Source organism: Podarcis tiliguerta (genome assembly GCF_965153285.1).
Source record: "Podarcis tiliguerta genome assembly, chromosome: 3".
Lineage (NCBI taxonomy): Eukaryota > Metazoa > Chordata > Lepidosauria > Squamata > Lacertidae > Podarcis > Podarcis tiliguerta.
The window spans coordinates 115,665,490-115,737,578 of NC_139536.1; the positions used below are offsets into that span (position 1 = coordinate 115,665,490).

General features: G+C 43.5%; 1 protein-coding gene across 6 annotated transcripts; it reads right to left on the reverse strand.

The window, feature by feature from the left end:
• Nucleotides 1–3,820: 3,820 nt before the first annotated feature.
• On the reverse strand, nt 3,821–47,593 carry TFAP2D (transcription factor AP-2 delta). Of its 6 annotated transcripts, none has more exons than XM_083435405.1 (8): nt 46,479–47,593; nt 42,182–42,679; nt 38,775–38,835; nt 22,166–22,331; nt 19,674–19,792; nt 14,255–14,396; nt 10,180–10,293; nt 3,821–5,319 (listed from the first exon to the last, which is right to left on the reverse strand). In XM_083435405.1, the coding sequence occupies exons 1-8, from the start codon at nt 46,482–46,484 to the stop codon at nt 5,100–5,102; spliced, it is 1,326 nt and encodes a 441-aa protein (XP_083291531.1). In that variant the 5' UTR covers nt 46,485–47,593; the 3' UTR covers nt 3,821–5,099. The 6 variants fall into 6 exon arrangements, with proteins under 6 accessions (XP_083291531.1, XP_083291530.1, XP_083291534.1 ...); XM_083435404.1 differs by lacking the exon at nt 46,479–47,593 and adding an exon at nt 43,597–43,880; XM_083435408.1 differs by lacking the exon at nt 46,479–47,593 and adding an exon at nt 43,282–43,576.
• Nucleotides 47,594–72,089: the final 24,496 nt, after the last annotated feature.

Consider the following 72,089-nt stretch of genomic DNA (forward strand, 5'->3'; position numbering starts at 1 on the left):
TCACTTTGAGGGAGACTATTTGCATGTTTGGTGGAGCTGCTTAACTGTAGCTATTGCAATATGTTGATGAATAAAGTGATGCTTGGAATGTTTGTGACTCATTCCCAGCCACCCTCATTAACTAATCACCCTGGATCACTCTGAGCAATGTGGCCTTGGGGATCAGCAGTGTAGCTGTGGTCAGGAAAGGCTGGTGAGATGATAAGCTGCTCTCTCTCTGCCTGTGGAGTGAATACTAAAGAGCTGAAAAGAAACTTGACAGTTGTGCTGAACAAGTTTGCTATGTTTTACAGCAGTGATCTTGTGAAAGACATTCTATTGGCTGGAACCACACGTGGGTTTGCCTTCCTTATGGTAAAGCTATAGAGACAAAAAAGGAACTGCGGAGCCTTTTTTGCTGCCACCTGTTGGCTGGAGTATTTCAATGCATTCCTTTTATTTATTTTTTGTATCTTGGCAGAGCAAGTGACATCAACTAAATATTTCATCCTGTCCTATCCCAGTCCTGGTGAATAACACTATGGCCACACCTGGGAGGGCAGCACAGTGACAGTGGCTGAGTGACGGAGACTGCTTGCTCATTCAACAGAGCAGCACCTTGGGCTTATGCCCCAGAGTCCTGTCCTGATGGTACCTACACAACTATGCACACATTGAACTAAATAGGACTTCCGAGCAGATATGCACAGAACCAGATTTTCCCACTGCTGCATGTGTTTCCAGTGTGTTTCCAAAGCTATGTGGCAGGCAGAAGTTCATTGTGGCACAGAGAGTCAGTAATGGGGGAAAGTTACACCTCCTGAATTTCTGGCTGTAGTTGGTGACATCAGATGATTAATAGGTGAGTGACCTGACCCACCTGTCAAAGTGGCCCACTCTGGTCTGCTGATGTGATCCTGTTCCCCACACCTGTGTTAAAGGCACAGAAGGCTAGAGGGAGGGACAGCATGTTACTTCTGCTTAGAAATCCCAAATACAAAAATTATTTCCAAGTGCATAAATCAACATAGATTTTATTGCCGTGAAATGTTCACTTAAATGTGGTCATCATCTTCAGAGACCCACGTCTCATGGACAAGTCATGTAAGGAACGGAAAGGCAAAAGAGAATGAGTTTAACCACCAAATTATAAATTGCTGTGGGGTGGAGCAGGGAAGAGGAAAGGAACAATAATCTTTGCCTTGCTTGTGACCAAGTGCTCACTCACATTTAAGTACAATCACAACAACTGCTGTACAGAACAGAACCCATCAGACAAAAGAAAAAAAAATAGCTTTTTAAAAATGATTCCCCATGAAAGAAACTGAAGTTTGGTCTTTTTCTGATGTTGGGCAAAATGACCTCATCTTCCCAACCCCTCAGTCAGCGCTTCTGCAAAGTCTGCAACACAGCCAGGAGGAAGAAGCCTTTGAGATTACACTTCCTGGATGCTGCTCGTGGGCCTTCATTTCTCTTACTATCAGCTCCTCTTGCCCTTTTAAAGCAAACTACTGGAACAGAAGAGTTATCTTTCCAAAGGCTAAGATAAATTCAAATTTATCTGGATTAATTAGCAGCCCTTTCAGATTTGTTAATTTCCAGAGCAAAACAAAACAAAACAAAACAATGTTCTGCAGTCTTTTCAAGGTTGGAGGGAACCACTACATGGGGTGGGGGCTCAAGGATGCATCTGAATAACAGGATGCCACCATGTGAGTGCTCCTATCAAGCGACCATGCCGGTGAGGAAATTTCAAAAGGAAGATATGAGCAGTGGGTGGTATTTACACAGAGGTCTGAGAGAGAGACTGTACACAGAATCAGGATTTTTTTGTTTTTTGTTTTTTTTGTATCTTACAGAACATCAAGCCTGACCTGCAAGAAGGTCATTTCACACATTACGCAGCAACAAAATAGTGGTTGGCCCCAAGTGTACACTCAAATGGCCCTCAAGCTACATCTAGGTTGCAGCTCACCCACCGTCTTCTAACAAGTGTACTTCGTCTGAAACACATATTTTCAAACAACTGTTTATCACATCCACACTATACATTTTTAGGCGTACACTTTTTTTTTTTAATTTAAAAAAACACCATAATACAGGAAGGAGGCCCTAAGTACGGGTGCCTGTCTGGTTGGATAAAAAAGATGACTGTATTTTGCTAATGAGCTTACTTATAGATAAACATTGGCAACCAAAGGATTATAAAAGACTGAACAGTTAAGATACTTTTGAATATGAACTGGGGTGGAGCTGTGAGTGGCAATAAAGGTTTTTGCCAGGATTTCAAAATGAAGAGGTCCTTAGCTTTTACCATCTGGAAATGCAGTGGTCCCATGAATACACAATTCCAAAAACCCATTCATCCCTCTCTTGATTGAATAAAAGTGTATTTCTAAATTACAGCCACCAAGGCTGTCCCTGGTCATTCATGCCTGTGGGTCACAGCCAGGGTGTTAGAAATGATGGCTACAGGGGACCCGATACCTGCTGCACAAAAACAATAATCACCACCATATTTAACAAAAATGGTGAATCCTTAGAAGGGAGGGTAAAATGTGATTAAGTTACACAAGAGGAGACCTCAGGCAAAACTTCTTGATACCAAGAGGTTTGTCAATTCTGTGTATGAGTGTGTGAGAGAGAGTAAGGGAGAGCGAGAGCGCAGCTGACTCTTGACACCTCACAAAACCCCACCATGCAGTCTATTTTGGTAAGCAGTATTATATCAGAGCCATGGACTCATATGAGATCAACTCTTCTCCATGTATTGAAAAATGGCTTGCATTTTCCAATGCACAGAAGAGGAGCCATGTTCTCATGTGAATCCAACTCTCTAGTGTTATACTGTTCAAACAAGCAGGCCCCTCACATGAATGTGTGTATGCAAATTGGGTGTGTGGAAGCAGGGGCATAGCCAAGGTTTTTGTTAGTGAGAAAGAACCGACATGGTCAGTTAGTTATGTATTTCTATTGTTTTACTTGATGGGGGGGGCAGCTGTCCCCCGCCCCCTCTTGGCTACGCCCATGTGTGGAAGTATAATCAGAACCAGCTCTGTGGGATTCCTCTATATTGGCAGGAATTAAGTGTGTGATGCACAACACGTCAGGGATTTATTTTATAAATCTAAACTTGTCAACATTTCAGCTGGGTTGGGCAACTGAGATTAGGGCAGATCTGCAGCTGTTAGCTAAAGTGTGACTTGCTAATTCCTGCATATCTAACCACTGTGTAAGGCATAGCTGGAAGGACTAGTTGCAAAGTTAGCAATCCTATTACATTTTGATCCTGGGCATATTTCATGATGCTTTAGTGGAAAGTTTATTTTACTCTAGATTTGGGTAAGTTTTGTGAGTATTTGGAATGTCAGAACATCATACTATTTTAAGAAGAGGAAGAAAGACAATTGAGAACAATAAGGTTGTGCTCTAGTCTCTGCAGTGAGCAAAGTGTGTGTGTGTGTCTCTCTGTGTGGCAGATTTGGTGTTCCAGGCCCAACATGCGCATATGTTAAGTGCAGGGTCTAGCTGAATGAACCTGAGCCCAGAATAGCAAACCAGACTTTCAGCAGATGTCTGGGAAAGGAAATTTTAAGTCCAACTTTATTATAAGCCACAGCTAGAAGGCTTTTCTCCCTCCTTTAATGAACCTAACAGAAACAGAATGAGCCTGGCAAAAGCTGAGGCATTAAGTGTCAGAATCATGAAACAGCTAGAAAATTATAACTCTCTGGCTGTCTTGGGCATGGCTGCTACAAATGGCTACTTCTAAATCAGATTATTGAATTGGATAATGTGCTGGTCAGTAACAAATCTTGAGTTTAGGAATGTGTGTTCTGGGGGGGGGGGGACGGACATTTGGCACTATTATGACATTTTCTGAATAAGCAGGGAAAGGGGGAACAGCATCTTCTGTGCTCATGCCTTCTGGCCCTCACTCCTTATGCACATTCAGCATGGTGTCTGTACAAATGATGCCCTACACATGTGCAAACTGTTGGCTCTCTCTGTGTGATCAGGGACCTTTCCTGATTGTGTAGTCAAAGCTTACACACAGGATCTTTAAGACATTGCATCAGAAGGACATTGGGGAAGAGCTGGCAGGAGCAATCCTACCCTGGCCCACCCCCTGCAAGAAGAGCTGAACAGTGTGGCTGAAGCATGAACATACAAGCCGTTGAAGGGGGAAAAGAGAAACATTGTGACATCACAGCAACACACTAGATCTCTCCAGTCCCATATTCTGATCCAGCAGAGCATACAGCTGTTTATGGTTTTTCTGCAGGCACAGAACTCAGCTGCTAAGATTAAGGGCAGGTGGGAAAGATGGTCAGAAACTCCAGTTCTTATTTGTTGAACTTCTCCTAGCTAGCGGTAAGAAGGCTATGGACTCAGTGGCCACACCCTCCCAAGAGAAGGCACCCAGGCTGGAATGACAAATCGTTGATGGGCTTTGACATCATTCTGGTGTGGATCTATCAGAAGCTCCCGGGCCTCAGTATTCAGTCCAAACAATGCAGGGCTTGTTATTTGAAATATCTTCAAGTTCTTCCACCTCCTATGCAAGACATGCTTCCATATTGTCTCTCGTGAGGGCAAGTGAAAAGAGGCACTCTTCTCTGTTTCATCCATTGAATGGGTGATGATGTGACGCAAATTCACCAGGATGCCATATTCTTTTAGTCTCCGACTAGGCTGTCCAATCAGAAAAGTGTTTCAGTGTTAGCCTGTGATAGGTTAGAATTGTGCTGCTTCTTCCTGGAAGTCTGGAAGTGCTAAGGGGGGGAAGTGTCAGTGTATCATTTGGAATGATCAAATGTACGTGTGTGCGTGCGGGCACACACAAAACATCATTGAGAGAGAGAGAGAGAGAGAGAGGCTTTTTAAAAAGTGACGGTTTCATCCCACTGTACATAGCTGTCCTTGGGGAGAGCAGGGGTGGCGGGTTTTAAAAAACCTCCCCCTCCCCAAATTCAGTTTGGTCCACTGGAGCCAAATCACTTTTGATGAGATATATAGATATAGATATATATGTAGATCTATATATATAGAGATAGATATATGTTTTAAAAAAAATATCAGCAGCAAGGTTCTCTGGAAATAGATTCTGTTTGATGTAGCTAGTCTGTCTTTTCTGTTTTGCCCTCTTTCACAGCAGCCTCTGAAGTTTTCCGCAGGGGGGCTTTCTCTGAGTTGGCGTGTCCTTGGCCGGATTCTGCTGCTCCGCCATTTTTGTGTGCCGTGTGTTTTTCCAAGTAGTTCAGCATTTCACTGAGAACAGTTTGGAAAGTGCTGAGGGCAGCACATATCGCAGGCGTCCCAAAGCCATGAGTGATCAAGCTGTAAAGGAAGGAGAAAGAGAGAGAGAGAAAAATATTGAAGAGTTTACTGCACACAGATTTTCATTTTGCTGAAATTGAAGACTTGCCCACTAAAATATTTATTACTTTTCGAGTGAGGAAGACACAAAAATAATCTATCTATCCAGGCCAGAAACATCTTCAAAGGTTGGTTTTCTTGACAGAAGCTTAGGTGTTAAGTGCAGCCCTTAGGGACCAGATTTCCAGTTGGTGTAAACCGGTGTTGCTTCATTTACTGTGGCCAAGATGCCCTGGAACTCCACAGGTGGGAGAGGATACCCTGAAGTCTCCCAAAGTAAGACAATGTGACACCCAACAAAACTGCCTGTTAGGATGATGAGGAATAAAGTCCTGCAAGAAAAAGCCTCAAAGATAGAAATATGTGTGGAAACACACATCTTGCACCCACTGGGAAACTCTGGCCCAATCAGGTGCACGGGTGTTTATACCGTATGTTTATGGGTAACATCCACCCTTGGCATGTTGTGGTGAGAGTCGCAACAACACTGATTCCTGCAGTAATAATATTTGGAGCTGGAACATATACAGTGGTACCTCGGGTTACATACGCTTCAGGTTACAGACTCTGGTAACCCAGAAATAGTGCTTCAGGTTAAGAACTTTGCTTCAGGATGAGAACAGAAATCGTGCTCCAGCAGCTCAGCAGCAGCAGGAGGCCCCATTAGCTAAAGTGGAGCTTCAGGTTTAGAACAGTTTCAGGTTAAGTACGGACCTCCGGAACAAATTAAGTACTTAACCCGAGGTACCACTGTACTGGGGTGGCAAAACAGGGAACAGGCAATCTTCATTCTGGGAATAGGTATGAAGGTGAAGGGTTAACCCCCCCCCCCTTCCCAAATACATGGCCCTGATCCAAATCATACTTGGGATACAGTCACATGTAGTTTGGTATTTCATTTGGATTAAAGTTCAGGTTTCCAGTCCCCCCCCCCCCCGGCATGTCCCCTATACCTTTAATGATTGCTTGGCTGGCAAAATCAGCACTGAAGTTTTTGCTGGCGTGGCTATTCAACAGTGGGCAAAGCTTAACATGCTGGTTTCTGACCGTTATATAGCTATGAAATGCTGGAAATATTTGGATACAGCTAAGCTTGCACTGGAGGCAGAGGTGTAGGAAGGGCAGGTGGTACGCGGTAAGGAACATTTCTTGTCACTCCCCCCCCCACACACATTGATTTTTTATTTTTTATTTGCCTGCAAAAATGGTTTTACATTATTTTGTATTTTCTTACAAAGGAATGTGGATTCTTAGCCCCTGATAACAAGCAGGCGACTGTGGACAGATACTTAAATCTACAGGGTGGATTGTGTTTTGGCTCCACTGAATTGAAATTTCAGCCTTCATGACATATGAAAACGGCCAAGTAAACAGTTATTTTCATGGAGGAGGGTCAAGATATTAACTCATATGCATGAACTTTCAGATATAGCTATATAATCCCTAGTGTAGTAAGATAAGACCTTTGGAGCAGGCATTTTTTTAAAAAAAGCTTTTTATGAACCGCCCTAGTAGGGCAGTAATTGTTCCTTGATAATTTGTCACCCCCCTCCATGATGGCACCTGGGGCAGACCACCACCCCTCCTACACCCCTGACTGGAGGCTAGAGAGAGGAACCTCCTAGCTTCCTAGACTGCCATTTATCCTGTGCTGACCTTCCTTCAGACTAGAATTTCTGACCTCATTTCCTACTTTCTTCTTTTCCATGCCACCTTGGCATCTGCTTTGAGTCTCTCTCCATTTGAGATGAAAGAGAAAGCAAGGCCCATTGCACCTCTTCTATGCTTACCATGATACAGTGCACTTTTGGGGGAACGGAAATGTATTTGTATTTGTAAAGAGTGTTCTGAGAACTTTGGCGGTAGTGGGATATTATGCCAATTTTCTCAAGTCATTATGCAGTTAAGCACATGCAGCCATGCCCAGAAGCTGGATGGGAAGGGCGTTTCCCCTTCATGTTTTAATGATATCCTTTCACTGAAGCAAAACCAGCCAAATAGGCCTCAAGACTTGGACTCTCCTTTGGCAGCAGCTACAAGGTGCCGCACACCCCACCCCACCTCTCCACCCCCAGGCTGACAGAGCTCAGTCTTATTGTGAAGGAAATAGCTTTACTCTCCATGGGAGGTGGAGGAGAAAAAGAGGAAGCCACCATCTGTCTTTCCCCATTTACAGCAATGGCCAAGTCTGGATATTTCTAGCAGCAGAAGTTGCTATCAAATATTTACAGCATACTGTGGCAGGCTGATGATACTCAAAGAGAGACATGTGCCTCTGCTATGCCCTGCTCAGTGTGAAAACATCTAACCCCATGAGTGGCCCCTCTGACTGCAGAAGCCCCTTCCTGCAGCCTCTACATATTACTTGCGGTTCTTCTCAGTATGTAACTTGTTCATGGTTAGAAGACGGAAAACACCAGGGCTTAGCGCCAAGCCTTCAGATGCTTTACAGCAGGCACAGCCAAGGTGGGGCCCTCTGGATGTTGCCAGACATAAACCCCCATCAGCCCCAGCCGGCATGGGAGTTACAGTGCTAAACGTCCGGAGGGCCACCCTTGCTTTACATAAATTTATTTTGGGAACGAAAAGGTGAGAGCAGTCTCCAGTGTTTTCTTGAAAGGATCTCCCTTGGTCCATAATCACATTTTTGTGGCTCACGCACATGAGGATCTGCTTGCAACGAGTGTATCAGCCGTGTCTCTTGCTGCATGAGGGACCGTATCGGCCACAATGTGGGCATGCTTTATGCGGGGTTTCATCTTCTCTGGCACTGAAGCCTATGCACATAGCTCAGTTGCCCATGTCGGATGTGTGGATGTTGGGGGTGGGTGAGGGGAAGCTGCAGAGGCCGTGGTATCGCCCCACCACTCCTTTCTGGGCATGTCCCATGAATAAGTGTGTGAAGAGGGTTGCTAACACGCCAGCTGCAATTTGGGTGGCTCACACAACCTTTTAAAAATACATATATTATTATTACCCTTACGATTCATTATTGTTAATAATAATAATTTAAAGCATGCAAGTATATTAAAGTGATTTCAGGAGGAAGAAGAAGTTGCTGAGAAGGACTTGTGTCCTATAGCTACACCCACAGCACCCTCTATGCTAAGCCTATTAGAACCCACACATCCCCTTAAATACTATGAAAGTGCTTTGTGGTAGTTCTACTGGTTGTGTTTTAGTTAATTTTGTTTGCAGAAAATGTTGCAGGGTTATATTCAGATACCCTGTCTGAGCAGCACAAGGCAAGGGAAGTATATATGGCTCCATAAATTTTTTGGCACTTCAAGAATTTAAATCCTGGAAATGTCCCATCTCTACACTATGCTCCATGAAGTGTTCCACCTTCAGCCTCCGTTTCGTTCAAGCACATTTTTATAATTGATACCTGGGGAAAATCTTTGCACTGATCCCATCCTGCTCTTGCTTAGAGAGAGCTGCAATATCACTTATTTGATTTAACCTGTTTGGGACTGAATGCTCATCTAGGTGCAATTGGGAAAATGTAACCTAGTCCTATGTCCTTTCTGGCTTCCACATATTCTTCTTTTGTTTAGCTCGCTAGCGGAGCAGCAGAAAAGAAGTGACTGCTTCTCACCAGCACCACCAGAGGGCACCTGACCACTCAGCAATGACAGCACCTTGGAACGAGACAATAGTTTCCATTGCATTCTAACTGCAAAATTTCATGATTTTGGATTTCATGCTTAAGCCCACATAGTTTTTCATTATGCAAAAACTGAAGTGGTTTAATTGTTTATTTACTTAAAACATTTATATCCCACCTTTCCTAGGGCAGATAACCAACAATAATTTAAAGAAAAACAAGGAAGAATAGCTAAAACTATTAAATGTTGAAGAACGCATACACACACAAATAAAAGCGGCTCTTAAAATAATCTTAGAACAGTGTACAAACAATGAAATACAGATCGGTACAGGAATTTAAAAACCATTCATGGCCTCATGCTCCTCTAAACTGGAAGGTTTGACCATCCGGTGAAAAGTCATTAAAGGGAGGGATAAGGCAAGCCACGCTGGGGAAAATTCAAGAGCCTAAGTCTATATTATTTATATACCAAAAAATGAGTTTACATAAAAGTCTTGGACAGTAACTGTATTCCAGAGAGTTATACTCTCTCCTGGATCAAATTCAAGGACATTCCTGTGCCTTTGGATCCTGTAAGATGTGGTTGCTACACAAGGACTAAACTTGGCAAAGCTCCCCAACCCAAGACCAAAAGTTTAAGTAGCCTCCTTTTATGCACCCCTTGAAAGCTCTTCCCTACCACACATCGATTGGATTTAACAGATGCTAGTCTTAAAGGGACGCGGGTGGCGCTGTGGGTTAAAGCCTCAGCGCCTAGGGCTTGCCGATCAAAAGGTCAGCAGTTCGAATCCCTGCAACGGGGTGAGCTCCCGTTGTTCGGTCCCAGCGCCTGCCAACCTAGCAGTTCGAAAGCACCCCCGGGTGCAAGTAGATAAATAGGGACCGCTTACTAGCGGGAAGGTAAACGGCGTTTCCGTGTGCGGCTCTGGCTCGCCAGAGCAGTGATGTCACGCTGGCCACATGACCCGGAAGTGTCTTCAGACAGCGCTGGCCCCCGGCCTCTTTGAGTGAGATGGGTGCACAACCCTAGAGTCTGTCAAGACTGGCCCGTACGGGCAGGGGTACCTTTACCTTTACCTTAGTCTTAATGTAGAACTTACTGTGGCAGCATAAGCAACTTTCCTCCCAGTTTCTTGAGAGGAAGCACATTGAAATCTAAAACATTCACCAGCTAACATTTCAAGTTGACAAATGGATTTCAAAAGTCATACCTGAAATGTGTTAAATGTCTCTGGATGTCAAGGTCCAATATTGGAGTGGGTCTTGAGGATCCCAAGGGTGATCTATCTTGGCTTAGCAGGTCCTGAAATTCTTTACATATTTGCCTAGAACCAAAATGGATGCATAATGTTAAGGATGTCTACCCAATGTCCCAATGCATGCTCCAATGTGTTGACATCTCTTAGCAGAAATGGATACCCAGGTATGGAGCACAACTGAATAAATAGTAGCAGGTGGTACAGGTGGGAGGTGGGCTGAGAAATGAAGGCATTCTTCAAAGCTCTGCTGAAAAGAGTTTGGCACTGGCACTATTCCATTGCTTTCCATAATGCATGTGAAATAGCAACACTATGAAATGCATATGGAATGTGCATAGAGGCTCGTTGCTTTGCTTTACAAGTGAAACTGTGCCAGGATGTTTGAAACACGCAATATTAATCTGGAGACCAGATGATCCGGCATGTGGACTAGTAGCTGGCCATTGCTCTCTTACGCTGTTTAGTGATTATATTCAAAACCAATCTACATTCCAAAAAATGTGCATATGCATGCACATGCACACACATGCATGCACACCCACATAATACAGCGACAACAATCCAACACAAATTATGTTTGGTTATGCTGCTTTTGGAATCTACTTTAAAATGCTTCAAGTTGCAGTATTACTAAACCTTGACCATCCAGTTCCAGGCTTTGGTCAATAGAATTTCACATTTCAGTGAACAGGAAAGGCCATCAGTGGGAGGCATCTCCCTACAACCAGGACTTGCCAACCATGCTTATCTCACTCATGTCTAAATTCAGCTGCTATCAGCTTGCTTGTACACAATTTTCATCCACTATGTCATTGAGACAACTGCATGGGATCAAAGACAGACGATCAAAGGAAATAGTGCTACATAGGCTTAGCCTCTTGGTTGCACACCATTGCACTGTTCTCTCACCATCTCATAAGGAAGCCACACATACATAAAATATTGGCTTCTGGAGTCTACAGTGTAATTTTCAAAAGAGATGATGAACCATGCCCCCTCCCCCTTGAGGCCATTATCAGAAATACCGTAAGCAATATCTCTTGGGTGCATGCCACAAACACCTCCCAGGTAGGGTTTTTTGTGTGTGAATCATTTCAGAACCTGCCTCTTAGGTTCAGATAGGAGGCCACTTCAGCTTGTGTTTAGAGGGTTGCTTCAGTCCATTTTCTGAAGCTTCACATGACTTTCCCACAGACTATAATGGGGAAAGTAACAAAAGTCTCTACCTTTTAAAAAAAATTAGGCAGAATTGGGTGTTATATGCAGAGCTGAGTTGCTCTCGATTTCTAAACAGACTGCATGAAGCAGTGTGATTTGCCTGAGATTCATACCTCACAGAACTGTTGAATTGTAGAGTTGGAAGGCACACCAAGAGCAATCTAGTTCAAACCCTTGAGACTTTTGCACAGCCTTGCTCTCAAGTTCTACACAAATTTTCCCTATAGACATAATTTTATCTCATGAACAATAACTTCCATATGAACTTCTGTCTCTAAAATCCAGGGAAGCCTGCATTAAGGTCCGCCAGTCCATATCAGGCAAATCTTTGCTCTTGAGCCTTTGTCTTATTTTTCAAAAAAGGAAAGAAATTATTTGCAACCACTGATAGTTTAAAATGAAAGCAAATAGTATTAGTTTTTATCACTCCAATCTTTACAGTGTTAAATCATAGCTCCCAAAAGCTCTGATGCAAATCATTAGTGTGAGTAAGCCCAGAGTAATTTTGGTCCAGTCTTTCTTCGAAGCTCCGCCACTCTTGGCCGGAAGGGGTCACTTTGAAATGGTATGTATGCTGATGTGCCTGCAGATGAACGAATTGCTCTGTGCTAGTCCTAGGTAAATGTTTTAAGAGTCTGTTTGGTCTTTAAAATCCTGGCAGACTAATTGTTTTTTATGGCTCCTTGGGGAAGAGAAAGGGCTTCTGGAGGCCTATTTGCCTCTGTTATGTTTGTGCATTTCAGAACTTCTGATTGTAATGACTGTGTGTGGCCTAAAAGAAGTGGCAGCTTGTTTCCTTCCATTTTAAGCCAGTTATGTGATTTTTGGACTATTGCATGCTGGTATAGCCAAAGGGGATTCTTTGAAGAGAGGTTATACATCAAGTAGGAAAGAGGTTTCCCTTTTCAAGGAAACAGAAAGCTTGCGACTTTCATTGAAGCCTTTGATACTGTATAAGTTATTTGCGGTCACCTGTATCTTGTCGCCAGGCAGCGCACCATGGCCGTTGAAAATGTGAAAGAGGCACAGGGGAAGGAACTCAGAGGCACTCACAGAGCAAAAAGCCTACTCTCTGTCCTTCAGTGTGAATGAATATGCAGGGCAGGTATAATGCAGAAAGTCTGATCCCTAAACAAACTGGGCTGTTATAGTTCGATTGAGCCTCATATCTCAGGCCAACAGAACAAATTAACCTGCTTTGTCTAGCCTATCATGTGAGCTTAAATCGTTTGTGCATCGGACTATAATGTTACAGAGCAGCATGTGCTTCTTTGGGGATCCTGTTGAAATCAGGGGAAGCTTTGTAACTGGGCTTATTCAGAATACCTGAGAGAGACTCTTACTGAAACTGCATTAGTGAAAATAATAGCTGGTGTGCACAGTGACTAGGTCTGGAGAGGCCTTGGTTCAGCTCCCTGCATTCATGAAGATCACCACCCTTCTTCATAGACTGTGATGAGGATAACACGGGATAATGTGACAGGGAAACGAAGACATGCTAGGAGTAGTGTCCCTTAGGTCTGCAACATCTGGTCCTTTGCATGTTTACTCAGAAGTAAGCTTCTGTTGAATAAGCTTCCTCACTCCAGAATAATTGCGTTTGGGATTACGTCCTTGCTTGCGTATTAAAAGAAAGCAAACAAGAGACTGATGTCTGTAATGTATGTTTATGGCCCTCATTATAATAAACTAAAAAATATACAAGGTCTTTACTCCAGAATATGGCCCTTGATTTTTGAAAAATTAAAATTAAACCATTGACTTTTGCATAAGTAACAAAAAATATTTCAGGAAAACATTTTCCTCACTTTTTCCAGATTGCCAAAAAAGTTCAAAAATCATATAATTTCCAAAGATTTAACATCAGGAAGTCAATAGGCTGCTTCTGGCCTGCTCCTGAATTGATGTGTGTGTGTAATAATGTCTTCTTCATGTACTTTAGTAAATTCAGCACATTTGGGCACATTCGAAGAAGTTTGATATGGAGGATTGCATGTCAACTGCTATGCAGTGAGGCTTTCATGAGAATACTGAACTTCTTTGTCAGTTTACATGTTTCCCATGAATCCCACTGGATAATTCCCATGACAAATTAAGCAGAGATGGATTTAGCACAGTGTGACTGGTTCTCCTGCACTGTGTGTCAAGCTGAGGGCGGCACCGTTACTTATGTTGCAGTGCATATGCAAAACAGACATGGAGAGGGCACCAAATTTTGGCCTCATGCAGGGGGCTGCTGAAATTTGAAAGACCAAAGTCTTGGTACAGGTACAGGACCAAGGTACAGGAGCACTACAGGATTGGCTCATGTGCCTGGTTTGTTCAGCATGTCTATGACATGCAGGTGATCAGTTCTGATTATGCCCAGTAGAGGGCAATAATAACATAACAGAAAAGAAGCAACAGTCCATCTGTCTGTCATTCATCAGTCAGCTGATTCCAGTGCTGTGTCAGCTGCAGACTTCTGTTAAAAAACATCCAAGTCATCTTTCTCCACACAAATGGGATTGGTGATTTTGCATTTCTAATATTATAGTGCTCATGCGAGGTCATGTGAGCGCTATATTTTCAGAACTGATACGAAATGCTATTCTATTAATATTTACGTATTTGTGTCACTAAATTCAACACAATGTACTTCTTAGGAAGTGCGTTTCAAACTGCAGCCTCTGTGGCTAATGCATTTATGTATCATGGAACAAAAACACTCTAAAAGTTTGCGGAGGGTGCATGTGCCCTTCCACTATGCTTTGGGCTGACCCATGGTCAGGTTACAAACCAGCAGGAAAATAATCTGGCTCTTCCTTACTTTGTTGCTAGGATCATCTTTTTCCTTGCTGTCTGTTCCTTCTGTTCCATGTGCTGTCTGGCAAGATGCTCTCCAACCGCCTTAGCTGGGAATTCAGTTTCACAAGTGTAGCCAAAATCCCTGGCCAAATGTAAAGCTTCTCCTGCAAGCAAACAAAAACAACTGGGTCATTTTACATTTAGTCTTTGGCACTTTCCTTTACTTAGAATGTACAGACACGGTCTCTCTCAACATAGATAGATAAATAGTTATGATTTAAAGCATTTGTACCTGCTCTTCAATCAAGAAAAATGCCAGAGCAGATTGCATAAGAGTAGTAAGAAACAAAACAACAACAATTTTTGTTGTTGAAATATGGCATCAAAAAAAAAAAAAAACTAAAATACTGATAATCCTGAAGAATGGCAACCACCAAAATCAAAGACTGGACTTTGGCAAACTTAAACTTTGGCTGGGTTTTTAATCCTTGCTCACAAGACATTATCCAAAATGTATATCTATCCTGTACTTTGTGTTTAGATATGACTGTCTGATGCCTTGTTTCTCAAACCAGCTTCCCACCAGCTTAAATTGTTCTTAAGCCATTCCTCATTTGTCTCTAGCCCAAGGCATGAACACCTTTGCATGGGGCAAAGACATCCCTGCTCAGTCAACACCTCCAGGTGTGTACAGTACACAGACAGAAATTGAACAGATTCATAGAATCATAGCATTGGAAGGGACCCTGAGGATCATCTAGTCCATCTCCGTGCAATGCAGGAATATGCAGTTGTCCCATAGGAGGAGCAAACCTGAAACCTTGGTGTTATCAGCACCATGCTCTAACCAACTGAGCCATTACTGCTCTAAAGCAGTAATGTGAGCACACCCTCACTTTGGATCCAAACCTAACTTATACTTTGTCTTTTGGCAAAGAAGTACTGCAGCTTTTCAAACCAGGCAATGTTTAGATATGCTGTAAGTAGCACTATGCCGACTCTGTGGGCATAGTAGTGAGGTGACATATTAAAGCCCGCAGCTTGAGAAGGGACAATCACAAGGTCACCACCAGCACATCATCCTCATCAACAATACATCAAAAGGAAAGGTTACCAGATTCCCCCCCCCCAATGAATCCAGGGACACTTTTCAACTTCAATGGTTTTTGTCAGGGGACTGATTTGTAAATCTGGGGACTGTCCCTGGGGAACGGGGACATCTGGTAACCTTATCAAAAGGTCCCATGCAATTGGGCCCGAAGATGTGGCTCTGGGCCTTTAAATATTACAGTAGCATCAGAGAATGAATCCACAAAGAAACTGGTCCAATGCTTATACTTTAAAGATTAATCACTTTAATATTGTTTGCTTTCCTAAGGCTATGATGTTGTGAGGAGGATATATGGCGTATTAGGGGAGGGGTAGTACCTCTGGTGGGGGATACATTCCACCTTTGTTCCCCACCCTATACTCAGCTCTCACCTGTGGCTCCCACAAGCTGTCAGCATGCAACAGTAGCCATACCCCAGGAATGGCTTCGACTAGCCAGCTAAACCAGGTGAGGGCAGCCAATGGGTCTCAAACCTTCAATGAGTTAGGGACTTCCCCAGCATGTGAAGATAGGCTGTGGTGCTGTGGTCTAAACTACTGAGCCTAGGGCTTGCCGATCGGAAGGTTGGCAGTTTGAATCCCTGCGACAGAGTGAGCTCCTGTTGCTCAGTCCCAGCTCATCACAGTGCAAGTAGATAAATAGATACCGCTCCGGCGGGAAGGTAAATGGCGTTTCCGTGCACTGCTGTGGTTCGCCAGTCATGCTGGCTACATGACCCGAAAAAACTGTCTGCGGACAAACACCAGCTCCCTCGGCCAGTAAAGCGAGATGAGTGCTGCAACCCCAGAGTCGTTCGCAAGTGGACTTAACTGTCAGGGGTCCTTTACCTTTACCTTAATAGTGGGTCCAATGGTCAAGAAGGAGGTTGTATTGCCAGATCAGATATGGCCAATAGGTGGTGCTCCCTGGTTTCAACGTTTAGTGTAGCTTTAAATCTTTATATTTTTATCTGTATAATGAGGGCTTCATCATTCAACTTACAATGTGGAACTGGTGCTAGATGCCGCTATATATCTGTCAATATAATTAGGACTATATATGATAAGGGCAGGGATGCAGGTGGCACTGTGGGTTAAACCACAGAGCCTAGGACTTGCCAATCGGAAGGTTGGTGGTTTGAATCCCCACGATGGGGTGAGCTCCCGTTGCTCGGTCCCAACTCCTGCCAACTCCTAGCAGTTCAAAAGCACAACAAAGTGCAAGTAGATAAATAGGTACCGCTCTGGCGGGAAGGTAAACAGCGTTTCTGTGCACTGCTCTGGTTTGCCAGAAGTGGCTTAGTCATACTGGCCACATGTCCCGGAAGCTGTACGCTGGCTCCCTCGGCCAATAAAGCAAGATTAGCGCCGCAACCCCAGAGTTGGTCACGACTGGACCTAATGGTCAGGGGTCGCTTTACCTTTACCTTTATGATAAGGGCTTGGCAACTTAATGAGAATTTGGCCAGCTGCCAGACACCTGCCAGTTTGACAAGTTACCATGCCCAAGACATGAACTGTACTTGGCTCAGCCTGAAGGACAGCTGACGTCATGCACCCTAATTGACCAGACATAAAGCCGACACTGCATTCACGCCCAAGTAGGGAGGAAGGTTCACATAATGTAGAACACCTGCATAGCCTGGCATTGCACCTTCGCTAGGGCTATAAAAGCTCCTAACTTCAGAGGCTGAGTGAGTCCTCGCGTTCTACAGGTAAACTTCGGACATTGGTCCCATCAGCTGAGGGAAGGATCTGATTTTCCTGGGGGCAGCAAATGAGACGAACCATGAACTTCGCTTTTGCTGTTATCTCCCTAAATATCCTGAAGTTCCTTTTTTGCTTATCTTAATTGCTATTTAGTGTTAAGTTTTTGCTTTATTGCAAGCCTTTATATTGTAGAGCTTATTAGACTCTATTTTGTAGTGTCATTATGTCTTATTGCTAATAATTGTCAGTTAATAAACCATTTTCTTCATCATCTAACAGTCTACTAGTCCTCCATCTGCTGGGATCCAAAAGAACTCCTTGCTTGCTATAACTACTAGGCAGCATAGCAAGACAAAGGTTTCTGCACATGCTGTAGATGGATGTAAGGGGCAGATGGGGCTTGTCAACCTGAGAAGGTAGCCCACCTAGAAGGAAAACCCTGACCCTGAACCTCCACTGCCTTGTGGGATATCTTCAGGAGAAGAAAAGGCTAAGGAGTAAACCCAACACAATCTAGAGTGGAGTTGGTTGGATGGTGCCTGGTACGCTTTCTCCCAGAAACTCCTGCAGCCAAGCTGGTGCTCTGCTTTCTTTGGACCACATCAGCGAGACTGAGAAGGGGGTCTTGTCTTCTGGGCAGCCCAAGTCCTCCATACACACTGCCCAGGGAGGTCACTTTGGTGCTGCTAACACAATAGTTTGACTTCACCCCCAGAGGCACACTCCATTGTCTTGAGACAGATGGATGTCAACAACAGTGCTGTTGTATTATGATTATAGGAAATTTCCTATAATTATGAATGAAGAAATATTTTTTTTCAAATATTAAAAAATGGCATTGAAAAACAGCTACCAATGACTGGTTGGTAGCTTCTGTTTATTAAAATGGACTTAACTGTCAGGGGTCTAAAGTTAACTCTTTAGAGAATCCATTTCTTTTCGAATTTGGATAAGAGTAAATTGGTTGAAGTTTGCATTGTAATATGTCCATATATGGAAATTAAATCAATTAATTCATTATGTGTTCAGCTATAAAACATGCAGCCAAATAAAGGCCCTAAGATGGACAAAATATCAAGGGTAGATATTTGACACATAATTCTGATTAGTTTTGTGTTGCTTGCTTAGAAACAGAGAATTTTCATACAGAATTTTATCGTTTCATTGGGCTCAATTGCGTAATTGTGGAGTAGTTAAAACATTAGGAGGACATATCATACTGAGCTGCAGATATTAATTTTAGAAACAATTTGCTTTCTTCACTCCATCCCTTTACAAGACAAAACACATATTTTTCAACAAACAGGTCAACATGTGTCTCTTTTGGCTGTTTAATGGGCACTACCTCATCCACAGCTTCTCCCCCCTTCTCCTTTGTTTTCACAGTCTTCACTCTTCTGTCTTCTCATGGGGATGGAAAAGCAACCTATTTCTCTCCCCCCCCCCCCATTCCTTAAACAGGTAATGCTGCCAGAGTGCTGATCATTATGCAGTTAAAGCCAGAGAGGAGAAGAGAGGAAATCCATGGATAAGCTTCCTCCTAGGACTGTTGTTTTCAGCTTTCACTCGAGATAGGAGCATCCCTCAGTCTTGGGGAGGCCCAGGAGAGCTTCTTGCTGCTCCTTGCACCTGCCAGCTGAAGCCTGTCAAGGTACACAACCTGGTCCCTCCTGTGGGGCCTTCCAGAAATCTCTGCCTTAGCCCAGCAAACTGTCCTTTTCAATCTTGCAAAGCTCCCTGGCCAATTGTCAAGCAATACAGAAAAAGTCTTGCTTGTTTAGCATCAGCTCTAGCTGTAAATAAAGCAGCCTGTGCCCCAGATTGCAGTGAAAACAACGAGCAGTGCAGCATGGCTGCTCTAGCAGTCAGCACTGTGTGTGGGGTCCTCTGAGCAAAGTCGCTGTGGCATTTCAAGATGGCTGTGCCGATAGATTAAAAGGCAGTCCCTTCCCCTAAAGCCCACCAATCCTCCTGCTCTTGTCTACTCTGATTGACAACAGCTGGTCAAAGCTTGAGCCTAAGTGTATTTGGGCTGATCATCAATTACAGTACTACCACAGTGGCAAATGGAGCAAGTTTCCTGGACTTTGCTGCAGGAGTCCCTGGTTTGAGACCCATCTCCTTAGAACTCCATGTTAGGCTCCTGCCTTCTCAGATGGAATCAGTCAATGAAAGTCTGCTCTGTCTCTTGCACAGTTGCCTGCTCAAGTCCCTGCTGGGGCTTTTACTGCCTAAAAGGAAGAGGGGCTGTACCACCTGCTGATTGTAGAATGGCATGTAGCCGGTCCTGAGTTCAATTATTAACCTCTCCAAATAGAACTGGGGAAAACTCTTCTCTGGAATCCCTGAGAGCTGCTGTTGAGGTGGATGGACAAATGACCTGACTCAGCATAAGACAGCTTTCTGTGTCCGTTACTTAAATAATCCGCCATCTTGCCACACTCTCAGGGCAGGTGACATGTTGAGAACAAAGCATGGAAACTTCAGAAACAACAGTTGTCATTCATTGCTAGTAGGAAAAATGTAGCTGTTGATCTTTTGTTTTCATCTGCAGTTACAGTAACATGCTGGAACCAAAACCACTTCAAAAATTCAAGAAGGCAACAAGTGAGGTATTTATATCATGATATTACAAAGCATACCTTCTACTAAGGATGTTAGGAGGGTGACATTTGCTGCTTTCCTCCTCCCTGCAGGCAGATTGAGCCCCAGCCTGTCCAATTTTTCTCTTAAGCAGCGTCCTCCATTCTTGGATTTTGCTCTGTCAGGGAGAAGGGAGGGAATGGAAATACAAAGATTCAATGTTATCCTTTCCCAGTTTTTCTTACTTAAAATAATTCCTCAAATGAGTATCTAAGAGCTGCATGTTCCCGGTTTGCAGTACAAGGCCCTCCTCAGCAGGAATTGATAGGTACTCTCAGCAGCTGGAGCTGGTAAATGAGAAGAATGATGTTGCTAAGGGCTAAATGGCATGTTAAGTGGGGAAGCCATGACTTGATCTTTCTTTCTTTCCCCATAGGAACCATTGTGAGTAGCAATTGAATCAGTGCCATAGTGTACACGAGTGTGCATACGGCTAGCCTTTCCCCACAAATTGATTTCATGGTGCAGATCACTTAGTGGGGCTTCCAAAAATTTCCTCAACCAAATTTCTCCCCAGATTTTTGGAGTTTTGAATGATCAGCTCTTGTTTCCAAAGTGAAACTGACACATTTGATTTTTCTCCCCATTGTTCCTTTTTGATTTTCAGATTTGTACAGCACACTTTGTACACACAGCCTGTTCCTTCAGCTTATTTGCATGCCCCCTCTTCTGCATCACAGATGTGCAAATGCTATGTGCATTGATAAAATACATCAACAAAAAAAAAATTGTGATATGATAGTAGCTACAATTGTAATAGAATGCTTTTTTTGTGCCATGTTTGACCAATCTATGACAGCATATGGGCACACTGGAAAAAAACTTGATGCAGTCATATCAAGATTGTTTTGGGGGCAGTGTGCTTTATAAATGCGTTAATGTGCACTGGTAACAAAAGCTGAGATAATAGAAATGAATTAGGAAAAATAGATTGTGGAAAACTGCACATATCCCAAATTCCAAATTAAATTTTACAAATGCATCTAGTTAAACTGGATTCAGGAAAAATGAAATTTGGAGCACAGAGAAACAAATGAAGCAAGAGAATGAACAGAGGAAATCCTCTCATCTCTAAAACCACTCCTCTGAAAGGGACATTAGGTGGGGAACTGAAAGCATGCAGGTATAATATGAGTAAAAGTTGGGGTTTTTGACATTCTGGCATTCTCTCTTGACTTATACTTAGAAAGGTTTATCAAGCAAAAAGCAGTGTTACAAAAATTCACAGATTTATGGGTTTCAGAAGGGACCCCCTGAATGATACTAGTAAAAAGGAAGAAAATGAATGACTTTGATTCTATTAACAGAGCTTTGCACCAATAAGAGCAAGAATCTTCCCACCCTTCACCAATTTAATTACTCCATGGCTTTTGCTATTAACTACATCATTTGTTTTATGCTTAATCTGAGAAAGTCACATTTCTTTGGTCATTTTTTCATGCAAAGTCATTTTGTTTCAACACTCATGTTTGTTTCCCCCTTCAGTGCAGCTTGTAACTCCCTTGCCCCTGTCATCTGGGTCAACAGTGATCACAGAGCTGATTTTGAAGCCTGCTCCTTGTGACTGCCACTTCATTTTCCCAGAACGCCCCAAATGTTATATTGTTCTGTAGGCTTTCTTGCAGGAGGAGTGGCATAAATGAATGGTGGTCACCATTAGGAATGACCATCGTGTGAATCAGCTGTCATTTCTCTCCCAAATATATTGAAGTGATGCATCATCTAAGCCAGGCTTCCTCAAACTTGGCCCTCCAGATGTTTTTTGGCCTACAACTCCCATGATCCCTAGCTAGCAGGACCAGTGGTCAGGGATGATGGGAATTGTAGTCTCAAAACATCTGGAGGGCCTGATCTAAGCACTGTGGAGAAAATAAAAGATAGAGTGGCCATTGAAACAATGTGCCTGCAGGAACTATCAGTGAAAAGTTCAAACGGGTCTAAATGTGGTAACAAAAGCTGAGGCCATTCATGCCCATTCATGTTTTAATGCATTCATTCTGAAACAAATGAAAATTTAACCACATTTTATATACATTCCATAGAAATGATGCCTAGCTGGTGATTGGGAGAGGAGGGATATTGTTTCTATTTTATTTTTGGACACAAAAGTTGTCTAACAGATAAAACCACAGCCAACAATTAAAATGCTACAACAAAAAGCTGCTTATGTTTCCTCTATTATTTCTGGTCTTCCTTGTTGAGGCAATCATTTTTTGATGTTGCTGTCAGTCAGAGGGACAGGTTCAGATGAAGGAATCGCTTCAGGAAACAGATTCCAGAGGAGGCACCATTTCTCTGCTTCTGACCAATCTGTGTTCTCAGTGTTCCCTTTTCCATGAAGAGCCTGAGGTACATAAAGGTCTGAAGAACTCACCTCTTATAAGCCCAGCCAAGCTGAACAGGCACTATGACATGCCATCCAAGGCCCCACTGAGTCCAACTCAAGCGTCCCTATATCTACCCCATGCAGTTGCACACAGCTTTCCCTTACCTTCTCAAAATCCCTCCTAACAGAGAGGCATTGAGGCATTCTGGTGGGGACAAGCGTCTCTTCACTTCTGCGATGGTCACTTTGTATTTGGAAGTGGAGCTGAGTAAAGATAAACGGCCAGGAACCGAGCAAAAGAGGTCTGTGGGATTGACTACACACGTGCCACCTGAAAAGGTATACATGACATGCGTTAGGGGGAGGCTCAGGGCAGGAGTTTTCAGGATGAAATGTTCCTGGAACACATTTGAGGGGAAGTTTAGCTTAATTCGGGAATTATGCCTGAATGGGGTGTGGGAGCACAAGTAAGGTCTGTGGGGCCAAGCACACCAGCCCTGCTGCCAACACTCACCTGTCTGCTTGCTCTGCCTGTTCCATCCCTTCCTGTCTTGAGTGGGAAAATAGGAAAAGGAATTCTAAGCACATCTGATTGAACACACTTAGAAGTCTCCTTGGAATAATGCAAGGTTCCCAGTTACAGGGAAGTTTCTAAGCACATTCGGCTAAATGCACTTATAAATCTCCTTTAGACTTTCCACCTCCAAGACTGCTGGGGATGGAACTGACAGGCTCAGTGGCATGCAAGCCCTTTCCATGGGTTGATCATTTTAATGCCTGAATAGGGTTTTTATGTCTTTCCCAGTTTTGTCCATTTTAAAAGCACAATTTCATAGCAGAACTTGTTATTGTTTTTTTAAAAAAGTACCCCCAAAACTATATCAAACAAAGAATTTGCACGACATGTAAGAACTTCAAATAGCTAGTCACATCAGGCTATTTGCAACCAATTACAATGATTTCTTCCCTTTTTATATTTTGGTTCTGGAGGATCTTTTCTTCTTCCAGGAAAATATTTTTGTATATTTATTTTGGGCTTTTTGTTCTGTGATTTCTTCCCAGAACTGCCACTTGCAACTGTGACCTGACCTCTGGCATGATAGTGATACTTAGGCATCGTCATCACCACTACAGCTGCAATTCTTGGAGTATATCGCTTCAGACAGAGGATTGCACAATTACTTCCCTGTACATAGACAATTAGATGTCCGGGAGAAGGATTCTAGCATTCTATTTTTCTATGCATGTATCTCGCCCAATATAAGCATTCAAGCATGCTTTCTGCAGTCTGAAGAGGGGCACTCTTACCACAGGAGCTGCTGTTTGTGTAGGCTAAGTTTTGCAGTGGTAAAAATTATTAAAACAGGTTTAAAATACTATTTGTATTCTATATTAGCATGCGGTAGATGTTTAGATTAATACAAGTGATACATACACAAGTGGTTTACCAAAGGGTACTTGGGAAGGACAACGGCCGCAATCCAGGTAACTAACATGTACCAGTATTTGTATCATGTACATTCTGCTTTTTATTACAGTTGTAGAAGTTAACATTATTCTTTGAAGCAGAGTTTATAGTAATTACATTCCATGGATTTACACAAGGCAACGGAACACTTGAAAATATTTGTGATGTTCCCAGAGGAGGCATTCATTAATTGTTGTAGTCCACGCCTTTCTCCTTTTTACATTTTGTTTTCACAATTTCTAAGTCATGATTTATGTATTTATGCCTAGTGCATTCAAGTGGTTAATCACAATTTCTCCCTATAAAAGCCAGTCCCTCAATATCTCAATCGCATTGTGAGGAAAAGCAACAAAATGTAGGATGTGCTGAGAGAATCAGCACATCCCACTCAATGGCTTGATTTGGGGTGACTCAGATAGAGAACTGGGTGAGGCCTCCATTGCAATGATGTCTCCAAGGGCACGTCTTTCCTTTCTCCCATATAAGTGAATGGGGAATGTAAGGTCTGCACACCTGAAGGCAAACCTGCGTTCCCGCACTCACAGTGGGTGCCTCAACCCTCACATTTCCGGATCCCCCAGAAAGCAAAAGGCCCCTCCGCACACAAAGTGTCCCTATTCTATTTATGGCCATAACAATTTGCCTGCCTGACTGCCTGACTTTATCTAGGCCACTTTCCATATTTTCTTATTTTACCCTGCCTCCTCTGACGGAGACCACATATGCAGTTTACAAGGAGACAAGCTGCTTTCTTGCTTGCTGCTCAGGGGTCCCAGCAATCTATGGCCAACCCACTCTGTCACTATAATAGGGGCTTCACTAGAAAATATATCGGTGTCTATATCTCTGTCCCTATCTATCTAGTGATTTTATAAATTGCCATTTAGGAAAGAAAACGAGGTCTCAAATTAAACGACCAACAATGAAAGACCAACAAAATACTGAAACTCAGTTATCTTAATAAATGTGAGTATTTTCAAAGGAAAACGCAGGCTCTATAACTAGTTGAACTCTGTGTGTGGGGGGAGGTTATTTTATTTTTCCAAACTCTCCCCCCGGCCAAATTGTACCTTATGCTTTTTCACCTACATATAGCTTTGAATAAATAATAGTCTTCCCGTGCATCCAGATTTCAGTTCAGCAAAATAATGTGTAAATGATGTTAATTATATTGGAAGGTACTATTTATTTCAGCTCTTGATATATTTGCTCGTAGGCAGGTAGAGAATTACCTGCAGCCATAGATCTTTATATTACAATGCAAGAGACAAATTAAGTCTACATTTTACAAACAATGAGGAAGTGCAGCAATGAAATATTAATATTTCTCTTTTACAATCCAACCCATATGTGCACAAACAATTTGTGCTGAATAAATAATTGCTCCTTTAATAAGAAAACATTTTGTTCCCACCTGCTTTATCTTTTTCAGTGCAGGCTTTATCATTCAGCAAAATGCATCAATCCCAGAAAGGCCACAGTAGTCTTCTAAAATGAAACTGACTCAAAAAGTGATGCCTTGTTAAACAACATTGAGCAGAAACAATGGCCAGATCCAAAGAATTGCTAACTTGAGGTGCCCCTTGGGGGTTTCAATGTGCCCAGTGGGATTTTTGACATTTTCTCCTGGAGTGACAGGCCACTGCCTGCCACATCTCAAAGTACATTTGAAAGCCCTCACCGTTTTCAAAAGTGTTTTGCCTTGAGGTATGAGCTACTGCTCTAGCACAGGTCCAAATCAGCATTGGGCCTGCAGAGCTAGCTGTATCATTGGATCATGGCCAATGAGGATAGGAAGGAGAAGGGAAAATGTCGTGGGAATGTAAAAGGTATTACTTATCCAGTGACATAAGGGCAAGATGGTAAATGGAACTTCCTAGTGAACTATAATGAAGATATGAAGCAGGGTCTGTCCAAATTATGGCTTAAGCCTGCTGGGCAGGCTTCATGGGAAACCTCAGTGCACCAGCTGCACAGCCCACCCACTGAACAAAGGGCAAGCCTGGCTCTGGAGGAAAGAGCCAGCAGCCCGTTCTTGAGCATCTCCAGGGGTGCTGCCCTCAGCTGACTCCTTGGTTTCTCCTCAGCATCCTTGAGGTTTGGATGCCCGACTTCTCTTCTGTCCTTTGATACTACGCTCTCCCCCACCATTCTTCCCTATCATGCTTAACATGCTTGATAGGAGAAAAATGTTCCCTGGAGGCTTCCCAAGGTTGCCCAACAGTAGGACCAGCCCTGATGAAGTGGGATAAGTTCCCTAACTGCACGTAAGTAGGCAATGCACCATTTTCAAGGGTGAAGTGTTAGGCACACAATACTTTCCTCTCTTCAGGAGAATTGAAGGTGGTATGATAGGAACACATTTTATTCCACTGTCATGACTGTTCAAGCAGATGTTAGGGTGCCTAACTACAAAAGGGCAAAAACTGTTTTTCAGAATCAGCAATGGGACGGAAAATTTAAGTGACTGCATTACGAGCTATGATGGCCCTATGGTGCCACTCCCAGGAGAAGAAAAACTACCATTTGTCTCTAGTCTGAACACGGCGCACTGAAATGATGTTTTGGAGAAACTTCTGTATTCTACTAATCCCACTCTTTATAAGCAGCATAATATGGATTGAAAAGCTATATTCACATTAATGATTGAATTCCATGCCTCATTTTTCATGCTTTATGACCCGAAACATTCCCAGCTTCAAAAACTCTGGAATATGAGATGATTCTTAAACACCGTGTCCCAGTCTCTATCATAGCACCTTAGAGTCAAAGCTTTGATCCACAAACCATGAAGTGACATGAAGCAGTTGCCTTGGGCAGCAGATTCCTGGGGCAATGCCTTTTCCGCACCTCCTGTTTCTATTTATGTACACATTTTGAAACATCAAGTCATCACGAAGCATGGGGTGTGGGTTGGTGGACTTTGTGTGTAATGTGCGAAAACATCCAGAATGGTATATGCCAATTGTCACCACTAAAGGCTGGATTTACTACCATATACTAACAGCTGGAGCCAGAGAAGAACTCTGCTCATGAAGTGGACCTTTTTTGGACTCCCCTTCCATTGCAGCCCCTGATAACTCCAAAAGTCGCTCCTGATGGTCAAGATGAAGGAGGCTGAAGGGGTGGGGTGTTCATGGGATTTGGGGAGGAACTACAGCTTTAGATCTAAGCCTAACAACTCAGACAAAAAGGGCATCCTGCTAGATCATAATTAGCAAGAAATGTGGGGCAGAAAGCCAGGTTTTATTTAGTCACTGAATTCACCATCGGATTCTGCATTCCTGTGGCAAATATCTATGCCCTTTCCAGTATTAACTGTGTAGAATTCAAGTCAGTATTTACCGAAGAATGGTTTTTATAGTGGCTTCTGGCACTTTGAGTCTTTATGATCGATGTTTCTATCCCAAACTGTGAAAGCTAGAACTATCTATTTAAAAATAAATAAAAATGAAACCAATACTCTCCCATAATGGCATATGATTTCTTGGCTAATGAAGGCTTCAGTCTTCACATTTTAAACAAGAAAAAAAAATCATTCCATGAAGGAGCCATCCAACTATCTGCCATATACTTCAGTTCTCGTCCAAAAAACACCTGGGAAGCAGACGTTCAACTTTTATCCTAAAATCCTAGCTGGATTCAAAAATAGATTTCATTGTTTCCGTGTAGCTAGCATAGCATAGATGGGTTTTCTTTCATGACAACTGGACTTCACAACTATCCTATGCTAGCTACACGGAAACAAGTCTCATTGTGCTCAGTGGGATTTACACCCAGGAAAGTGTGGAAAGGATTGCAATCTTTTTTTAAAAAAAGTGTTTCTAAAATATTTTAGAGCAAGGTTTGGCATAACACAAGGAAGAATTTGATGAAATGTGATGTCTAGGCTTGCAAGCAGGGCCATCTTTACCCAGGGGTGCAAGGGGTGCAGGGCACTCAGGCACCAAATTTTGGGCGGGCATCAAATGTATACCTACTGTATAGCTACTGTCCCTCTCGATCGGCGGCAGTGAAAAGGAAAGGAGCAAAAGCCCCCGCCCTGCTCATCCATCGCTCTGTTACTCAGCAGCATCAAATATCCCCGATGAGTCAGGAAACAAAAGCAGTTTTTTTCGCTGCGTCGTTCTTACAGGTGAGCGATTGCCGCCCCCCAAAAAACTCCAAAACTTTGAGTTCACCCCCCTAAAAAAAGGTCAACAACGTTGGCTTCCCCCTCCCCAAAAAAGCTCAATAAAAGTTAATTTGGGGATGGCTAAACTATACTTTGGCCACCTCATGAGAAGAGAAGACTCACTGGAAAAGACCCTGATGTTGGGAAAGATGGAGGGCACAAGGAGAAGGGGACGACAGAGGACGAGATGGTTAGACAGTGTTCTCGAAGCTACAAACATGAATCTGACCAAACTGCGGGTGGCAGTGGAAGACAGGAGTGCCTGGCGTGCTCTGGTCCATGGGGTCACAAAGAGTCGGACACGACTGAACGACTAAACAACAACAACAAAACTAAATTTGGGGGTGCTGGACGGATCTTTGTACCCTGGTGGCCCACATGCTAAAGACGGCCCTGCTTGCAAGCCTATACACATGTACTTGGGACTAGCCCTCACAGATCTGGGAGGTCCCTTCCTGAGCAGAGGTGGATTTAGGAGAGTGTGGCTGGTTCCGCAGCACTGGGCAGGGAGCCTTGGGGGTGATGCAGGAAGCGCCACAACTGTGATTTAGAGTGCAGTGTGAGAGGAAGGGGATGCACCACATTTTGCTGTTGCGCAGGGTGCTGCTGATTTTGAGACCCCAAGTTCCACCACTGTTGATCCAGCCTGCATATCCTCGGATAGCAGCAGTACAGTAAAAGATGGAATAAATCAATCCCTTCTTTGGAACAAGGTGGGACACAGTGCAGTGAGTGGAGGAAGAGGCATGAATCATGGAGCTGTTTATACAGTGGTACCTCAGGTTAAGTACTTAATTCGTTCCAGAGGTCTGTTCTTAATCTGAAACTGTTCTTAACCTGAAGCACCACTTTAGCTAATGGGGCCTCCTGCTGCTGCCGCGCCACCAGAGCCCGATTTCTGTTCTTATCCTGAAGCACTATTTCTGGGTTAGCGGAGTCTATAACCTGAAGTGTATGTAACCTGAAGCGTATGTAACCTGAGGTACTACTGTAATAAGGAATAGTACAGAGGGAGTGAAGGAAGAGCAACCTTTTATTCTAAACTAAAAAGATAAATCTCTTTAGCTTTTCTTTCTAAGGAAGATAATGCTATGGTCAATTCAATTGCTTTTTGCTGCACTATAATATCCTTTTTGAGATTGGGTGACCTTGAATACAAACAACATTCTAAATTATAACCATAACATGTGCCAACATTACAGCCCTGCTTTGTTGTATCTTTGGGAAGTATTTATGTGCTGGTACAGCAAACTGCATAATAACTGCTAACCTCGGCCACAATAAAGAGGTCTTTTCTTGGTGTGCCCAAAAGTTTATATAGGCTTCAAAAACCAACACCTTTCTTGGAATGACAAACATATTGACCAACATTCCCCCCCCCCCCGTAAGCACACTTTCCACCTACCAGGCGCTGTAAGTATCTCACAGATATAGAATCATAGAATTGCAGAGAATCTAGGGATCCTGAGGGTCATCTACTGGGAATCTCAACTAAAGCACCCATAACAGATGGATGCTTAAAAACCTCCAAAGAAAGAGAGTCCATAACCTCCTAAGGGAGTCCATTCCACGGTCTAACAGCTCTTACTGGCAGAAAGTTCTTCCCAGTGTTTAGTCAGAATCTCCTTTCTTGCAACTTGACTCCACTGGTTCTGTTCCTACCCTCTGGAACAGCAGAAAACAAGCTTGTTCCATCCTCCATAGTGGGAAATAACACAGAAATAAGGGGAAGGTTCGGGCTAATTAAGATTGGGCTGCTATTCGGAAGTTCAGTTGAAAACAATGTGCCGCAGAATACAACAGGAATACATGGACGTAGCCGGGTTTATTTTAGGGGGGGCAGTGATGCAATTGGTCCGTTAGGTATCCGTTAGGTAAGTATTTCTATTTATTTACTGGGGCGGCAACAGCTGCCCCCAGCACCTCCTGGCTACATTCACACAGGAATGTGGCAAGTGCCTTGCACCAAATTAGGAGGTGTGCCCACCTAGCTAGCAGTTGTCCAGGTCCCAGGCAGAGGTCATTTCACATGTCAGCTTCTACCTTTCAATCTGAGATGCCTGTCAGGATGGACAGTGCTGGGTTAGATGGATAAATAGCCCATCACTTCCTATGGATTTTCAAGGGTAAGGGTTTTGGTTTTGGTTTTTAATCATTTGGGGGGTTAGGAATGGTAGAAAAATTGCGACTTGAAACAGTGTTGTTTTTTTAAAAAAACCCTCTGTTTCTCATTCCATTGTCACAATATCCATGCATTCTACTCATCTATGATTAAATTTCCATGCAGATCTGGCTGAAAACATCATGCTACCTACTCCACCATCCAAATCTGTCCCCCTGCAGAGGACTGTGCATTTTTTTTAAATTTTTTTTTACAAAACTGTGAGTTCAGCTTAAGGATATGTTTGTGGGGGTTCTCTATCCAATTCCCTTATTTTCTGAGGGCTTGCTCTGCTTTGATGGTGCCACTCCTCCAAAATTCCAGTTTAACTAGGAGAATTTTAAAAACGTTTTGCTGGGACTGGAAAACGCACAATTTGCCTCCACTTTCAGTTCCTACAGTTCATGGTCATGGTCTTCCCCATCTACTTTATGAATACAGTATGCACATGCCTGTGTAGAAAACATTGCAGAAAAGCAACCCTGAAGTTGTCGTTCCATGATTGTATCGAGATTCTTTTTGTGCAATGTTTCGCTGGTGTGCACCTTTCCATTAGTAAAAGATTGCACAAAGGAAAATCAATGCAACTGTGTGTACAATTCTATCAATGCAATTAATTAATGCACACACACGCATGCATGCATTGGTAATGCAGGACAGAGAGAAGACATGAAGGAACTTTAGCAAATCATGGACCCACAGCACAGTATAGAAAATTTGGGAACAAAAAAGTGGAGGACTCTGAATACACTTATTCTCTTTCAAAAATAAGCCTGCACAATTCATAATGAAAAGAAAATTCAGAGGAGGATTATTTTGGAAGCACCTCTAAGCACATGAGAGATCAGCCATGTCTCCACACCACAAGACAAAGACCAAATAAAATGCCTATTTGCTGCCATGTAACATGAAGCAGCACATAGAGTGAAGAAGCATGCTTAATTCCACCACCTTTAGGACCGAAATAAAGTTAGCATAGCCTCAGTATTTCAGTTGGATTGCAATAATTCTCTAGCACTTTATAACCTCTCATTACAGAATTGATCTGAGTTGCATTAGTTTTGTAGAAACCAAGTAACAGCTCTGTCATAAACACATTCCTTAAAACACAAATTCCCAAAGTCCTTCATTCCACACAATTGGTGTAATCTTGTAAAAGTTACCTACACCTCAGTCTTATGGAAACCACAGCCCCTTGCCTATGGATGGGGTGGGGGTGGGGAAAGAAGGAATCTCCAGTAAGCAAGGTTTACTTTGGAGTAAACTTTGATGCTTGTCTGTGTATTTCATCTCCCTAGGTAAGTAGGATTTAGCACGCCCAACTTCCTCTGGATTTCCCCCCTGCAGTGGGACTTGTAGAAATTTCGTTCGGGACTGCAGCCTATTCTTACTTGGCCAGAGAAAGCAACACAGCCCACCCAACCTGTTACATCTAAACGTTTGGGATGAGGCGGGTTTACATCCCTGCTTGGGAAGGCGCTTATTGGAGCCTACCGTGAGCCTAACCCAAGAGAAGACCGATTCAACGCAGGCTGCCAGCATTTGGGAGCAACCACCCAAAACACAGCGGGGCTTTCTCCAAGGAAGGCATGCAAAGGATCGGGCTGTGCTCCCATGGTGAGCAACGCCAGGGGATTGCTGCGACGTACTTCTGAACCGAGGAGGCTTCCGAACGCTTGAGCACAGCGATGGAAGTGAATGGGGGAAATGGCTTGAAATCCTAATACAGTACTCCCTCGTTTGGGGCGGGATTTCCCAAGACGTTCCCGTGACCCGCGAGTCCCAAGCCCAGGCAACTGTTGAGATGCTCGGCTGCTAATCTTTCAGCCAAGCCAAGCAACCCTCCCCACGCCCCGCAAGCTGTACCCTCTTAAAACCCAGCCGCGCTTATTCCAGCCGCTCCCTCCTCCGCCTGGGCGCGTTTCTTGCGGCCTCCTTCATGAACCAGTCAGGCTTTTCCCCACACCCCGCCTCACGTCTCTCCTTTCCTGCCCCCCCCCCCTTCCTCTCTTTTTATTGTTGTGACTCCATTTGAAACCAGCTCGGCTGGAACTATTAATTAAACAAGCGCATTAGGGCTTTTAAATGGGACTCAATTTGCTTCCTGGAAAAAAAAGAGAGAGAAAAAAGAGACAGCAGCGTTAATGACAATACATTAAGGGCAAATTATACGTATTATGGGATTATCAAGATTTGGCCAGATAAGAGCTAAAGAGTGGGGAGGGAATTGGAATCTAAGGGGGCCGCCAGAGAACGGCTGGCGAAGCAAGCCAGCCTCGCCCGGTCTCCTCAGGTTGCTTTCTCAGAGACCGGGACGCTAGCTCAGCACAGTTACGCGCGCCTAAACCCCGCGGATGCGCAACGGGTGGTGCTGGGTGTCGGAGGTGTTATAATAATTATAAGGTGTCATAAATAAAATGAATCTTCATAAGTGCACAAGGTAAACACAAGATAAAAAAACCACATGTCTGAAATAGTACAGGAAAGAAATCCAAAAGCCATCTGGACTCTTAATGACCCATATATTTCCTCTGCAGAAGGAAGTATATTGGGAAAAAACCTCTCCCAGTAGTTCTTTTCGCTTACAAATCTAGTGAAAAGAGAATATTTTGTGAATGAATAGGGGAGGTCTTGGGACAATGGTTTCAGGAACCAACGTATTTACCATTTAAAAGATGGCCCAGACTGGCCGAGGTGGGGCGATCAGGAAACAATATCAGGTATCTTGACAAACAGGAGACAAGCCACACTCCCAAATTTCTGCTGTAGACCGCCTCTTTCTGAGATGCGTGTGTGACGCTTCTGGTGGCCTTTAGGAAATTTCTAAGTGTTTAAACACACCTTTGTCCGGGGTCCTCCTCTTCTCTGACCGATCATGGACTTAGGAGACACTGAAACCCCTTCATGTTGAGCTGTAAAAGCCAAGACCACCCCACCCACCCCCGTAAAACAGGGTTCTCAGTTGTGCCCTGCATTCCGCAGAGACTCCACGCCGGCTTCGGGAAAGCGTCCGTGGGGCTTCCTTACTAAGGGTTTTAGGGGTTTGAAATGGAGGGAGCAGAAATTAATATTATTTGTTTTTACTTCAATATTTAAAGATGGAAAGAAAAGCGGTTGAGGACTAGAGCTAGGTGTAACTTGGAGTCGAGAAGAGAGAAGGACTCAGGGAGAGGACTATGAGACAGAAGAGGCCTGTGGTGGATCAGGTCTAACAGAGCACATCCTTTCAAAAAGATTAACCTCTCGGACATGTTTCTGCTGGAATATGTACTGTTGTAAAATTTGTACACATTTTTAAACCCACTCCCACATTAAAAACAATAATCAAATAGAATTCAACAGAACAGCTATAGTGAAGCAAAAATAGACAACAGAATGAGGGTGTAGGACTCTCGCGTTGGACGCCTTGCGCCCATAGGAGCCAACATCTGGGGCCCAGGAACCTTCGGCCCCCTCCAATAAAATATTGGATGGGGCTATACCGCTCAAAAAATTAATGGGCAATGCCATTCAAATAGTGTCTTGTGATTGATTATTGGGGGGGGGCTTACCAGCCCCCCAATGGTTTATTTAAGTTGGCACCCCTGCTTTCGCCCTAGGAAGAGGGATCGGATTAGCTGGATTTATTTCCCAGTAAATATGCCTACGATCCGCTCAACCTCACCTCATCCCTAACCTTGCCGGGTGGTTTAGGCCAGGGGTGTCCAAACGTCTTTCAAAGAGGGTCAGATTTGATGAAATGAACATGCATGAGGGCCGACCAAAGTTGTTGACCTTTTTTAGAACCACAAAGGGGGAACTGCCTGTGGGGGCCGAATTAAACCGACCGGCGGCCGGATTAGGCCCCCCAAACGGACTTTGGACATGCCTGGTTTAGGCAAACTGGTGGTTCAGCCATTCCTTCCAGTTTAGGTATGGGACGTAGTAACGTTGGCCTGCCTCACAGGTTTGTTGTGAAACGATTGCTGAGCTAAATGTGGCTAATGCTTTCGAGAGTACTCGAGAAAAACGCTGTGGTGCTAAAGTCACAAACCAGCCGGAGTCAAGCATTTTAAGCCACTGATTCGAATAAAATAGTTAAGCACATGTTTTGTTGTTGAAATTAATTTAACGAAGTCCGATCTTCTGGATATCAGCTTGGAAGCTAGCCTTACTGCCAAATAAATGCAAAAAGGTCGCGTAGGATTGAATCCTATATGTAATTCTTTCAGAGAATAGCCGTATGGATATGATAGACAGGTCTTATCTTTCCCCGCGCCGATATGGAGAATATTCTGCGAGATATACTAACAAAGTCCCTTTAGGTTTTACCTTCTGTTTCGGCGTTTACAGTAAAACAAACGGTGGCTCGTCTGTCCCATCTGGTTTCTCTGCCTAATTCCCTATTCTCTACACCCAGTATGAACAGGGTCTTTTCTAACACGACATATGCGTCGTGATATATTCTGCCAGAATGTACCATAAATGCAAAACTTGGAGCTATCCTTAAAAAGGAAGAAAGAAAGAGATTGTTTGGTCTTAGATATTTGCCCCCTAGAGCTTCACTCCACCCCTTAGTAAAAACTCTCTCCACCCCTCTCCCCCCGCATCCAATGAATGAGTCATTAGGCTGCAGTTTCATCATTAAGTGCCTCAAATTAAAATTGCAGATCAAAGGACCACGATCAAACCCCGGATTGCAAGGGATAGGCAGCGCCTTAAGTAAACACATAAAAGGCAGAAGGCAGAGAAGGGGGACGTCTATCCAAGCTCTCTATTGGTTAGGCTGGTTTTTTGGTGACTGATGCTCAGACTTTTAAGAGCCTTTCTATTTATTATTTTTTTTAATCAAATAAGATCTGACAATGTTTCTAGCTTCGCATTAATGCCTCAGCCTTCTCATGTCAGTCACCTCTAAGCGATTTGACAAACTCAAGATCTCTTAAAACGGGAAGAGTTCAGATCATATTAATTCCCCAAAAATGTTTTGATTCAAAGTAGTTTGTATTTTACGTTGCCAAGGGCAATCGAGAAAGAGAGTGTGCCGATAGCCCGGGCCTTCTTTTTCTCTTCATGGCCCAGAGGCGATAGCAGTATTTAAGCTTCTGAAATTAGCCTGGGGCAGGGAAAGATGGATGATCACAAAGCGAAACAAGAGCCGCCCCCCCCCTTTCTCCTTTTTTTTTTTTTTTTTTTTTTTTTTGAGTTTGCCATTTCATAAAACGACACAGGAGGGCCAAGTGTCACCGTGTTGTCTTTTTTTTAAAGGACTCCAAAATATTTAGTGCAGAAGCCACTAGTCTATCCCTCTTATTTACTCGTTCCAAAGCAGGCAAGCAAAACAGACGAGACTCTTAAAAAAGAAAAAAAAGCAGGTTCCAGGCTGATAATTGTCCTTTAGAGAGGAATTTCTAAGACAGAAAACTGATTTCTAAGAAACTATAAAAAAAGAGGGGAGGAAAACTGGGCGTGGCGGCGGGGAGTGAAAAAGATGTTTCTTTTTGCCGCCATCCTCAGCAACGATTAAAAATTGCAGACGACTCTTGTAAATAGAAGGTTTGCATCTTCGGGAGAGATTTCTTTTGAAAGGGCGGATCTGAATATTCAACTTTTAAGGCAAAGCTTCACTCGTCTGTATGTACAACATTAATATGATCTCTGCAGAATTTGGGCCCTCAGAAAGATTACCATATCAAAGCAGGCGCCTGCGGCTAGAGAAGCTATCGATACGCTCGCAGTAGGTAAAGTAAAGATTATTGGTTGTGATGGTGCGAGGAGCGGAGCTCCGGGCGAAATCCTGCACACCATTAACTGGAAGTGATAGCGGTGGGAGCTCGGCCACCGAATCGGGGGCAAATATTGGCTCTGGCTGGTAATTAGCTCGCCAACACCTCAGTCCTGCAGCCCCGACCTCCTCCCGCCCCCCTCACCGCCACCGCCCAAACCCCCACAAAAGAAAGGCCCCTTCCTGCCCGGGTCTCATTAAAAAGCAAGCACTCCACATCAGGGCACCTCCAATGTCTCAGCTGGGACAGGCCTAGTCGGAGGAGGAGGAGGAGGCAGGCAAGAGGCTGCATTTTGAGCAGACGGGGGTGGGCGGGCTTGGGCCGAGGACTTTGTTGGAAGGGGGGGGAGTAGGGGCACTTGGTTAGTTTTCGAAGAACAATTGGGCAATCTTGGCTGTAGGGCCAGAAGGCCCGGTTTGAAATGTACATGGATTTCCCCACTTTCTTTCTGTTCTATACCTTCTATAGCCCTTACCAGTTTTCCTCACCTGTTTAATAAACAGTATTTTGGAGTCGTCCTTTCAACTGGTTCATTTTCCTCTATATTGAAATTAAAGGGTTTTTTAAAAAAATGTCTTTATGGGGTTAGATTTTACTTCCTCTTTCCTTCTGCTTCTTCCCAAAGTGAAATCTTTTCTCTCCCCCCCCAATCCCCTCCCTTTCTTCTTAAAGCCGCTTTCCCCCCTCAGATAATGACACCAAACGCTTAAAATATGAGGGGAGCCCGGCTTCATATATTTGCATCGATGCAGCGAGAGAGAGAAAAAAAAAAGGGCCCCGCTGATTTATGCGGAAGGTTCCACAGCGCTCGGGATCCGTGTGCCTTGATGACTGCTAACACTTTTTTCCTAAGACTCACTTGACAAAATATTTATTATGTATTTCGAGGACTCATTTGAAACGTATAGGTTCGTCTTTGATATTTGTCCCTGATTTCACAAGAGGCGTTGCACGGAGGGCGGGGGATGGGGGCTCAAGGTGTCGGAGCCATTCAGCTCCTAAGATGAGTAGAGAAACAGCCTCCTTGCATTTTCATGCTGGATTTCACCATCAGCCTTTAAATCCTTGAATGACTCGGTCGCCTTTTGAAAAACGGAACGGTAAGGAGGGAGAGAGCAGCCTTGCTTAACTACAATCAGTCGCTCAGGTAATTGGAAGCTCCTTGCCAGGAGAGAGCTGGAGACGGCATCAACTCGATAAGAAGGACTCAGAGGGAAAACCTCCTTCAGATGGGAGATTAGAGTCCAGTCAAGCAGTTACAGACACAGCACCTCAGTTGATGGGGATTCAGCATTTGCCCGTTTCTCCCGTCAGGATCCAGCCCAAAGAAGCAAGCGCACTTGCTTATAATGAATATGAACCTAAATGCAAGAAACCAACATGCAACTCCTCTCCCCACCTCTGGCGCTAAGGAAGGTGGAGATGATTGAAGGAGAATGCATAACATATTGTCAAAACATTCCATATGGATTACTCCAGAGAAATAGACCCTTGCTCTTTTTCCAGTATGCAAGCAACAAATGTAACTTTTTTAAAAAAAAATATGTGTCACCCCTAGCTCTATTTATATTTCTTAAACCACACAATAATACCGCACATTAAGACGATTCTAAAAATCAGAAGGTACAGCCTTGTGTAAAGGGTGAGGGACAACAACCGATTTACAATCCATTAAAACGGAAAAAAATAGATTTGGGGCCATTTATGGTTGATATTACAGTTTACGTTTCTGCAGACCTTGATCAAGGTGTTAACAATAATATAAAAAGAATCCATCCGTTTGTTTAGACGAAAATGACGTGGCTTTCACAGATCCCCAGTTCCTAGAATTGTAACCCTCAACATTCAGAAGGGTTTTGGAGTGGGGCTGTTATAAAGTAGCCGCAGGCGCTCAACGGTCAAGCTTCCTCGCTGTTAGGAAAACTCACCGCCAAGGAGCTGTCCATTTCAGCACCAGAAGTATCCCTGCCACCGCCTCCTTACCCGCACCTTTAGAATATCTGCAGTCCGACAGGATTCAAAAGACATTTCACCACTAGCGTGTTGCTGTGCGCTCTTTCCATAGTTTTATGCTTCAAATAAGTCGTAATGACCTTATTACTATTTCACTAACTTTAACCAAGACGGAAGAAAATTTCCCTTTGCTCATTTTGGTTTACCCTTCCTCCAAATGACAACAAATAAAATAAATAAAACTATCTGAAAAACAGAACCGTAAATTATAGTTGAAGCAATCCTGTTGGAATCAGCCTATATTACACACGTGGCCCAAACGGGCTAGGAAGCGCTCAGCGTAAGCACAGGATGGTTTCAATAGTTTCATCTTGTCTCCCTGCCATCGGTGATACAAGGGGAAAACCCCAGTTAACTTCATCCCTTCATTAATTTGTTCACATTTCGGGAAAAGATGTTTTTCCCCGTTTTCAGATGTAATCTTTGAATAAATTCTGTTCTCTGGCATTTTTATTATCCTTCATTCTGATCAGACCGGTAACATATTGGCCTCAGTATAGAGCCTTCTGCCTAAAATACTTGCGATTCACACAAGTTAATGAACAGACCCACCCCACCCCCTTTCATTCACCCAGTGCATTTACAGTGCAGTCCTATACATGTCTACTCAGGAGTAAGCCTCATTGAATTCACCGGTTGCCGTTGGATCGAAATGTGAGCTTATGGCTGGTGCTACTCCCCGCCCTGCAAAAGCCAGTAATTCGGGTTTCTGATACAGAGTAGGCTAGAAGACCACATCCTGATTTTTACAAAAGCTACGCTTCGGTTTTAAAACTTCCATCGCAAATTGTCATTGAAGCTCTACTTGTGTCCCCCCCCCCTGCGTAAATAGTACCAGCAGCATACTGAGTTGAAAAGTTTACAAAACACACGCGCGCGCACAAAATGAAATGGGAAACGCAGGTGGCAAAAACAGCATCGCAAGATCATCCCAAGTAGAAAGCACAGCGGAGTGGGGCGGAGGTCGTCTTTCATTTCCTAGAGCTGCACACTAAACACGATGGCAACGTTTCCTTAAGGCCTCTTCTGTTTCTATTGGGGTGGGGGCAATTACATGGATATAAAAGGCACCCAGAACCCGGTCACAAATTCCGCTATTTGTTTGGAAGTTGGCCCTAGTGGTTATTACACAATTTTAAGGCTTTCTGTTGTTAAAATAATAAGTAAAAATATAGGACTCGCAACTTGCTTACCTCTCCTTATCACCCCACCTTGGCCGTTCAACACTAGCCCACACTGGGTCTCCACTGAGCCCTTGAATGAAGAGAATAAAATAAAATCAGATAAAGATCCGTACAGATAAATTGCATGGCTGGATGCATCGAACGTGATGCGTTTTAGAAGTGACTATGTTCAGATTGCAACTCAAAGAATATATCTCCTACGAAATATTTCAAAAACCAGAGAAAAGCACAGCTTCTTCCCAGAACAAACAAACTCTGTTCTCAGATATGATCTTTTGTCTGAATGATTGATTGGCAGGCAAAGAGGAAGAGAGTCAGTATGGAAAGTTTTTGAAGGGATGTTTTCGAGGAGGAAAAAGAACAATTTTAAAAGAAAGTGGCAGCATACCTGTGGAACATATATACCCCTTTCAAGGTCCATGTCTAACGTGTTAAGTGAAGGTAGCACTCACATGTCACACAACTAGGACATGTCACACAACTAGGACCAGTTAGAAATGGGAGTTATAAAGAACGGCGACAGAAGGGGAACAATCGGGTGTTTCTCGATTTCTCGACTGGACTAAATTCTAGACTACGTTGTAGTAGTCCATTCCAACGACTGAAAATTTTGCTATCAACTTCAGTGGGATTTCAACATGCTCTGGTCAAAACACTTTACAAACTGAGTTCCATATACTCTGGTTTCGCTTTATGCTGGGATACGAATTCTATCGAGAAGAAATCCCCCTTTTTTCCTGTCTATGTGTGCGTACATTTCTTCCACGCAACCTCTCAGTCCTTTTGTCCAGTGGCAATGTGTTAAAAGATGCATTTTCCTTTACAAACAAACGAGGTATTGGACATGAAAGAGGCCTCTTAAGGGTGTTAACCTACTCAACAGCCCGTGAAGAGTTAAGTACATGCGGAGAAAGAGTCGGTGCATAATAATAAAAAGCCCACTTTACAAAAACAACCTTTACAGTCCCGTCTCTCTCTTCCCCAAGCCTCCTCCCCCCCCCCCGTTTTTCGGCATATTGACGCTGGCCTAGAAAACCCCTTTCAAGGCCTCTTTTGAGTTTTAGTGTTCTGCCTTAAAGTGATTATGAAATCAATATGGGGAAAAACTAGGCGACTGAGCATAAATTAAAGCGGTGATGGGAAAAGGTGTGACAGTTTCCTTTGTTGCCCATGGAAAATCTTTTTAGGGGTCTCAAAGATGCCCATTCCGGCTCCAAGACTCCTTGCATCTGTTAGGCTGGCTTAAACAGCCTTCCAAACTATTGGACTTTCACTTAACATTCTGAGCAGGGGAAAGTATATTTACATTTGTTGCATTAGAAATGAGGCATATGTTGATGAAGAAAGTGGAAAGCGGGCGGGGGCGGAGATGAAAAAGAAAAGGGAAAGACTGGCTACGAGTTGGAGTTCTTTCTCCAACCTTGGTCGGGCAGCAATCCATTTTGTCACCAAAAAAACCTCCCCTATAAAACATAAGAAGCTGAAATCAACAAGCTTCTTTTCAAGCGTCGAAAAGAAAAAGCTACAAAAATCAGTGCAAATTCACAGATAGTGGTTCCCCCGCCTCCCCCTCGCGCCACTTTCGAAACCCCACATTTGTAACTGTGAAGAAACTGAAGACGATGTAAGGAAATAGCATTCATGTATAATGAGTATAACAGACATTATACATCATGCATAACTCAAAACCAAAACAGGGTTTTGTTAAATTTGATTTTTGTGGCATTTTTTTGGTAGCGCTTCCCCGCCCCCCACAAAGCGTTAAAAACAGAAAGAAGGAAAGGCCACCTCGTGTTATTCTCTCCACTATTTAAATTTAAGACAAAATTTTTTTAAAAAAAAAAATCGTTAAAATGATTCCTAAGCATGAACCTGCCATCTCAGTCATCTCGGCAAAAGGAGGTTGGAAGGGAAGCGCGTTGTTTGGTCGGATGACATTGCATAAGTGACCAGTTGAATGGCACTAAGTCGAAAATTGGATAAACTATGGTGCTTTTTTGCACAGGATTTAGGCATTGTGCGCTGCCTTGCAAACGTCCCTAATCCCTCCTTTTGAAAAAAAAATACAAGGCTTTGTGCTCCGCATAGAAAAAAAAATGTACAGCTAAAAAAATCAGCAGCAGACGTGGTTATATAAAAAAAGGAGAGTAAATAGGTCTTAGTGAAGCGAAATAGTGAATGGCAGATTTGGGAGAAGGAGTGATGAGGAGGAACATAAGGGAAGCCCTGTTGAAAATGGGGAGGGGGCGGGTAGAGACAGAAGCGTGGAAAATGATTGAGTGAATTTCAATGCAGAAAGTCAGGTTTTAGGGAACTGTTCTTCATGGGCCCAAATGATTTTATTCTTGTGCAAATTCCAAAATATGTGTGTGGGAGGCCTTCCTTTTATGTGGTACACATACAAACATTTTCTTTATCCTCAGAGAGGAAAATATATATATATATTGATAAGAAATCTGGGGACGGGTTTGAGGGGAGAAGAAAGGACAATAAAAGCAACTTAGAATTTACTCTCTGTAAGTAAATAGGACCCACTTCATTGCGTGAAACTACACTCCTTCCTAATAGGCTTGATAGAATTTCACGTTCTCTCTCTTTTACAGTAACGTTATAACTATGTATTAGTTATTATAACTATAATTAGTTATTATAATACATTGTAACTATGTATTAAAAGTAATTAATTCCATCAAAACGCACCTTCCCTTGATGCTGATAGCATCTTGACTATTAAACGCTCGAATTTTGTAAAACTAGAGATTTGTGTGTGTCACAGACAGCGAAAGAGAGGTACAACAGAAATAAACAGATGAGTATGTTGGAGAGGAAGAGAAAAACAGGTGTTTGCGTTGGAGAGGGAGAGAAATTTAGGGAAGAGATGTGCATGCGTATGTGAACACGGGGGGGGGGGGGAGAGCGGATGATTGGGTTAACGAATGGATGGATTTGCAGATCTATTTCAATATTTTACAGCTAGTTTTTAATGCTTCAGCTGGCTCCCTCACTGCCGTAGGTAGGACCCGCAGTCGCCTTCCATGAGCCTCTGCTCTTGTACCGTTCTCTTTCAGAGATATTTCTGTCTATCTGGTTCAGTTTTAATTTTGCAGAGCGGAGTGGGGGGGGGGGTGTTTGGAGGGATGCGATTGTCTTTAGGGTAGCGACCTTTGATTTCTGCCTGTCTAATCTGGATTAGCTAATGTCCCCGCCCGCCCTCGGCCGCAGGCAGCTCGCAGGTGAGAGGCTCCTCCGCCCGCGCAGCACTTTCTCTCCTGACCAGAAGGTCGCCGAGCTCTCTCTCGACAGCCGGGGGCTGGGTGGGCGACAGGCGAGTGCGGGCCAGGGGTGGGAGCAGGAGCCGGGCGGCGGCGGCGGCGGCGAGGGCGGGGGGTGCGGCGGGAAGGCGACGTGTGATTTACCTGCAGGTCGTCTGCTCCCGAGGCGGCCAGCCCAAGGCTTGGTCCTGGCAGGAGTCTTTGATCGGGGTGCATCCCATACTGGGAGCCATGGCTCATAAGAGACAGGTCGTGGCGACGGTAAGCGTCTAGGCAGCCCAGCTCCCTCCTCTGCTCGTCCAAGCAGGAGGACTTGAGCGCCCGGGCGTTGTGCAGGTTGATAAAGTCGGTGGGTTCTCCATGGTGGATCTGCTGGTAGTACTGCTGCGAGTGGTGGAGCGAGTTCAAGGAGTAGGCGTCGGGGTTGACGGCCGGGTGGCTGTGTTGGAACTCGTAGTGGAAGGACTGGTGGTGCAGGGGGGTGTACTGGTGGTTGGTGGAGAAGTAGGGGGAGGCGAACTCAGTGCCGGTGGTGGAGTAAGTGAGGGGCGACGTGGAGGAGTAGGCGACGGTGGAGTTGGCCACAGACTCCAGGCATCCCAGCTGCATCAAACGGTAGCTGTTTGATCCGTCATGACGTATCTGAAAGGAAGAAGGGAAAAGGTAACCCAAATACTGCAGGCTGGTCATCGGAAAAGAGCGGGGCTCCAACAGTACCCTGTCCCGCCTAGCTCCCCCCCCCCCCCAAAGCTCCTCTAGAGTTAGCGCCGGCAACCCCATACACCTTGGGCTGGTGCCCTGCAAGTCAGCACTAGAGGTTTAAAGAGGGAGCGAGAGAGAGACCCCTACGTAGGAAAGCGAGGCGTCCACACAGCTTGGAAAAGGAAGCTGCTACTTCACTGTGATGGCTGCTTGCGGAGGAAACCCAAAGTTACCCAACACAAACGCTGCAAAACTCCATATCCGTCTCAAGCGCAGAAGGACCGATCTCCTCCTCTTACGGTCCTAACTCTCTTAGCAGACATAGGTCTCTCTCGATAGGCACCAGGCACCGCGTCTCTCTCGGTGTGGCTCGACTCCCTACATGCCTTTAACCCTTCTTGGTAAAAGATCTAGGTCCAAAACTTTCCCCTTCCGACAACCTGAGTAGGAGTCGATCGTTTGCTGGCCCCCGGATTCCCATTGCGCGCTCTCGCTCTCGCTCTTTTTCTCTCTCTCCGGCTATTATTAATAGTATTTGCCACCTTCCGTTTCACGGCATTATTGGGGCCGTTAGCCTGCTTTCTTTCCGGCAACCGTTTGAACGCGGCAATGGGTTTGCCCCTTTCCTGGCGACAGATGTCATAACGAATTTTCGCCCTTTACTTCTCGAAGTTCTCTCTGAAGCCGGATTATAATTAAATGTAACGGTCCAATGTGGATTAACAAAAAAATGGAAACAACCACACACAGGCACACTCGACCGTACACACACACACACGCATGCATAGGCACACACATCCGCACACACGCGCACACACACACACCCGCACACATGCACACAGACACACACAAAATACCTCCGCATCGTGGACGAGTCCTGGAAAGGTAGTTGACATTTTGGGTTCTCCGAAAGAGGCTCTGATTAAATCCCTTCTCCAAATTTAAAAGGAAAGAAAAGACACCAAAGCAACCACCAAACCACGAACAGTTTTTAAAAATCAAAAAATTGCAGTCCTCTCCTGTTTCCCACAGACGTGAAAAATATATATACATATAGAGAGTATTTCTATCTAAAGACAAAGAGGCTTTGCAACGTGTCTGCATAGGTCTCTCGCTTTTTTCCACCGTGCACCCTTTTAAAAACCTGTAGGAACAATTTTTCCCTCTGCACAAAAGCAGCTCCCCGGATCAGATTTTGTACTTGCAGGGTATTTCTTTGGCTGATGTCGTAGGTCCCTTGGTAATATAGAAGTTTTGAAAATTAAGCATCAGCACTGAGAACTGGGAGGACAATAGATAGAGCAGCTTCATCCCAGGAGACAAGGAATAAATATTGTATCTTCGCCTAATAAGGAACTGTAGGTTCTTTCAACGTTTTTATACATTTTTCCTTCGCTCTTTTAGAAGGCTTCCCCCCACTTTACTCAGGCTAATGTGGGACCTAATCTTTTCGAAAGGGGCCTTTTTAGGAACATATGATTGAGGTGAACTAGAGCTAATACATAAAACAAACTAGATTAATTAAAACCATCCTTTTTCAGTTGGTGAGTGTTTCTTCTTGCTGGCTGTGGCTATCCACCCCCCCCCCCATATTGACCAAAACACAAGATTAGCATGTATGTAACTGGATTTCCCCCGTCCTCCGAATTACACCAGCGCATTTATATTTCTTAGAGAAAATATTAAATCGAATTGAAGTCCACCTCCACGCCCCCCCCCCCCGCCACCTTAGTCAGATTGTTCGATATGGGGGAACTTAGATGAAATCACACTGGGTTTTGAAACAGAATTTCAAAGAAACAACTTATCTGAAATGTGTCACTGCGGTTAAGTGTCGCTGCCGTGCATTAGAGAGAAAGATATATATATAATATAAATACATACATATATATACATATAGGGCGATACCGGGAGCAGGAAGACACCCCCGCGCGCCCCCGCACCCACACAATGACACGGGGTAAGAGAGCTAAAAACCTGGAGATTTGTGAGCGAAAAGGTGAGAAAGATTTGCAGCCTCCCGCCCCAACTTGGAAGTGTCTATTTGAAGTGCGATTTGTTTTATTTTTCAGACAGCTAATTATGGCCGAGTTAGCATTATGGCCGAGTTTAAAACTACGTGCATACGGTATATTTATTTGCAACCATCCCGGGAGTTAATTTCTGGGGGCGCGTCCGCCTTCTGCGGGAGAATCATCTAAGCCCCGTTTTCTGCTCGGAGGAACCGCAACTGAAGATTCTCGCTCGTCAGGGCGCGCCTGGCGAATGCTCCAAGGAAGGATCTGAGGCAAATGGCATTTCCTGCCGCTGCTGTGCCTCTCTGCTGATGGCGAGCTTAAATTACAAGCCTTGGAGACAGAAGCGGGTGTAACTCGCTTTTAATTGCCATTTAATTTGGTTCGCTTTTAAGTGTTTAAACCGCGAAGGTGTCTTAATAATAAGCCGCAGGCAAACAGACATGTGGCTCTTTTTTAAGGTCCAGGTTTGGGGAGTGTTTATTGGTATCTGTTCATGCAGGCTAACAGGAGCTGTCATTCAAGCCTCTATTCTTTATCCAAATGGACAAAGGCACACGACTAGAATTGAAATGCATTGTCTGAAATGGAAAAGTGCGATTATCCAGACCGGCACAGGGGTCAGCAGCAAACACTTTTTGTTGCCTCCCCAACCTTCTCTTTAACGGGATGGGGTGGGGCGGGGGGGGGGCTTCTAAAACTCCTTCGCAGAAAGAAGAAAGAAAGAAAGAAATTACACCCTGACATTTTAAACAGGAAATTCCATTAATTACTGACATCTCTAATGTTTCTTTTCCCAGGCTTTGGGCAACTTTGGTGGTAAAGATTAGGAAATGGGAGACAGTACATAAATCAGTGAAATCTTTCCCCTGCAAAGACCGAGTCTGTCCAGTGATCAGCCTACCCCAGTTAAGACGCTCCCGTCCACCCCCTTCCTAAGCGGAGGCGCCTTCAGGAAAGAGCAGGGACTCCTCTCAAGTCACCTCCTTTTAAAGGATCCTGCTTGCCCACCAGACGAGAAGAGCCACCAGTCTCTTGGGATAACCACGATTATTCGCCCCACCCTGGTTTATGACCATCTATAACGCCGAAGGGTATTATTTTGGTTTATGGGAGCCTGAATCGTCCTTCTGGCTCGCAAGAGTAGATGAGCACGTCGGAAGCGTGGAACAAAGACGAAAGAAAGAAAGAAAGAACCCAAAGAAAGGAGAAATATTGTTCATGGCTAGGTTCCACTCAAATGCCTCTATTCAAGTGTAACATCGGACAACTAAATACTTGATTTGTTTGTGTGGAAACCTTACCCACGTCAAACTGGATTTCCAGGAGAATGTGCGGAGGATAGCATCGTTACAGCCCGATTCTCTATACTTCCCTCTCACCTGGAAGGTAACCCCTACGGGTTTCAAGTGAGGTTCTGCTGCTTTAAAAGCAGTTTAGTTTTGCACACCTCAGGTGTGATTCCTCTTGTCATCAACTGGACGTACTTCTAAGTGAGCGCCTTGAGAGTGAGATGGAAATAGACAGGAAGCGAATCTGGGTACGCTTACTTGGAGATGAGATCCATAGGAAATAAGATCCAAGTTGGTGATGGCCACCAACTTGGAGGACTTTAAAAGAGAATTAGGGAAATTCAGGGAGGAGGAGAGGGCGACCAGCGGCTACGAGCCGTGATGGCTTTGTTCTGCCTCCATTGCCAGGGGCAGGGCGATGCATCTGAATACCGGCATCGCAGGTGGGCAGAGGGCGCTTGCGCTCAGGTCCTGTCTGCGCGCTTCTCATCAGCATCGAACTGGCCAGTGTGAGACAGGATGCTGGACTAGATGAACCAGTGACCTGATCCAGCAGGCTCTTCGTATGTTCTTGAAATCAAGCGTAGGTTAGTAATTGGTCGGTTGCTGCAAGGTCTTAAGAATTGAGGATCTACTTCACATTCAGTCACGAAACTCTGTAGGTAAGGGTTCTGACAACCTGGTGTGATATGACACTTAATCATTGTTTCGCCCCAACGTCATAGAAAATGTCAGTTCGACGCCGGAAAAGCAAGTGGAGAAAACGCGCGGCGTCCTTTCCCATGCTGGCAAAGAAAACAGCCAAATGGAGACAAAGTTTGCATGTTTTATCTTACTTGTCCATGTTTAGGCTGGAGAGCTGTTTTCACTTTTCTACAGCCTAAACAAGGCAAGACAGGCGTGCAGAAATGAGACTGACAGTTTCCTAGGCATGGAAACAACTTCCTCGACAAAGCAGTGATTCCTCAGGAAGAGGATTTAACTCCTCCCTTTCCACAACAACAACAAAAAAGGCACTCCTCCACCGTCGCGTAAACGCTAGCGGGGTTACCAAAGACAGGATCAGACCGGCAACAAGGACCAAGGTTTCAGTCCGGACTAGCGAAAACGTTTAAAGAACAGCCAGACAGAACAGATGAATTTGTCCTGCTAGTTCTTTTAATATGGAACGTAAGAAGCTGCCTTCTGCCCAGTTCGGCCGTGGCTCCATCTACAATGAGAGGCAGCGGCCCTCCGGGGCCTCGGAAGGGTCTTTTCCATACACACACACACACACCCCGGAAATGTCGGGGGTTGAACCTGGCTGGGATCTTCTGCACGCAAAGATGCGCTACCGCTGAGCTACAGTCCTTCCTAGGCCCTCGATTTGTGTTCCTCTCGAAACAAACCATTAAACACAGCCTCTCCTCCACAATCTTGGCCAAATCCATATTGATGAACGGAGTCAAAGCTGTGAAGCAACCGACTGATTGCTTCTCAAAAGCAAGGAAACGCCTTGTTTCCTGCTATGTCAATCCCGTCCTAAGCAAAGCAATGCTAGACTATCAGCCTAAAGACGCAATAATTGAATGCGTTACAGTTAACAGATGCAGGTCTATTCCGAAGTAAGTCCCACTAGGATCAATGAGAATTCCTCGCAAGTAAGTGTGTACTGAAGGGCACTCCCAAGGTGTAGTTTAGTTTTCTAGCTAGCCTATTCTCACGAAGACTTCTTTCAGTTTTAGCCTGTGAGGGAGGATTTCAGTGGCACTTTTGAGTTCTTTGACAGTTTGAGGGATTTATGGAAAGAAATGGGTCTTGAACGCCTGGCTTTTCTCTCAAAACAAGGCATTCAGAACACAGAAGGCCAAAGCTGTGGTTTTACTGTGTGGTGCTGCAGAAACCACCCTAAGCTATTGCTCACCTCCCTTCTCTCTATTTTAATTAGAAAGTCTGTAGGATATATTGGGGAGCTCCTCCCTTTGAGAAGCCAGTGACCAAGAGGAGCTGATCCAGTTCTCAGAGACAGCTGGAGAAGCTTGTTCCACACTATCAGTTTTGCCTTCTTTCTCCCAATCACTCTCTGTCGGGATTCTTTGACTCATCTTACGATCCACAGGCCCTACCATAATTTCCCCTAAGTCAGGGGTGCCCAAACTTTTTTCAAAGAGGGCCAGATTTGATGAAGTTGATGAAGTGAACATGCGTGAGGGCCGAACAAAGTTGTTGAGCTTTTTTAAGGATTTGACCCCAATAAGTAAACTGCCATGGACTTTGGACATGTCTGGCTTACCACGTCAAGGACTGCTTGTGGGAGGAAGGCTGGGAAGGAGCCACCGTCCATTCAAACTTATTTGTTGAAAGGTTCCTGTTTAGATGAGAGATGGGCAATCTGTGGCTCTCCTGACGGTGCTGGACACAAACTCCATTCAGCCCAGGCCGAACGTGATGGTGGAAGCATAGGCCCCACCTGCCACAATTATTCAGTAGCAGCCAGCTTCCAAGCTGTGTGCTCAGTCTGCCAAGGAATTCCAACAGGAAGTTGTAATTCAAGATCCTTCAGCCCACAAGTTGGTTCCCTCTCTCTTCTTTGGGGGATCGGCACCCTTATAGCACTTCTGACCACCAAGCAAAACTGGAGGCTAACAGAGAAATGCTGTTCAAACAAATGCTGTTGTTTTACACAGGAGCCACACATCTGCACAGTCCTGCCTTCCATGGGCCACTCCTGAGCCATTCATTGTCTCTGGCTTTAGAGACAGAAGAAATCTATTTGTCTTTCGTCTATCCTTAGCTGAAGAGCAAACTGTACCCTCTCTCCCACTCCCTTCATAAATACAAGAGCAGGAAGCAAAGTCTCTAATTCAACTATATGCCATGTCCCTTGGCAAGTGCCAACTTGAATAAAATATTGGGGGAGGCAGGTAAGCCCCATACTGCATAATTGGTCACATGATGTGGTGCGCACACACCATTTGAATGGGAATTCACCTCAACTTGGGACGGGTGGCCCCCTCAAATATTTTCTTGGGGAGCTGAAGGGACCTCAGCCTCTAGGATTTGGCTCCTATGCAAGGTGCTGTAGTAATGGTAAAGACTTCAACACACCTCCTTCCCTGCTCTATGTTTGTCCCAGATTCCCTCATTTTCCAACATTATATGCTGAAGTCACTTTGCTTCCTGCAATGTTATTTAAGCTCTTTTTAACTAATCTGCATAAGCATTGGGCTTGGACCATGCATAACCTTTAATGATCTTGAACTCATTTATTCTGCAGCCCACAATAATGGTTTCTCAAGGTGTACCCTATCTATGATTTTGTCTTTTATGTGGCTTTCAGCATCTTTTATCTCTACTGTCAAGGGAAACTGTTCTTTCAGCAGAAACCTTTCCTGCCTTTGGGAACTTTCCCAAGATCTTTATTGGGAGACTAACCTAAATGCGAGAAAGAGCTCTCTACTCATTGCTGTGAATTGTTGTCTCAGTCACAGGAAACAAGCGTCTACAAGTTGAGAAATGTAGAACTAGTTTTCCCTGCTATTGTTTTTTTATTTCACCAACAAATGTGTGGTTGTCTTTCTCAAGCCACCAATGGGTTTTAATACAACCACTCATTCAGACAATATTTGGTTTACTTTGGAATCTGAATATTCACTTTAAATATGTACTGCTCTTACCACAATCCTTTCAGAAAGATCCTATTTGCTTCGCTATGTCCACTCCACCAAAGAGACATGGCAACATCGATCTTCCTTCCACTCATACCTGTGAATAGTGATGCAGGTCAAGTCTTGCAATCCTCTCAGCTCAGGAGCATGCTGATAATTTTGGATTCGTCTGAGATGCCCTTCTTGATGTGCCATCTCTTATTAGAGATAATTTTTTGTTGCCCCTCCATCCGGGAATATACAGTTAACTGTGGGAGACTTGAGGTTAGAATATTATTGGATGTTACCAATAACATTCACCACTTTGTGGTGGAGATTCACACAAAGAGAGACTGCTGCAGCCTCCAGCAGCAAGGGAAAATCTCTTCAGCAGCATCAAGTAGAATCCCAGCTTCTACTGATTGTTTTTATGCACTAGTGTTATGTGGATTTTCTTCCTAATTAGTGTTTAACCACTACGGATCGGGGGGGCAGGGAGGGAGGGGTTTTCATTGATATATACTTTCCCATTCTCTTAGATTGATACACATATTCACAGGATATCTACACTAAAGGGATGGCTTTGAAATTGAACAGAATAGGCACCCTGAAAAACAGGTACCCCTTTGAAGACTCATAATGGAATCTCTCCTGGGAAGAGGCCAAGCCCACAACCCCAATTTCAGCAGTTATGGCTCAGAGTGGTAGAGAGTGCTAAGACAGTAGTCCAAGGTAGAACTATATATAAGCATGTGGAATATATATATATATATATATATATATATATATGGAAAATGCAGATGGTTGCCCTCAAAGCCACCATGATGATGTGTCCCAAGATGTGTATTGCCACATTGTTTTGCCAGCGATGCTAAACCAGGAACCTCTGGAGAGTAGAGGACCTCACACAGGATGTACCAGCTAGCACGGATTTGGGATTTTTTTAAATAGCACAGTTGTTGTGCCACCTATGGTGATCTACACAATCTGCCCTTTAAGCTGGGTCATCTTGTGAGTGATGTGCTATTTCATTGTCTTCAAATTCACAATGCCTTCAGTATAGAAGTGCCTCCAGTTTTTCTGAGAGTGACTGATCCAAACACTACTTGTTTTGTAGTCTCTTAGAAAAAAGGGGGGGGCAACTATACAAAGGATTATCAAGGATTACCTGACCAGCCTCTCCATAAAAGTACTCCTGGCTGAGAAAACATCACACCAGATGCAGAGCTGCTTTTTCATCAAGAAGACTATTCTGACATTGTTTTCAAGATGCATTTTAATATTTGAGTCAGTATCCAGTCATTAAACTTCTCTCTGGTAGCTGAGAATGAAAACATCTGTAGACTGTGATGTATTAAAGATGTACCGTATATTAGGAGTGTCTATAATTGATGGAGACATTCCAATAAATAATACAGTGTCAGAATCTTTAGATTATTGAGGCTCATCTACAGTGCTCATATATTTATGCACCACCAGTAATAGCAAGCATGTCTCCTTCTCTAATTAAACACACAGCACCACCATGGTATGTTTAAATAACATAAGACTATAGCACAAATGTGAAAATAATTCATGTCAAAGATTTGGGTCCTTAGCTTATGAGTCCTTTTAGTGTCAACTCTTTTTTGTAGTGAAATAAGTTGGTGATCATTGATGTGAATGTCAACATCTGCTAGATTTTGGATAATCATTCTAATGTATCATACAAATAAGTATTTTGACTTGCTTTTGTTCTTCCAGTTGTAGGCCTATGCTTTACTAGTAACACTCTTCATGTGTCAGTCTAATGCTATTAATGTTTTTAAACCACTATTTTCTCAAGAGTATGAGCAGCTTGAATAAATTTTATGATTAAGGTGGGTTTCTTTTGTAAAAATAAAATAAAATTGAACACATATTTATTCATGGGCTTGAAACATAAGGCTTTATTGACCCAAGAATCCAGGATGGTTGCAAAGGAACCACTGAATATATATTTTTCCTTGACTGATTCAGAATTCATGCCTTCCTGCTATTAAAATGCATATGCTGCATTCCCCAGACTGAAGCCAGCTACTTCAGAGACACTGGAGTCCATCAGGGAATATGTATTTATGTTTTAAAAACATAATTTAATTTCCCCATTGATTGTAACAGCTCATGGATAAAATCAAGGTTTTCCCCTCCCATAATTATCACTTAAAAATTAACAAGTAAAATTTATATGGAAAACAAAATAATGTCCTCAGCAACCCAGCAATGAGAGGGTAGTGGTAAGTTTGTTTTATTTTTAAAATCCACAAGGTTTGATTCTGAAATGAGTTTTTCCTTCTTACGCTTTCCTTTCTTAAAAAAACAGTTAGATGAAGAAGAGGTTATTTCTAAACTTTTGGCAACAGCCAATAGAGATTCATAACTGTCCTGCTGATAGTACAAACTATGAATTCAATTCTGCAAACCTAGTAATCCCTGCTTAAGCTAGTTGTCTTCCTGACCCTATTGGAGTCCTTGACCTGGGTGAAGGTTGAAGGGTCAAAGCCCTAGAACTCTGGAACTCTTGAGGCCTGAAGGGTTTGGCCCAAAGCTCATTGCAAGTCAGAGCCTCTTCAGTTGAATGCACTAGGTTTGAGCTGAGGCCCTGAGCAAATGTTTGAATTTTCATTGTGTTTTAAATGAAAGAATGAAAGAGTAAATGGCAAAGCAATGACTGCTCACATTAAAGGAAAGGGTTTTTAAGCATTTGGGGCCATTTCACACAGGACAGCACAGAGCAAAATTTGGGTTTGCCATCAAGTAAGGACCAAATTACATGATACATGCAGTTGCATCTTTAATTGCCTCATTCCCTTCAGGAGAAGTATATAAACTCTCTTTGGGTGGCAATTGGAAGTGCAGAAGTGATGGAGGGAAACTGTTTCAGGGTGCCTCCACATGGGGGTTTAATGCTGCAAGTGGGTCATTCAGGTTTGATTTTTTTCTGTGTGCCCAATGGGCATGCAGCTACCCACCACTCCTGCATTAGTCATAGGTTTTTGTTTTAAAAAAGATATCCCACTGCTTCCCAACCACAACAGTGGGTGGTCCTTGATGGAATGTTTCTGTGTTATGTTCCTCTCAGTCACTACTTCCACACCTTTAGTTAACTTTTCTTGTTCTGGACATGCATACAGGAATTTCTTCCTTAAAAATTGTGCAGGAAGTATGCAGCAGCAAGTGTTACAAACCCTTCGTTATCATGTCTCACAATGAGCAAAACTGGCTTATGCTATTTTAATTTGGAGGTGGGAGGTGACATCAATGTCCATTTATATTCTTTTTAAAAGAAGTTAATTAATAATTATGACTTTGGGTGTGTAATGGTTTTTGTTTTTGTTTTACTTCATGGATTTTCTCCAGTAAGAGGAAATCTGGATTAAATGTAAAAAAGGAGAGAAAATGGGCTGGAATTTTGATGACAATGACATCATGTCAATGGTGTGAAAAATAAGCATGCGTGAGTAGCACCAATACCAAAACAAACCACTATCCGGAAGTGCCCTAACACTATCCCAGCCCACTGTTTTTCTGCTCCAAATTACTCCTAAATGTCTTCTCCTGTAGAGAGAAAAAAGTTTTTTTCTCATTATATGGGATTGCATATAATGCATAGTTTGGTTCTTGATCTTAAAACTTGCTTTAAAAGATATAGTATGAAGTCACCCCGAAAGATCCTTTCAGGATTTTCAGCAGTACCATTTCCCAGGTTCTGTATAGATCAGTGCATAAGAGGAAAATAAAACATATTATTGTTTGCAAACAGCAACCACTGTGAAGACTTTCTGAGTGAACCTATCACCACTCCTTGAAATGGCAGCTGAAGAAAAGGATGACTTTGGAACCCTAATCTGAAAGCATTAGTTATTTACAGGATGTTGAGATCTGCAATCTTGTCTGAAAGGCTGTAAATATGAGCTCTCTCTGCAGTCTTTGGCATCACCAAGTAATTAATTTAAGCATAAAATTGCATTTCCTAAATCAAGCCAGTAACAATAGGAAGCCACCCACACAATGCATCTTTACTTTCAACAGGGCATCATTCAAATCAAATGTCTTCAGGAATGTGACCATAAAACTCAGAATTAGAATCAGGGCTATTTTCAAAACCTGAGATTTACGTTAGCTGATAAAAATCAAAGTAACTCCATGAATATTCTCAATGCTGTTATATTTTAGGGCATCGGAACATCAGAATATTTATCAGCACTTTGTTTCCAAACCTCAGTCCCTATTTCAAGCAACAACAATTGATTTCCACTGAATGGCTCTGTCCATAGTCTACCCACGCGGGAAGCTGTGGTCATTTATGTACATGCTAATTCTACTGAAGTTAGTGGTACTGATTCAAGCTTAACTGAGAAGACCCGTGCCTTAATTTATGCCTTGCTATATCAGCAACATGCTAGCAGTGACCCTATCAGCTTGAGCCCAAACACACTTACAGGGAAGTAACCCCATGACTTCCAGTGGAATTTACTTCCAAGAATATGTGCTTAGGGCTGGGGTGTACATTTGAATCCCCAAGGTTATTAGGGATGAGTCATTGTGAGTAATGTACAGCAAATCTAAAGGCTGATTTTTATTTATATAATTAATTGGGGTGGGAGATGATGAATTAGATCTCTCCGCTCTCTTCCTTCAAATCCCTCCTCAATACCCACCTGTTTTATAAAGGTTTTTTGTGCATAATATTTTTCTCTTCACTCCCCACTGATCTTGAATTTGTGCATATCCCCCCCCCCCCGCTATCCTTGCTCCCACCACCTTCCGCTTACACTGGTGTTTCCTCCTCTGCTGAAATGTAAATTGTAAGCTGCTTGGGGTTGAGAAACAGTTACCAACAATCTCTTTGTCCTTGCTTTAAATTTTAATTATTCTGGAGCAGAATGACTCTAAATCATTGAAGTATCACTTGTTTTCCTGCAGGATGTTTCCCCAAATCTAAAAGGTACCCTCCTTTATTGTCTTCAAACAACCCCTGAGCTAGGCTGAATGTTTGCAATAAGAGCATGAAAAAAGGACGCAAGCCTGCCTGGCATCCCTTTCTTTTATTTTCTGTAACAGGAGCAGCCTGTTAGTTGGAGTAATCCCACACCCTCTCCCTCCCCGCTCTGCAATCCCCCCATCTCCTTCCTCCAAAGAGTTATTGGTTTATCAAACATCATGGCCCCTTCCAACAAGGTCCCTTGTCTTTCAGCAATGCTTCAACAGGGAGCTGTCCATTCAGGACCAAACAACCACGTGGTGCCTGCCCGCGAAAAAACAAAAGAAGTGAAATATTAATTAAGAGAGAGAGAGAGAGAGAGAGATGCAATCTGTTCAATCCTACGCCTGCAGGCAAGCTCTAACGGAAACCACATATGCTTTCTCTCTCCCCCCAAGAAATCTTCATTTGGGCATTAAAATACTTAAAAGGATTAGTCATTAAATACTTGTACATTTGGTTTAATTTGCTAGAAACTCTATGTCACAGGGTTAGATCAGAAAGCTAAGAGTTTTAATCTCATTTGCAGTATTTACCTAGATGTTTTATTTCTTCTGCTGCTTGTTACAGGGATCATATTAATATCCCATGCATCCAGAGGGAGGAGGTTGAAAAAAAGGAGCTGGTTGCTGACTGATGGCATAGAAATATCAAAGGGCCTTTTCAAGTAAAACAAAAAGCATTAATGGGAATTGGGTGTTTCCTATAGCAGTCTGGCTCCTTTTAATGATAGGGATGCTGTAATAGTTGCTCAGGGAGACAGTGAGGCTAAATGGGTAAAGTAGTGGCTGAACCCGTTAGGGGGGTTGGGTGATGTCCCACCATTTCAGTTCTTCAGGTTAGGTCATCTTCCTACTCTCTGATTTTATCTCTTCCCTTTCCAGCCGTCATATAAGAACACTGAGTTGTTTCAAGTAATGGGTTATTGCAACAAATTCTTCTATGTTAGTTTCTCAAGCTGATGTTGTCATTTAATTAATGGAAGAGTTGGCATATTTCATTTTGCTGTGCACTTGCTTAATTAGGAACAGCAACTTTGGTAATATGGTGCCCTGTGCAAGGCCAAAATTTGACAGCCAAAATTTCACTGCCTGGCCCCAGCCTAAAACTGCCTTCCCAAAGCCAGATATGGAAGGTGTCAGGTCTGGGAAGGAGGTGCAAGGCTCTTGCGGGGTTCTAGAGCCCTCCCTCCTCCTTCCCAAAGTTGGGGAAGTGCTAAATAGGCTTTAGGAAGGAGGTGGGAAGGTGTCCCTTTGGCCCCTGTGCCGTGTGTGTGTGAAAACTGGTCATGGTGCCCTAAATCTGCCTCTGGGGACAACATGTATGGAACTTGAGTAGCCATGATCTAAAAAATAACCTGTTATGATTCCAGGGATCTTTGATACTGGGAAGGGCCATAGCTCATGCTTTGCATTCAGAATGTCTTGGGTTCAGTCCCTGGCATTCCCAGGTAGAGATGGAAATGTCCCATGTCTAAAACTCCAGAGAGCTACAAATAATACTGCCACTACATGGCTTTGTATTGTATTACAAGGGATGCGGGTGGCTCTGTGGGTTAAACCACAGAGCCTAGGACTTGCCGATCAGAAGGTCGGCGGTTTGAATCCCTGTCATGGGGTGAGCTCCCATTGCTTGGTCCCTGCTCCTGCCAACCTAGCAATTCGAAAGCACATCAAAGTGCAAGTAGATAAATAGGTACCGCTCCAGTGGGAAGGTAAACGGCGTTTCTGTGCACTGCTCTGGTTTGCCAGAAGTGGCTTAGTCATGCTGGCCACATGACCCGGAAGCTGTATGCCGGCTCCCTCGGCCAATAAAGCGAGATGAGTGCCACAACCCCAGAGTCGGTCACGACTGGACCTAATGGTCAGGGGTCCCTTTACCTTTACATGGCCTTGATCAGATGTGCACAAATCCATTCAAATCTAATCAACTGAAACATGTACAATGATACCTCGGTTTAAGAACAGCCCTGTTTATGAACTATTCAGTATGTGAACTCTGCAAAACCGAAATTAGTGTTCCAGTTAGCGAACTTTACCTCGGTCTATGAATGGAAGCCGAACAGTGGAAGGGCACCAGTGTCAGGAGGCCTCATTAGGGAAAGAACACCTTGGTTTAAGCATGGCTTTGGTTTAAGAACGGACTTCTGGAACGGATTAAGTTAATAAACTGGGGTACCACTGTGATGAGATATTTAGCTCCAAACCACAGTACACCATGGGGAGATGAAATATGAAATATGGGGCATATTAACACTCACCAGGCCCATTGGCAGACCAACTATCCTTACAAAGATGTCTGCAAACATGATATGAAGGCCAGCAACATCACTCCTGCCATGTGGGAATCCCTTACAGACAACCACAGTGCCTGGAGACAGAAAGCAGGTCATGTATCCATAGCAGTGACCAGAGGAGGAATGATCATCAGGAGCAGCACAGAGAGAATAAATGCCATGGTGCATTTGCATCAGCACAACTAGACACCTTTATCTGTCCCAGCTGCAACAAAACATGTATCTCCCATATCAGTTTCTACAGCCACAGCAGGTACTGCAACCTTCCAACAGTTTGACTTTACCTGCAAAGGCACACACCTCTGTTGGATGCCAGTCAGCCAACCAGCCAACCAACCAAGCCTCAGACAACAGAACAGTCCTTAGAATCAAAGATGGTACCAGTAACTGGTACAAGTTTAAAAGTCAGAACATCCCACCAATAACTAGACTGAGGCATTTTGCATCACTGCATGTTTCTGAATGGTCTTCAATGGCAATCTCACAAAGAGTGTACTAGAGTAGTCCAACTTGACTGTCACTACTATATTCTATGTCACTAGTAAATGAGGTTAAAGGTAAATGTAAAGGGACCCCTGACCATTAGGTCTAGTCGTGACCAACTCTGGGGTTGCAGCGCTCATCTCGCTTTATTGGCCAAGGGAGCCGGCATACAGCTTCCGGGTCATGTGGCCAGCATGACTAAGCCACTTCTGGCAAACTAGAGCAGTGCACAGAAACGCCGTTTACCTTCCCGCTGGAGTGGCACCTATTTATCTACTTGTACTTTGACATGCTTTCGAACTGCTAGGTTGGCAGGAGCAGGGACCGAGCAATGGGAGCTCACTCCGTCATGGGGATTCAAACCGCCGACCTTCTGATCGGCAAGTCCTAGGCTCTGTGGTTTAACCCACAGCGCCACCCGCGTCCTTGTAAATGAGGTTAGGTCTGCTCTATTCAGATAGGGTCATGGTTGGCATCATTCTGTGAACTGCCCTGAGACCTCCAGGTATAGAGTGGTATATAAATTCAATTAATATAACAACAACAACAACAACAACAACAGCAACAGCAACAACAACAACAATTTAAATGGAAAAATGCACTCCTGACCACTATGCTGAATCTAGGAGAACTCTGAAACTGTTTACTTCAGTGGGACTGCAACCTTATCCAAGAAGGGTCATGAGCCTCCATCCAGAGTTGACAATTCATCTCCCTCACAACACCCCCGTCTTGTCTGGATGAAGTTTTAGCTTGCTTGCCTTCATCCACACCAAAGCTGCCTCCAGGCACTGGTTCAAGAATTTCACAGCCACCTTAACAGAGAAATGGGAGTTTGCTTAAAGGTAAAATCAATCATGAAGGATATCTTCCATGTTGGAGCTTCAGCTGTGGACAGCTGGAGTCACGAAAAGTCTCCTTCCTCCGATGTGTGTGGGGGCATTCCCTCTGGGGCAGCAAGGACTGGCATACATTAGAGAGTGGGCAGGATAGAGTTACACTCTAACATTTTCTTTTGGAAGACTGGGTGATGCTAGTTTGTATATTTTGGGAATTGAGGAGGAATGTCTCCCTAGGTCAGTTTGGTCAGTGGCTTATGTGGGGAGAGAGGTGAGAGAGAAATGGGGCAAGAATACAGACAACCAATATTTTGGGGTTCCACCATTCCGCAACATTATTCTATTCCATTCTGGCTTATTATGGTTGCTATGTAGTGTAGGCTGAACGATGGAGCACTTGGGAGCAGGCAGGTCGTAGAAGAGGGTTTTGGAGTGCATGGTCTTTTCTTCCTTTTTATTTTCATGAATCTATAAAACTATGCCCACATCAATTCAAATCTGCAGGTAAGTTTAATATCAGCCATGAATTGAAAGGCAACCAAGCCATAAGATCCCTTTTATTTTCTTAAAACAACATTTTCACAGTAGATGAGACATTACGTAGCAGCTCTCCTGATGGCTGCCATCTTGCTTTCCTCAGAAGGCTTCATTTTTTGTGGTGAATGTTCAGAGGCATTCTGGAGTGGTGAATGTCGCGCCACTGAAGTCTCCTTCTGCCAGAGCTGACTTGGCTCCTGCTGCAGACAGGTCATCTATTTATCCGTCCTTGAATGCCACCAATTGAACAAATGCACATGAACAGGAGTCCCAGACTGGATGTTCATTCATGTCAGTTTATTCCTCTAAACATTAATTGTACCACAAACTGAACTGAACTGGATAGACTCCATTTGGTTCAGTTGTCCATTTGTCCCTAAACAAATGCACACTCCTAGCAAGCAGCCCCCCATCCAGGCATTGATCAAACTTGTAGGAAAGTTTCATATGTGCCCTGCCTGGACCACATTTTCTGTTCATGTGGGTAAAGGCAGCCCACAACAGCATTTTCTGTTCATGTGGGTAAAGGCGTGAATCTGAAAACTGGCTGATGACCTGTGATGTCTGTTCATGTTGAGTCATAGAAGAAAAGGAGGGAGTATAAGAGAGACATGGGAAACCTATCCATTCCCTTCATTGCCTTTCAGCTTTCCCAGGCAATCAGTTTACAGCATGCAAAGTTAAGTGACTGACAATTTTGCAGCCTTTAAAGGGACCTCAAAATTTGCTGCCTAAGGCAGGTCACCACACCCTGCATGATGTTAGGGCCAGCCTTGAGGCTCTGCCCCTACAGCAAGGCTAGTTCCTCTGTTGCAAGGCTACCCTGCTTTAGGTGCTGGTTTGAGGCCAGCAAGAGGAAATATAAAATTTGAGGGTTTTGATGAAGTGGAAAACCCTTGCTTTTCAAGAATGCAGACCTTTCTTTTCATGTTATAGCTGCTGCGTTTAATCTACTGGATTTATTTCCAAATATCTGATAGATGGGGAGGGGAGAAGTTTTATTCTCAGATGTTGCTCCCATGTTCAGTTTTATTTGAGAATGCAGGAATAAACCCTGCACCACACATAAAGCTTTTTCAATCACACTGTTGTGCTTTTCTTCCCTTCTCAAAAGCCAGAAACTCTTTTCTCATATTCAAAGCGTTAAGCCCTGCTACCCATGGGAATGCTTGGATGAGGACTAGATAAGAGAGTTACATTAGGGCAGAAATTCGGGTCACATCATATCAAACTGAAAGCATCAGGCCAAATACGAGTTTGGCTAATAAGATTTGTACACAGTCATTTTAAATTTTTAAGACTTGCCTTGAAATTTAAGGGGAAAGAAAAAGAAAAAAGAAACAATGAATGCATTTTCAATAAGCACTGGTTTTATTTGCTTGCAACATTTAGGTTTCTTTTTTGCATGTTATTCTCTTCTCCTGGAAACTTCAATCCTCCTGGAAGACTTAGGCCTCATCCTCACTCATGTGGTAAAACAGATTATGCCACTTTTTAAAAAAGCTCCTTCACACACAGTTGTTCCCTGCTCATCAAAATTTGGCATTTTTTGGGATAAATCTCTTTAACATGTTAGTTTTATATGTGAGGAGATTTTTGGTTTTGGGACATCCTATCATGTGAGCCTTCCACCTGCAGTCTGAAGGGGCAGGGCCCAGCCATTGATTTTTAACACCTCAGTGACAACTTGCATCAAAACACAGCTGTGTGTCATCAGCTATTCTATTTACAAGAGGAACAAATTGAAGAAAAGTTAAGCCTAGTGTATGTTAAACTATGTAACTGGGACATATGATGGCTCATGAAATGCTTACCTAAATTTCTCAAGTAAATTAATTTTAGAATTTGTATGCAGTTCTAGCTTTAGTTGGCTGAGCAGATAATCTAAAACTTATTTTATGAATTAGTTGAAACCTAAACCGCAGAAGAAAACAGAACAAGGCAGAGAACTAGATTAATAATTGTTTAGTGTATTGCACACAAGGCAATACAACAGAATTACTGTGCGGCTACGCATAGAGAATGTGTCTGCTCTGTTTAATGCTTTGTGTTTCTTCTCAGTGGCAGCTTTTCCTTAACATAAGGAAGCAAAATGAAAGTCACTGCAATGAAATTGTGGCAAACAAATGTTGCCCAGCAGGTAATGGCTTTCCCCCCCTTCCTGCCCTAGGAGCCTCCATAAGGATGCTGTTTCCAGAGGAAGAACTGTGAGATGAGAGAGACTTGTTTACCATCAGGGGGTGGTTGATTTCACCTGTGCTGCTCCACCCCCAGCCTGAGGACCCTTCAGAAGGGAGTTATTGCCATGGGCATTAGGTGTATGTGTATTTTGATGAACTGAATGGAGAGAAAGATTATGAGTCATGGGGTGTGGGGAGTGCATGTATGAACTTACCGATGCTTAGTTTATATTGGCTGCTATTTTCATAGAATCATAGAATCATAGAGTTGGAAGAGACCACAAGGGCCATCGAGTCCAACCCCCTGCCAAGCAGGAAACACCATCAGAGCACTCCTAACATATGGTTGTCAATGTTATTATTTTGTTTTATAGATTATAACTTCGGAATTGATTTGTTAATCATATAATATGACTTTGCCTTAATTGCCATGTTTAGCGTATTTTAATTTGTGGTTTAGCTAATAGTGTTTTATAGATTGTAATTATTTCACTGATGATTTGTTATTTATTCTGTACGATTTATGTTGTATTTGTGATGTTCCATATTATTATTATGTTTACTTATTGTTTGTAAACTGCTTTGGGATTCATTTTAATGAAAAGGGGCATAAAAATATAATAAATCCATTAAATCAAATCAAACCCAACACAACTGTTGTGGATACATCAGTGTTACACCAGCATTTTACACAACAAACATGTGGCGTGTGGATGAGAGTTATGCATTCTTAAATATCTGTGCACAAGGACTTGGCTCAACCAGGGCTCCCAAGCATGTGTACGATAATGTACACTTTTTGCATTAGCTGGAGAGGACACTAGTAGGAAACAATGCTGTAATAATCATGTTTGATGTCTAAGGTGTGGAGCTGCCTTCACAGGGTTCTTCATACTCCTATATGTTTTAGGTGTATGATCAACAGGACACAACAAACTCCCCCTGTGCTTGTCTGTATGCCAACCGCAGTATTTCTATGCAACTGCAGATGTAAGTGAGAGTATGATATATGGGACAGAGAGACTAGGGATGACAAAACCTAGAAATCATAAAACCTATGATAGCATTCCTTCCAAAACCAGGTATAGGCAACCTAAGGCCCAGGGGGCCAGATGCGGCCCAATCGCCTTCTCAATCCGGCCCGCAGACAGTCTGGGAATCAGCATGTTTTTACATGAGTAGAATGTGTGCTTTTATTTAAAATGCATCTCTGGGTTATTTGTGGGGCATAGGAATTCATTCATCCCCCCCCCCCCCCAAATATAGTCTGAGGGACAGTGGCTGAAAAAGGTTGCTGACCCCTGAGGTATACGGCTAGGTCCTTATCCCTCTTCCTGGCTTCAGGTCCTCCTGCTTCTACCATACATTAGTAACCACCCAAACTGTTTGTGGTCCATTCTCTTTCCCAAGTCTATACAGGAGAAAAACTTAAACAACAACGCCACATTCCAAATTAAATATGACAGTAGGCATAAATCACAAAGAATAAATATGGAATGGAAATGAAACTTGAGACCGGGTTGGTAACAGTGATAAGACACTTGTGCAAAGTAAGGGGCTGCTTTATACAAATTTTACACACCCTCATCCCAGAGTGTGATGTGCAACAAGTTACATGTTTGCAGACAGAATGGTCAGTGAAGCCAGGATGTGGGTGGGTGGCAGGGACTTCAATAGGCAGGCAGGGCTGGAGGTGGATCCCTGAGCAAAAACACTGGGGTGGTAAGACCAGTCCACTGCTTTTAAGCAACGGGGCGGTGGTGGAGATGGTTTTGTAAAATTTATTGCATGTGATCACAGAACTGGAGATTCTGGAGAGTTTCATCCAGGCTTCCTCAATCAGATGTCCTCCAGATGTTTGGGCTACAGCATTCATCAGTCTCAGCTAGACTGGCCAAGGGTCAGGGATTCGGGGAGTTGCTGTATGTAATACTATCAGGGCACCAGGCGGCATAAATTTGGTTCAGTCTAGGCCTCCCCTAGAGAGCAGTCATGCACACATCTACTCAGCAATGTGTTCAATGGGGCTTATTCCCAAGTAGTTATAGGACCAAAGCCTTCAAGAAGCAGTCGTACCTGAGCACAACCAAAGTGTCTAAAATACTAATAGAGATCTTTCCTAGTATTTCTTTTAAGCTGTCTAATCCAGAATAGCTATCATTTTGATACTCCAGATCTAAATTATTTCTAAGAATGTCCTGTGGAAGAAAAACGAAAGAGAAAAGATATTGTAAAGGAAAATTCATTTGCATCTTTTGAGCAGTAAGAACCTGTTGAATGACATTTAAAAGAGGATTAAAGCTGATTTCTTACAAGCAGCAGAATAATCAGATCTCTAAGCTAAAGTGGAATTAAGGTCCTTCAATTCATCTGCAAAACCTGACTGAAGTTAAATCATCGTTCGGTAATTTACATGTCATTTACAGGGACATTCATTGTGCCTTTAGTACTGTAAATATGATCTGAACAGCTTTTGATCTTTTGCAGTATTTGCAGGAACACATTATTGTTTCAGAGAAGGAGGGGAGGCAGAGCTTATGAAGGAAGAGGGGAAAAAAATAAGGATGCTCTTTTATAACGTCAAAACAAATGTGTCAGCCAAATGGTAATATCATCACTGGTTTCATTTATTTGAGCTTGGCAGATGTGAGGGTGGTTCAATGATTGTTTGTCAGGAAAATAATTTTTTAAGAGAAGCAAGCAGATTGCTGAGCAATGAACATGTCTGATGGAACATACAGCATTGTAAACATATTTTTGTGCTCCAATGGCATTGTAAGACTAAGTGCATTAACAGGGAAACAAGTTGTTGAATGCAAAGCTTCTATTTAAAAGCCCTATGTTTTGGGACCCAGGTATCTACTGCCTTCTTTCCTAGTAGCCTGCAATACATTTGAGATCAACATTTGCGATTATTTCCTTGGTTCTCCCCCCTTCTGAAGTCATGTGTCTGCCTACTAGAGATAGTACCTTTGTTCCTGTGATGATGCAACCGTTGAGGAACTCCCTCCCTATACATATTTGACTGGCACTTTCTGTTTTAGCTACTGTTATGTACTAAGCTTGGATCCTAGAACAATAGGCAAGTAGGATCCTAGAATGCAACAACTGAATGGCTTGCAACTGAATGAGAGCCAGTGTGGTGTAGTGGTTAAGAGCGGTAGTCTTGTAATCTGGGGAACCGGGTTCGTGTCTCCGCTCCTCCACATGCAGCTGCTGGTCACACTTCTTTGAAGTCTCTCAGCCCCACTCACCTCACAGAGTGTTTGTCGTGGGGGAGGAAGGGAAAGGAGAATGTTAGCCACTTTGAGACTCCTTAAAGGGAGTGAAAGGCGGGATATCAAATCCAAACTCCTCCTCCTCTTCTTCTTCTTCTTCTTCTTCTTCTTCTTCTTGCAGGAAAAGACCAATCAGGCTCCAGGAGGAAGTTAATCAGCCTATTAGGCTGGTAGGATCGTAGAATGCAACAGCTGATTGGCCTGCAGGAAAAGACCAATCAGGCTCCAGGAGGGAAGCAGAATCAGCCAATCAGATGGGACTCATTGTGTAAATAATGTATATAAAAGCCTGAGGTTTGGGGGGCAAATCAATCACTGTTTTACAAGCTGCAATAAAAAGCGTGAAATCACTACAGGACAGTATATTTCAGCTACTATCTTTTCCTGGGGGTGGGGCAGTAGAAAAAATGCTGTTACTCAATCATACCTAGGATGAACATCTGAAGATCTCTATTGTTCTCTATGGGAAACTATTGGAGGGGGGTTGTGCAAGTCTATGATAAGTCTATGGATGAGAGCAAGTGAGATTGGGAGATGCATCCTGTGTACCAGGAGGAAGAACAGAGAAATATGTTCCCGTCCCTTCCCCACTAGAACTTCAGTCTTCTCTTGCTGTATAGCTGTAAAATTCTCAGGAATGTGTTTGACTGGCAAATGTTAGAAGCTTTCACATGAGGGTCAAAAAAGGTGGCCTTTTTGGCCTCCTCCTCTCCAAACCAAGGGCAGAACAGTATTGCATGAAACCCACTCCCAGCAGCATATATGCATTTAAAGCAGCACTGATGATTCCCTAACATGGTTGATAAGTAACCTTAAATGCTGCTGATCAGTGTTAGACTGAGGGCTGCCCAGAACAAATTTACCAGGAAGCTTCCCACATCTCATAAAAGTCATAAAACACAAGCACTGGATGCTTTCATGTGGACATGCACACAGCATCTGAGAAGAGAGAGCAGAGCTCCAGAAGGGATCTTCCTCTCTACTCCAAACTTCCTGCTCCTGTTTTCTTCTGAATGAGCTGCAAGATCATCTCTGAAATGGCATCTTCTTAGTTCTAACTCCAACTCTCTGTAAGGCAAACCAAAGCTTTATTATCCACCCTGGGTTTGGGCATGTAGTCTCAGTTTTTCTTTCTGACTGCTTAATGTTTTATTCATTTTATCTGTCCTTACAAATGGATTTTAATGTTTTGATATTTTCATTGTTGTAAGCTGCCTTGAGGACCCTTTGGTTTGGTTGCTGTGCCTTTAAATCTCTGGTTGAAGCAGGAGAAAAGGCAGCTCTGGCTCCTCCCATCCATTCTGTCCCTGGTCTTGTTGATTCGTGTGTGGCACACTTGGGGTTTTATTCAGGCCAGCAAATGATGGAGGTTGTGGAGTGGACAATAGGACCTTGAGAGACTGGATGGGTGCACTCTCTGTTTTTTTTATATATAAATAATTTTTATTAACCGACCAATCAAATCAAATCACATCACATCACATCACATAAATTACAAATTACAAAGCCGAATTTTTAAATTTTTGTTGGGGGTACCCATATTTCAAGTTCCAAAGAATGGGTGCACTCTCTGAGGGAGGGATGACTGGATTCCCCACATTCTGTTTTGAATTGATTCAGAATATTTTATTATAATTATTATTATTTAAGAATATTCTTCTTTGCTGAACTCCCTTCCTCTATCACTCTACTTTAATGGGGAAGATTTCTAAATTAACTCCAAGAAGGAGACCATTTGAAGTTTGATGCAGCTTTCTATTCTTTCTGATCCATTGTATCAGCACAGAAGTTGATAATGTACATGCACACATAGATTCAGCATTACAAAAAGCAGTTATGAGTGTTGCATGATTGCATCAAATGAAAAGGATCTTAATGCAATTTTACATATGATCATTGAAAAATTACTTTTCTGCGGTATTTTAACAGTGCACACCTGTGCATTATCAGTATAGAGAAGGGGAAGGACAGGGATGAATGGAAGGCACATTAAGCTTTGCAAACTACTCTGTATAAACTCCATAAATTGAAACAACAACAGTGTAGGATCTCTAATTCATCAGTTCTAGGTAACACAAAACAAGACTGGGTAATTCAGAACTCCAAAGATATGTGATGAAAATTCCAGAATCATTCCTTTACAGAGGAGACTCACCTGCACTGATAATTTATAAGGCAACATTTGTGGCTGGAACAAGAGGTGAAAAGGTGAAGTAAGAATGGAAATAATAACCAAACACTGGGGTGAGTGGCAGAATGAAGAAAGGGACATGGATCTGCATAGGCCTAGAGTGCAGAATATAACTTTAAGTAGACTTTGTGCCACTGCCAAAATGTCTGTATTTCAGCCAACTACACAGGGCTGTCCCATTCATGAGGCCAGGCGAGGTGACAGCTTCAGGCAGCATGATCCACAGGGGCAGCAGATTCAGATGTCTATCTTTGCCCCCACACCTTGTTCCCAACGTCGATCTTCGCTCACTTCTTCCTTGGCAAGGAGGTGAGCACCATTTCGCAATTTGCCTCAGGTGCAAAAATGCATTGTGCCAGCCTTGTTACACTACAACTAATTTTCTCCTTTTCTGTCCTCAGGTGGAATGCACAATAGCCCTTCTCACACAATAGCTGCTCTCACACAATAACCATAGCATAGCAATCTGCAGGAAAGAAGCAAATGCATAACCATCTATCCATAAGCTTCCACTTATTTGAGACACCCAGTTCATCCCAGTGTCCCAGTCTTGTGGCAGCCAATGTGTGTGTAGCTGCTTATACGTGTAGGCTTATTCCTCATAGACACCACCATGGAGCTAGGCAGCGCCCCCAGTGTAGGGGTGTTGCCAGGAGCGTGGCCCCATTCCCCATTAACCATGTGATGTCCCTTGCATGCAAGTATTGAGTGAACTTTAACTCAAGGGGTTAAAGAAGCCAAATCCAGAAAAGGGAACTTCTGAAACCACCCTTTCACCCTAATTTGAGGTGAATAATTAGCTGAGTAGAAAACTTTCCCCCATCTACAGCACAAACATCAGTCAAGGACATATGCTAAACCGTTCATGGCACCAGGACTAAGTACCGCACTAAACTGCATCAAGGAAAAGAGGATCAAAATATGCAGTAGCAACGAAACCTACACAAACAGGCAAGTGTTCATTTTGTACAAAATTATCTTCTGTCAAATCCAACCAAAGCGACCAACCGCTAGGTGAGTTGCATTTGGAGAGCCCTGCATTTGCCAAGGTGTCACAAGATGTTTTTAATTAGCAATTGTTAAGAGCTCTAAGACCTTCACTTGGAGAGAGAGAGAGAGAAATGCTACAGGAGCATTTTTCTAAATTACAAAAAGGGAAAACAGCATAATAATAAATCTCAACATGAATATCTCTGACTTAAGATGCCATGATTTCAGCTGTGATTAAAGGCTACAAGCAGTAAGGAACTGGAGCAATAAACTTCCTCTGCAGCGGAGCACTACAGATTTCTGACACACTGTGAGGCCGCCGAGTTCATTAGCAATGGAAGCCCTACAGAAAGAAAGAAAAAGGAAAGAAGGAAGGGAAATGACTTTCTATTCACACACTTTTTAAATAATTAAAGTGGTATTTACAAATGCTCCTAGGATCTTTTGTTATCTCTCATTTGGCATGAGTTACTTTTCTTTTTATATATAGAACTAATAAGTAAATTGCAAACATATATTATTCCTCACCACTCTCCACTCGCCTTCCCCCCACTGGCATCCAGTCCACCAGAATTTTCTTCCATTCCCATTAATTGGTCCTTAGAGAGTCTCACTCTCATACCTTTGCAGTGACAGTCAGTGAACATTCCTTAGTAATACTGAGTCAGAGGCCCTGTGATAGCTCACAAGTCACATATTGAACTGGAGCTGTACTACTCCCTTCCATTATGTTTAATGCATGAGGCTTTTAAAAATGGTACCATTAAGGTGATGGCTTATACTTTATTTTGAAAGAATCGTGAATTTTGGGGGGTTATTGTGTGTCTGTGTTTATTAAAAATATAAAATATCTTTTATATGTCTTACATAAAAGAACAGAATGGAAGATCACGGCAGACCACGGTATCTGAAACAGCAAGGTGAGCACGCTCTGAAGGGAGGACTTGTTCCTTCCCATAGGAAAATGCAGGTTTCTTAATGTGCTGCTTTTATAAGAAGCTCACAATTTTGATGCTCAAAACATTTCCAAAGATTACATTGAAATTATTTATTTCAATTATTTATTTTATGGCTAAAATATTCCAGATTTATTAGCACAAATGAAAATTCATATTATAGTTATTGTGTTTCTGCATCCAGTAAATAAATTATTGCTAGTTATATAAGTCTAATATGAGAATTATGGTTTGGGGAAATTTCATGGGAACAATGACAGCCATGGGCTAAGATTAACTGCAGTGCAGTAGCATATTATTGTCTAGGGATTCGGATTTTGGTTGTTGGCCATGATTCATTGATGATGCCCAACTATGTTTCTCTTTTTCATCTGAACCACAGTGTCTTTGCTTGCTCAGGACTCACTTGCATTTTGGGACTGGATGAAGGTGAGTCAATTGAACTTGAACCAAATTCTATCCACTTATGAAGCCTATAAGTGCTATAGTCATTATTTACTGGATGTCCTCTGAAAGTAGTGGGTGGCTTAGGTTCTCTGATACCTTTTCATTTATTAAGCAAACTGGAAGGGGCAGCCCAAGTCAGGGCCAGTCTGAGACCTTTTGGAACTTGAAGCAAGATGTGCTACCGATGCTCTCCTCACCGCAGATCTAGGCCCACACCCTGGTGAGGTGAAAGGACCATGCCACCCAAGATGGGTTGCCTCAGGTTGCCTTACTGGTGTGCCAGCCATGCTAAGGCAGCAAGCTAGCTTAGGGGCTGCAGGGCAAACCACATGGCACACCTTTCTGGCCACTTTCCACCCTTCAGAATTTGCTACCTGAGGCAGCTTCCTCACTCTGCCTGGCCCTGGCCCTGGCCTGACTATGGGCTGAGTATACATTGAGTATGCCTGAGTATCAAACCTATCCATTCTTAAGGAAATCAGCCCTGAGTGCTCACTGGAAGGACAGATTGTGAAGCAGAGGCTCCAATACTTTGGCCACCTCATGAGAAGAGAAGACTCCCTGGAAAAGACCCTGATGTTGGGAAAGGGGGATGACAGAGGACAAGATGGTTGGACAGTGTTCTTGAAGCTACCAACATGAGTTTGACCAAAGCGTGGGAGGCAGTGGAAGACAGGAGTGCCTGGCGTGCTCTGGTCCATGGGGTCATGAAGAGTCGGACATGACTAAACAACAACAACAACATGCCTGAGTATGCATTGCTACTGGAGAAGAAGGAAGAAGGTTTGGAATAGATTATTATAACCAAGGAAGAAGATGCCTTAGATGTTCTTGAGGTGACACAGTGTCAAAGGCATTTACCTTCTTCTCACACCAGCATGGAGTCTGCTGGTGTGAGGCACCCTAGTTTTTACATCTCTGCAAATATTTCAGAACTGAAGATCATTTGGAAGTTTTCTTGTGCAAGTCCCAGCTACACATGGACTCAAAGGTTCTAGTAGGTTCTGGCCCTGGTGACTCAAAAGAACTCAGAAGGACACAAAAATAGCCCTGCTGAATCAGGCTAAAGGCCTATCTAGTCCAGCATCCTGTTCTCACGGGGGGGGGGGGGAGATGCTGGGAAGCCCACAAATAGGACATGAGTGTAACAGCACTCTGCCCGCTTCTGTTCCCCAGAAACTGGAATTCAGAGACACACCATCTCCAGTGCTGGAGGCAATAATAAGCCATTTTGACTAGTAGTCACTAATAGCTTTATCCTTCATGAACCAGCATCATCCCCCTTTAAAAGCACCCACATCGCTGGCCATGACAACATCTTACAGTGAATAAATTCCTAGTTTAACTGTGCACTGTCTTTCGTTTTGCCTCCCCCATATCTTCCAACATTCAGCTTCATTGGGGTTGCCATATTTTGAAGAGCAAAAAAAGGGGATACATTTTCTGACTTCTACTTTTAACTATATAGGACGGGGGTGGCACTGTGGGTTAAACCACAGAGCCTAGGACTTGCCAATCAGAAGGTCAGCTGTTTGAATCCCCACAATGGGGTGAGCTCCCGTTGCTCGGTCCCTGCTCCTGCCAACCTAGCAGTTTGAAAGCATGTCAAAGTGCAAGTAGATAAATAGGTATCGCTCTGGCGGGAAGGTAAATGGTGTTTCCGTGCGCTGCTCTGGTTTGCTAGAAGGGCTTAGTCATGCTGGCCACATGACCTGGAAGCTGTACGTCGGCTCCCTCGGCCAATAAAGCGAGATGAGCGCCGCAACCCCAGAGTCGTCTTCCTAATGGTCAGGGGTCCCTTTACCTTTACCTTACTTTTAACTATGGATCGCTATGATGACTCTACCAATGATAAAGAGCATGTGTCCTGGAAAAAGAGGACATGTGGCAACCACTGGCTTTATAGGTCAAAACCAGCACTGTGAATTGGACCCAGAAATTAATTGGTAGCCAGTACTCAAACCATCTTGCCTGAGTGAGCAACCTGGTAGCTGAATTTTGTACCAGCTAAAGTTTCCAAACCATCTTCAGAGGCAGCCCCATGTATATTACAGTAATCTAACATAGTGCTAACGGGTGTTCTTCCAGAAGTATCACCCTGCTGGTAGTTTCCTCCTCTCAGTATAATTATTTTGGGTGGGTAGGTGGGTGCCCAGAGTACTGTGCCTCATTGGTGCAGAGAGTGGCAGAGTTAGCTGCATGGGCGCCCGGAGCCATGCCGTGCTCAAGCCGCCATGTTCGGGGTCGGTGGGGCAAGTCCCTCGCAGTGTGCCTTTTTGTCACCCCCCTCAAGGATGACACCCAGGATGGACCACCCCCCCCCTTCCTACGCCCCTGTGCAGGGAACTTAGTGAATGTGGCTTTAGCATAGGATCACTTTGTACACTTTGTAAACTTCTCAGGACTCACCAAACTACAATTGCTTGGAATCTTTCAGGAGAAATCTTGATAATGAAACTGATATAAGTTTATAACAGAGCTGTCATAATTAAATAATAACAAAAGTTTGTGGTGAAATGAGCTTGAATTTTACATAGACAAAAGCATGCTGCATAATAAGCCAAGTGTCAGGAACAAACCTCTGACTATGCAATTTCACGAAAGATGAGGATGAATGGGATAAACTAACAAGGCATTACCACATTTAACCTGATATAATTTGGTACATAAGACGTCAGGGAACAATCCGCTGGCATTCATGCTGAAGCCCCCCATTCCTACCCCCCCCACCCATTCCAAGTGCTGTAGGAAACTGTCAGACTGTTGATGGCATTTGTCACTGTGCAGAGTTCTTTTACAGATGGTGTTCAACAGTGGCTCAGTAATTCACAGATCACTGTCCCCATTTGGCTCCTCCAGGAGGTGTGAATATTTGAATGTGGTGATGTGCATTCATTTTCATCTTTGTTTCTGGGTGCCTTCATGCTGGGAGAGGTGTCTTTGAAATATCAGAGCATGAAGATGAGCAGTGGCTTTTATTTCCAGCTTATCAAAATCACACACACACACACATACACACAAACTTTCCCTCACACACAGCACACACACACAATCTGCAGTTTTCACATGTACAGCTCTATTTCATAGAACTTTGGAATCACTCAATTGTCTGATCTAATACTGTGGGGAACCATTTACTGAGAGCCAAATGTGGCCCTCTCAGACTCTCTGTCTGGCCCTTGGGACTCTCACCTGACTGCACACCTTTACCAGCCTTC

Coding starts and splice junctions, on each gene's coding strand:
- TFAP2D (XM_083435403.1), bottom strand. CDS start 42,727: ATGACCAGCCTGCAGTATTTGGGTTACCTTTTCCCTTCTTCCTTTCAG. Junction 14,397..19,673: donor CCTAACATCCTTAGTAGAAG/GTATGCTTTGTA, acceptor GTTTGCTTGCAG/GAGAAGCTTTACATTTGGCC. Junction 5,320..10,179: donor AGACATTTAACACATTTCAG/GTATGACTTTTG, acceptor CTTCCTTTACAG/CTTGATCACTCATGGCTTTG.